We start from the raw sequence: 72089 nt of genomic DNA, 5'->3' as shown, positions 1-72089 counted from the left end.
AGTTGCGGTGGAAATGACATTATAAAAAAATATTTTACATTTTTCATGACAAATCTGCACATTTGCTGTTGGATGTTATCACAAATTGCATGAAATGTGTACAAATGTGCATCTTCTAAAACTCTACACACCCATAAAAAAAAATTCTTTCATTTCTTTCCCCACCATGCAACCCATACTAAAATGCAGGTCACATTTTCAAAGGATGCAATGGAAACTTTTAAAGAGTGGTCTGATCTTAAATAGGGTGGTTTTGTTTTGGGTGGCTTAAGCCAGGAACAATGACATATGTGAGGGGTAGAGGAAACAGAACACTTCTAGACAATGAGGTGTTTCTGTCTGGTGTGTGTGTGTGTGTGTGTGTGTGTGTGTGTGTGTGTGTGTGTGTGTGTGTGTGTGTGTGTGTATTAGAGCTCTGCTTGCACACCTGCCGCCCCTCAGTCTGGCAGTCACCTCCACCCGCACGGCACACACACTCACACACACTGACAAAGGTAGACAGATGGGCTGATGAGAGAGAGCGGGAGAGAGGAAGAGGGTAGAAAACAGACGCGTTTGTTGTTTCCTCTGGCCTTGGGCCTTGCACTGTGCACACACAGTCTATGGAACAAAACCAGACACAAATTTGTCCAGTTTATCACACAGACGGTTCACGTGAAAGCTTCATACCAGTTCCTGATGACAGAGCACTGAACAAAAGCCACAATGTGTTTACCATTAAGCCAACAGCACAGTACTCACACACATGACTACGAAGTCAATATGACTTTGGGACAAATGTATTTATATCTCATATACATATATAAACACACGTTGGGTTTTCAAGTTTTATGGGGACTTTCCATAGACATAATTTGAATACTGTACATTATATCCCCTTACACACTCTCTCTCTCTCTCTCTCTCTCTCTCTCTCTCTCTCTCTCTCTCTCTCTCTCTCTCTCTCTCTCTCTCTCTCTCTCTCTCTCTCTCTATGCAATACAATTGTCCCTGTCTTTCTATACACAATCATATGTAAAAGGTTGCAGTTTTTGATAATATACGTGTCAGATAATACAATAATACGTCTAAGAACTGGATATAAAGAATGATGTGGCTGAGCTACTCCCTTTCATTTTCTTCTTGCATGCTGCTGCCACACTAATTTAGTTAGAGGATAATTACTCTGCCATCACCTGCCTTTATCCTCTCTAATTGCATTCTGTAATCACCACACGACCATACAAGAGACTAAATTTGGCATTTGCACATTAAAATCCACAGCATAAACGCATTAGAAATTAATTTCAGGTTATCACCATAACCTTGCCCCTGCCTAGTGTCCCATGTTGCTTTTTAAAATTATTCATCAAAACTCGTTTGTTTATCAATTTTTTTTTTTTACCTCTTGATTTAATTTTTCTCGTAGCACGACTGACCCCTCCTCCCCCGGGGTGGTTCATCAACAGCGCTGAATTCACATGAAAGACAAGGAACAGGTTTGGCAAATTGAAAACACTTAACGACAGTTTAATTTTTTCCTCTATTTAATGAGTAACATTTTAATTGCAGAATCATCTCTGCGCTCAAGCGGAGAGGATAAACAGGGCTATTGTATGAGACTGTGATGTCTAAATGCCACAGCATTGCTGCTTTGCTTCCTTTGACACGCGCATAATTAGTTTTCTGAGCCACAGTTGGATTGGGGGCACTTCTCTTAACATGGCAGTGCCATCTGTTCAGATGCCAGGCGTACTATACCTCTCTTCCCCAGCTTAGGCTTTGTGAAGGAGAAAGGAAGAGGTATGGCATTTTCCACAACTACAGTATGCAGTGGTTAAGTGTTTTTTTCTTTATAGCATTAGAAGCACAAATCTTTAGCTGTTTGAACTATTAGACAACTTACGGTATGTTTACTTACGGTATGCCAAAACGCATAAAAAGTTTTCGGTTTTTAATTGAAAACCGTGTCGTGTAAATGCCCCCTTAAATTAGCTATTATCTAATAAGACTTTGCTTGACAAGTACCTAACTAGTTTAAAGTCAGCAGGAAACAGAAGTTGCGATAATCTTTTCTTCCCTATTGTGATGTGAAACGGCTTCTCAAACAAGAAGAAATGTAGGGTGAGACTTGATTTTGTCCATCTGGAATTGATTGGATGGTTACGGTTTGCCATTGCTATTGCATATTAATTAAAAAAATAATTAAAATAATCCTTCCGGAAACAATAGGGCCTTCGCCCCTTTCAGGGCTTGGGCCCTAATAATGATGTGCACGGACAAATCATTTATAATAAGTAGTGCAATATTCCATAAAATCATACAAATTTTGATTTCATGGTTCTTTAAATATATCATATATTGTATCCGTCTACCCTATGGTAAGAATTATTGACCTTACTTACTATATTCAACAATTAAAATACTATTTATGTTCACAAAAAAAAAAAAAAATTATATATATATATTAGGGCTGTCAAAAGATTAATCGCGATTAATCGCATCCAAAATAAAAGTTTGTGTTCACATAATATATGTGTGTGTACTGTGTATAATTATTTTGTATATATAAATACACACACATGCATGTATATATTTAAGAAATATTTGCATACATATACTGTATATATTTATATATAATTTATATTATATATAAAAAAAAATTTATATATATAAATTACACATTTTTCTTAAATATATACAAGCATGTGTGTGTATTTATATATACAAATTTCATTATACACAGTACACACACATATATTATTTAAACACAAACTTTTATTTTGGATGCGATTAATCGCGTTTAATCTTTTGACAGCCCTAATATATATATATAATTTTTTTTTTGTGAACATAAATAGTATTTTAATATATATATATATATATATATATATATATATATATATATATATATATATATATATATATATATATTATATTCAACAATAAAATAAATAAATAAATAAATTAAATAAATAAATAAACATACATAAAAATGTAGAAAATTAGAGCAGCAATCTCTAAAAACAGTAAATGGCAACTGGAAAATAAATCCAAGTCATTTTCTTCATTCAATTTCTTGCAATATAATTGCACATATAAATTTTGTGAATGCATAAGCTATCGAAGCTCTCAGACTCATCTAAGAGACACAAATGCCGCTGTCATTATTTATTTGTGTATAGCGTGACAAACATTTTAATCTTATGCCAGATTATGTGAAACATGAAACTGACTGTGATGTTTTAGGCTGTTATGTAATGCTTGCTGTGAGATATCAGAGTCATGGATAGCTGGTCTGCCTGTGTGTGGCTTGCAAAGATGATGAATTGTAATTGAACAGGAAAGGATCTCACTGCCACTGAAACGCCACATATCACATGGGTAGTTGGTGTGAAAAGCTTTTTACATGCTTAGTGAGTCATAAATAGATGGCATATATTGGTATTCAGTATATTAACTCCATAAAACGAGCTAAACTGTTATAACATATATAGTTTAACATACATATACTGTATATAGCAATAAAATATTGATATACTGAATAACAATATAATACAAAGTGTGTATAGACAAACTAGTCCAGTACACGCACCATATCCATGATCCACATGACTGAATGTGTATATAGACATGCAGCCACACCATAGAAAAATAAATGCATCATACAGAATATACATTATAAATCAGGATGTGACGACGGTCACATAGAAGATATAAACGGTGGGCCGTTAGTGGCAGACATGAGGACGGTGGTTGGCCTGCCATTGGCTCACCGGGGGGTTTACAATAATAAAACATGGAGCCCAATAATAATATATAGAGCAGCTCCCAGATGCACAGGCTGTTTGGAAAGTAGAACGAGAGATGAGCGGCTACAACATTAACTCAGTGAGGCTGACCGCTGTTGGCAACCATGTCCTTCCATTATAGACAAGCGCTGTATAATGAGTGAGATAGACTATTGAGCTTTATCTACAAGTGCGGTGCACTAAAAATGCAGGATTGGTTTTTGATGGCATTACTTTTCAGTACAGCCTACAAATAAAAAGCATTTGCGCAATGTGTGTTTGCTTTTATGGACACACAAGCCAGTTCATAAGACCTACTGCTCTCTAACAATTCAGCCCAATGGAAGCAACTCCTATTAATGCATTCATCTCATTTGAATATGGTAATACGCAGGGTGATTAGAGCATAAAAATGAAAGGTAAGCTCTTTCCTGCTAATAAGCAAAACCTTTAGAAGGAGCTTGCTCCGGCAGCAGTGAGCACATTTAAAATGTACAGGAAGTATGGGAGTGAGAGATTGTCAAACGTGCATTTCTGAATGCACTTAGAAGAGAGTGATTGTGGTGTTATTTCAGAGGTGCGCTCTCACTGTTTATACTTAATGACTGGCCACGACTCCGGTTCATTGACTCATTCATCGTGTACATGCAACAAAAGCAAGACTACGCAAGTCGTGAGTACTGGAAAATGGAAAAAATGAAACAGACATCTTTCAAAAAGTTTTTTTTGGACAAAAATATAGCCACAAAGTGTGCATAAAGTATTGCTTATTATTCCATTTTTAGTCATGTCCAACATTTTGCACACAACCTTTTCCTAATGATACTATTCAGCACTGAATAAAAGTATAAAATAACATGACACATGAGACTGCCATCATGTCAGAAAATAAAGATACATTCTATAAAAGCAGCTGCTTTAAGACAATGTGAGACCTAAAAAATCAGGCTGGATGACACACACAAGGGCATTCGTGGGGCATGATGTTCCCTCAACCATAAAGACGGGGAATCACATTTAATTTAAATCATTCAATACAAAATTCAGTCTCTTCACCGGCAACAAATGCCTGCATGCTTTTATCCCGGTGAATAGCGCTGCATGATTTGAAAGCAAAATGCAACATTACTTGACCTCAAGCTTGACCTACTTATAATACACTGCGAGCAAACCAGGTTAATGCTGTGTGTCTGACAAAGAGAATGAGGCTGAAAGGGGAGATATAGAGTTGTGCCTCAGCGAATGACAGGCAACGCCACTCAGATACAAGGCTTATTAAAACCTGCACAGCGACTATAATTAGATTAAGAAAATCCACTTCTTTGCAAAATTAATATAAGGAAGGTCAAAGGAGTGCAATAAGAAGGGTCTGCTAGTTCAGGCTGGTTAAAAAGTTTTACAGACCCAGTGACCCTTAATATAAGAAGCTAGAATTTATCTGTGACACTAGTGAAACATTATCATTATTACATTATATAATGCTTATCAGATCATTAATGTTCATGTTCATTCAAACACCTGATAATGGCCTTATTGGACTTTAGACAGTACTTCAAATCGAAACGATCACAAGTGGCATCGCTCATCCCTGTTTTGAATGTGTCTGAGGTCACGTAATGACCAACTCATATGTAATCCTCTGCAACCAATCAAGTGTGTCCTATGCAACCAATGGCGTGTTCAAAAGGCTCGGATAGAAGATAGTTCAGACTCAAGCCGTGTATATTTAAGCACTCAGGCAATATACCAAAAGGCATTTGAGGACACATGCTGTTGCAATTTGTGTATTTGTGGAAACACAGACACAAAACAGGATGTGTCTCAAGTAAAAACTTACTCAAGTTCACACGGTGGCCCCAAAATACATTTGGACACTTACACCACACTTTGTACAAGTAAATGTCACTGAATTATATAGCAAAATAATCAAGCAAAGTTTCATTTCATTTCATTTAAAGAAATGTAGCACAAGCTCACTTTTAGCAAAACATTTCACAAGAGTAAGTTTGTTAATAAAAAGTGTTTGGATGATGTCTGGAAGAAGAAAAAAACTAAAAATACTACAAAACAGAACCTGTTAATTAGTAACTAAGTATATAACTGTACATATACACTGTAAATGTATATGTATACACACATTATATACCCGGTATACAGTAACTTTATACTATCTATCTATCTATCTATCTATCTATCTATCTATCTATCTATCTATCTAGCCTGATCTCACGGCAATTCGTACGAATTCTACGAGGTGGCTATTTCGTACGAATTTATACGACCTCACTCGTACGAATTCGTACGATTTTTGCTAAATCGTACATATTTTACGAATTGCCCATGCCCAATGCGTATGAATTCATACGAATGACCTACCCCTGACCCCGCCCCTAAACCTACCCATCACGTGGGTTTAGACAAATCGTACAAATTCGTACGAGTGAGGTCGTACGAATTCGTACGAATTAGCCACTTTTTTATCACTCGTACGAATTCGTACGAATTGGTCGTGAGATAGCGTTGATCTATCTATCTATCTATCTATCTATCTATCTATCTATCTATCTATCTATCTATCTATCTATCTATCTATCTATCTATATATACAGTATATATAATTCCCTAAATACAAATTATAATTTACAGTGGAAAACAGTAAAAGGACATTCCCAAAAGTCCCTGCGTGACACATCACATATGATTATATTTTATATAAAAACTTTCAGTAATGTACATTAGGCTGTTTCATGTTATTTAGTTTATGTTTATTGCATTATTTGAGTGTCATCCGTGTTACCCTGATGGTGTTTTGTCTTTGTGTGTATTCCAGTACCAGAACCATTTTCATTGCATTTCTGGCAACCACAACTGACATTTTTGTGGTCTAAATGTAACAGAATTTTTTTTTTTACAGTGAATTAATGTGATGAACTACACTTGTGGTTATTATGTGAGGACACCTGTGTGAACTAGAGAGGAACTCACTCCATCTACTAAAAAAGCACCCATTTTTATTATTGAAAACAGACAAAAAAAAATGTAGCCTGTCGTTGTATTAATTATGAGGCTTGTTAACCACACTGTATGTAGGTCAGACAATGTGGTTGTTTCTCTCTTTCAAGAAAGGACAAAAAAACACCCCAAATTTGCCTTTTTTCATTCTCTTTCTCACCATTGGAGACACAACAGAATGTTGTTCCTGTAGTGTGACCATCTGTGGGCACAGCAGTGAGGATTGTGCCTTTGACTCCAAACACACACTTAGTGAGGCGGAGTCGACGTGGTGTTTCGCTCTCACAGGGACATCTCACACACCAGGGAGTCCAGGTGGACTCATCAGTCTCCTACTGCTACATAAGACAGATACGTAGACAAGGGTGGAGAGGAACAAGGTCGAAAGATTGATGGAGATAAATAAAAAGACAAAAGCTAAGAGAAAAGCCAAAAATCAGGTAGCAGAATCAAATATGCTAACGCCCTGTCCACAGGGGACAAATGGAACATCCATAGATACCATACACATTCACTCCACATGCAAATTTAAAGGGATATTTCACCAAAAAAAGGAAAATGTTGATCTAAATCACGTTGACTTTCTCTCTTCCACGGAACACAAAATATATATCTCTGATAAATATCCTGGCTGTTTGTTTTACTTCTGTGCCATAAGTCTTCTAAAACCCATATGATAGTCTAATGTGAGGAACAGACTGAAATCATTATTACAAAATCATTATTTGTTGAAAATCTATTGGCTGCATATGATTTGAGTGCTAAATTTTCACTGCAAAATGAGTCTGTTCCTCAAATAAATATGTAAGCCTAACATTGTTTCAGAAGACTTAAGTCTCAAGCATGACTCCTTTTTTGATACTTTTACAGGGCTTTTTTTGGAGCTTGACCGACCCAGTCCCCATTCACTTCCATCATATAACATTCTTCAGATGTTTTCTTTTTGTGTTCCAAAGAAGAAAGTCTTGTAATGAGGGTGAGTAAATGGCCATTTTACCATGGCCATGACTGCTCCAGTCCCCATGCATTCACTTAATTCCCTTATATGGAAAATGTTCTTCAGATTTGTATTCAGAACAAAGAAAGTCATACAGGTTTGTAATGACATAATGGTAAGTAATTTACAATTTAAGTTAGGTAAGCTATCCCTTTTTAAAAATATGCATATATGGTACTGCATTTATTGTCCTCACATTTTTTTGTCGGCAGGCCAACTCAAGCGCGTTTGCTAAAATGCTTCCCAGAATGCTGTGTCGGCACTGATGTTATCAGAGCTCAAGGCAATGCCAAGTCCAACTCCTTCTAATTTCTGACATTCCCCTAAAACTGCTGTTATTTCTCTGTTATTTAACAAAATCTTGCTCCCTTCCCTTCAAGAATTATTGCAGTAACTGATTCTTTTGAAGGCCACAACTCCAGTTTGCATTGGCTCAAACTATACAAACCACTGTAAAGTCATCAAGGCTTATCAGCTTTATAGATGGCAAGCCAGTGGATGTCTGCCTTTTATCCTTAAGCACAGAGTTGTACCTTGATGACTGGTTTACAACTTTTCAACACATTTGCAATGGGGGGAAGCTGGAGATAAATGCAGAAAGGAATCTGAGAGGCATATAGATATCTCTGCTTGCGCTTAGGTTGAGGGCAGTCGTGACGTTCGCTCTGGCATCTCTATAGTTGGACAAGCATTATGTCATCTTTCCACTATCAGATTATATTTCTGCCACCATTTCCATTGTTACTAAAGCCAGAGTTCAATGCAACAAACCTTTTAAAAACGAATGTAATTTATTTCAGGGATGTGTTAATCTCTTAAATTGTTTTGTTTCAAATGACTCAACTAAATAAATATTAATCGCATAACAATATTATAGACATTATGGGGTGGGGGGTGGTGGTGGGGGGGGGGGGGGGGGAATAACCATTCCTTGAGACTTTCAAAAACATTTTTTTATTATTAAATAAATTATGTGATATAATATTTCATAATAAAAACACGTATTTGGTGAAAAAAGCACATATATACATATAAACAGATATAATCATTAAACATACAGCACTACAAGTGGTTTTAGAATAAAATGATTTCCATATCATTGACCATTGAGTACCGTATACAATTGAACTGAATGAATGTGTTAAATTGACAACACTGAATATTTCATAAAAGAACTAGGTGTCTGATGAGCCACGTATGTGCACAAGCGCACACATTCATACCACGGCTCTCTTATTTCTGTGGCTCTCAGCTGCCAGACAGAGTAACCCTACACTGAAAGTTGCCCCCTCTGCCTGCTTCCCTCTCCTTCCAAATGTCATATGTGAGACATCCTGCTCTCGGGGACAAAGAGGGGCATTCAGTTTCCAAGTGGGACTTAGCAACATCCAAACTTAGCTCCGGACTCACGGAGAAAGGGGGCATGAGGGGGTTCTACCATGCAATGACAGGGCAGATAGGAGATCCCCCCCAATGCTGACAGTAAAAATAGATGTACAATAAGTGTTTGAAAATATTTTTCTTTTCACCTTTGTGCTCCGTGGAGGTTGGAACATTCCACAACAATCGTGCCACCCAGAAGGCTGGATGTTCAGGCATCACATTCAGATTACACCCAAACAGCTTCTGTATCATGATCATGAAGATGATGATGAAGGAATAATTCAGCCAAAAATTATAATTCTGTCATCATTTACTCGCCCCCATGCCACAAAAAAAAAAAAAAAAAAAAAAAAAAAAAATTACATTAAGATGTGATGGTGTCTTAAATGCTCTTTAAATAATCCCTTTAAAATGGATTAAGTTGTATTTAAATGGACCTAACATCTTTAAAGATTGTATCTAAAAGGGCTTAGTTCAGCTTTAAAAGGGCTAAATTAATAATTGTAAACATATATTAATATATTAAAACAATTATATTAAATACAAATATAAACATATAATATAAATTAGAAATACAAATTAATCCCTTTTAGGTACAAATTAAGTATTTAAACATTAAGGATTAAAATGATTATTTTTCTAATAAAATAATACTCATTTAAAAACATAAACAATAACAATAAATTAAGCCCTAAATTAAATTAAGCCTTTTTACATATAAATTAAGTCTTTAAAAACTTAAATTGAGTTTTTTTATTAAAAGTATAATAATTAAAAATTATAAATAATAATAATAATTAAAAAATATAAACACAAATTAAGCCATTTTAAAGCATTTGAGACACCACATACCACCTAAATAAAGTAAAATTAAATAAAATAAAATAAAATTAAAATAAAATAAAATAAAATAAAATAAAATAAATAAAAAATACTGACAGTTATGTATTTTCAGTGAAATCATTAAAGCGAAGAATTAAACAAAATACGTATCTGTGATAAACCCCTGCCATAGACACGTATAAAGTTGAATGAAATGTTTCACTATAGGTCTTTAAGTTAACACTAAATTAAAGAAATACAAAGAAGACTTGTAAAAACACTGTGAGCAACGCTCCACTATAAACAATAAATATTATATAGAAACAATAAATAAATTGTAAAACAAATATATAATGTATCCATAATTTTCATTGCAAATTGAAAGCTGCAAATTGGTGTCTGGTTACGAAGTGACAAGTGATTAGAGCAATTGTGCATTTAACCCAGAATATCTCTTTAATGAATGTGCTTTCACTTTAGAAAACCTTGTAAAATGGAGCTGAGAAATAGGGAAAGAAGGAAGGAAGAAGGAAAGAAGGATTTTGCTCAACATCTACTGTTCTTTGAAGACAACTCATTATTGTCCAGTGTTTATATTTATGTAGTACATGTACTAGTAGACTTCAGCTAAATGAATGTGTGTTTTGACCACAACATGGCAGCTCTGATGTTATCGCTCCAGCTCTCTAATGGCTGCGCCTAATGATGGCTGGCAGAGGGAAAACTTTATTCTTCTCTTTTTTGCCATCATCCGGATATCCATGTTTCATAAAGACATGAAATTTCATGAAGATATAAATACAATAAATGAGTGTTGATGGCACTGATATAAGGAAGCAGTTTCCAGCAGTTATTTTTATATATACTGTATGCATAAACAATTGCAAGAGGAAATATGAGATAAAAACTTGCAATTACATTTTAGACTGTTAATTCTGTGGCGGAAACAAGCATCCATAGGAAACTGATTATGGAACATGTGTTGGAAAAGTTAAGTAAACTCTGAAAAAAACACTCTTGGACACTTGTCCACGTGTTTACTTGCAGTGTGAGGACGCAGAACAGATCCAATGTGAGATTTGCCCTATAACCTGACCTGACATTTTCATCATGTTAAGTGTGTAATAACTTTGTGGAGCTGCGTGGTGAGTGAGAGAGGAATGATGAAATAGCCTCACTATTTAAACGCAGGGTACTCGATTGCACAGGAAATCATCTTCTGAAATTACATCCACAGACGTGAACACATCAATCAAAGAGGTTTCAGACTGTTTTGGGGCTCATGAGTACAGGACGACACAAGCCGAGTGTTTAAAGGGGGAACAACGGAGGTAAACATGGTAGATGCTGATTTTACCCTGCTGAGATTGAAGGCAATGATACTCTGGGTTAATCGCGTGTGTCTTAGTAGAGCAGAGCTGTGACTCTGTACAGAACAGAGGTGACACAGGAAGTAGGTCGTTGATGTCATTAACTAAAGAACACAGACCAGCAGAAGAAGATCATCCCAGGTAGATCAATCAGTGACTACATGACAGTATTATATTAGTATATATTAGTATATATTAGGGCTGTCAAAAGATTAATCGCGATTAATCGCATCCAAAATAAAAGTTTGTGTTTACATAATATATGTGTGTGTACTGTGTATAATTATTTTGCATGTATATATATATATATATATATATATATATATATATATATACATGCATGTATATATTTAAGAAATATTTGCATACATATACTGTATATATATTTATATAGTTTATATTATATATAAATATAATTTTTTTTATATATAAACAACACATTTTTCTTAAATATATACATGCATGTGTGTGTATTTATATATACAAATTTAATTATACACAGTACACACACATATATTATTAAAAACAAACTTTTATTTTGGATGCGATTAATCTTTTGACAGCCCTAGTGTATATATATATATATATATATATATATATATATATACTGTATATATATACACATACATATAGAATTTTAACATAATGATTATAATTTTATAATATAATAATAATTATGTATAATAATTATTTTGGTTTTAAATTAAAAAATTTTGAAAGGTCACAAAGGCTGCATTTATTTGATCAAAAACACAATAAAAACAGTAATGCTGTGAAATACTATTATAATGTGATGGCAAAGCTGAATTTGTAGCATCATTACTCTCTAGAATGTGTCACATGATCCTTCAGAAATCATTCTAATATGCTGATTTTGTGCTCAAGAAACATTTCTTATTATCAATGGTTTAAGGGATAGTTCACCCAAAAAATGAAAATTATGTCATCATATGATGTGATATGAGATATGTCATCTCACCCTCAAGTTGTTCCAAACCTGTATGAGTGTTTTTCTTCTGCTGAACACAAAAGAAGATATTTTAAAGAATGTCGGTAACCGGACAATTGACGGTATAGCCATTGACTTCCATATTTCTTTTTTTTTCAATGGCTATCAACTGTCTGGTTACCGACATTCTTCAATTTAGTTCAACAGAAGAAAGAAATTCAAACATGTTTAGAACAATTTTTATTTTATTAAAAAGAATTTTTATTTTAGGTTGAACTATCCCTTTAATATTTTGGTGGAAACCATGATATGTTTGTGTTTCAGGATTCTGTGATGAATAGAAAGTAGAAAAGAACAGCATTTATTAGAAACAGAAATCCTCTGCAACATTATAAATGCCTTTTCTTTCACCTTTAGTCAATTTAATCTTCACAACAAACAAACAAAAAGTATAATTTTTTCCTAAATAAATAAATGATTCTTACTGACCCAAACTTTTGACCTGCAGTGATTGTTTTAGCAAACTCACATTTGGTCTTGCTCCATTTTACAATTTGGAAGTAAAATGGATTGCAAACAGCTACTACCAACCTACTTTATATTCATAAAACAGCTGTACAGAGCCTCAAGTGAATGTGCATCTACGTGTGCTTGCAAGTGTCCTACCCAATAATATACATTCCTATTAAGTGAACCTTAAATATGACCATCAGCGTGGCCAGCGTGTGTCTCAGGTGTTGAAATCAAGGAGAGACATCATGTGTGCATTCACACATTAGCTAGATAGGAGACACCGTCCAGATCACCATTTCCCTACTAATAAGACACGAGCATAGCAGGATGCAAGATGTATCAAATGGCGTCAGCAAAAGATGATGGGAGATAAAGGGAGACTACCATCTATCTATCAATCTGTCAGTAGCTCTATTTATTCCAGTGACAAACACATGGGTATTCCTAACAAACAGCAACAACAACAATTACACCTGCTGCAAGAACGATGACAAAGTCCGGATTTTGTCATTTGTCCTTTTTAGAGGTGAGCTACATGAGGACAGAAAGGTAGACCAGTGACTTTAAGGAAAAGATGAGTCATACTTTGAGCTTGATTTGGTGTCACTAGGAAATAGAACGGATCCTTGGAGGTGTAAAATGTTAGGCGTAGGATCTTACATTCAGTAATGTAAAACACTCCTCCAGAAATGAACCATCATTTAAGAGCGTGTCCAACAGTATGAGCATTGGCGAGTGCGTTACAATGAGAGTGCCTTTGAGCTTACATGTATAAGTGTTCTTGAGAGTGTGACTCTGTAACTAGAGCCACGCTGGTGTATTAAAGAGATTGTTGGAGCCAACCTGCACTGAGCCACAGCAGACATGAAATATTCACAACACCACACGCACGCACACACACACAAAGCTAAAACATGCCAAGGCAGATGGTGTGACATTCGAAGAGCACAATCCAGCAGCCTATCAATAGGATACAGAGAACATTTTGTTGAGAGGAGCGTGATGGGTAATAAACACTTTGCTCCCAGAGAGGGGCTGGGTTACAGCGCCACCTTGTGGTGCTTTGCCACGCCATATGTTTGGGCATGTGGTTACTGATTGTTGACCTCTAATACACATGGACAGATGGACGCAGCGCCAGACCAAAACAGAGCCTGGGGAGACGAGATAGGTTTGTACCTTGGCTTCAAAAGCATCAAATGGATTTATATCATACAAGAGTGAGAATTTAAAACTCATCTAGTCAAGCCTTGCCTTTACCGTTTCTGTCTGCGTCCAGCCGGGATCAGAGAAAGAGAAGAGTATTGATTTTACCTTCAGTTAACAAAATGGTTTTCCCAAGCTGACTTAATACAAGGTCTAGCGTAAAAAAGTAGGGTCGGTCTTGGGCGGAAAGCAGAAAATCGAGGAGCCTGGCATGCCAAAACGCACTCAAAATTGCCCGCTGTCATACATGGTTTGCCTCAGAGTGCCTTTCATTCATTTGATACATTGTTCACTCACTCATCTTCACGTCTGAATTGGCCACGCTCTACAAACTCGGCAACAGAGCTCAGACAAGCGTTACTCTCATTTGCAGGTACTTCTGAACACATAAACCTTGAAAAAAGGGAAAAATAAATGTGCCTGTGAAGATTCTATAAATGTCTTAAAAATATGTTTTTATGGTAATAAATAAAAATAAATTAATTTTAGTAATCATTGTTTTATAATAATACACTACACTATAAAATGTATGCAAAATATTGTTCAAAAAAAATGCAAAAAGTATTATAGAATAAAAATTTTTTTTAGATAGAGTTCCACATTATTAAAACACAATTTTAAAGCAGCAAGAAAGCCACTAAATTATTTTCATTTGAATTTTTTATCGATTTAATCTATTAATTTTGCAGCCCTATTTAGTTCGATAAATGAGTGCATCTCACTGCATCAACAAGGGGATATATCTTATCTTGCTCAATGTTTTCCTCCTAAAAATGTGTATTAAATTTTGCAGACTTTGCAAAAAAATTATTTGCAGACAGCTTTCCAAATGATCAAAACACGATATTAAAGCATTAGGAAAGTCACAAAATGATCAATAAGGTCAAACTAAACCACACATTTATTGATAAAGATATTTGTTGTTGGGGATTTTCTTTATCGATTTCATTGATTGTTGCTGCCCTAGGAGTTTTCCTGTGTAAGTGTATTTGTGCCAGGCATCCTCCCGGATCTACCCCGCAGGACTGCCGCTGGCAGCAGAATTGCTGTACTTGTAGTTGGATCTAACCTGAAGAGACACTGAATTCTCTCTATATGAGAAATGCAATGGCAACCTTTGTCATCCAGAGAGCCTTTCAAGCCAAAGTGAATACTGCCTGCGGCCTTCAAATGTGCGTGTTTGTGTCCTTTGAGCAATGTAAGAGATGTGGGGAATGTGAAAGCACAACAAGTTGCATGTCACTACAGAGCACAAGATGGCCTAACCGGTCTGGACCAGCCCCATGACTGGATTACGTCATCATCCATGGGAGTTGTGTGTGTGTGTGTGTCTGTGTGTGTGCAGTATCAGTGAGAAAATCCCATTTTGATTTGAAATGCTCCATTGTATAATCCTTTGAGTCTGTGAGGAAAGGATGACAGAATGGAGGAATAGCGAATGACAGAGAGAGAACGTTGATGTGTCAACGAGAAAAAATCGTACCTTCGTCTTAGAATCCGTTCAGTGAGTGTATTTACATGCGCAATCTTACACCAATTATGCTTAATAATTATGCGGCAACATCTATCAGGATTCCCACACCTTTGGAATGTTGGATTTCCATGACTTTTTTAAAAGTGTTTTTTAATCATTTTAAAGAGATTTAAAATTTTAAACACATTTTTAGACCTTTAGACGTATCTAGAAAAAAAAAAGTATGAAAGTATCACAATTTCCATGATTTTCCAGCCTGATCTCACGGCAATTCGTACGAATTCTACGAGGTGGCTAATTCGTACGAATTCATACGACCTCACTCGTACGAATTAGTACGATTTTTGCTAAATCGTCCATATTTTACGAATTGCCCAATTCGTATGAATTCATACGAATGACCTGACCCCGCCCATAAACCAACCCATCACGTGGGTTTTTAGACAAATCGTACAAATTCGTACGAGTGAGGTCGTGTGAATTCGTATGAATTAGCCACCTTTTTATCACTCGTACAAATTGGTCGTGAGATAGCATTAGATTTTCCTGTTGAGATTTACATAGTGTGTGTTTAAATATCTATCTATCTATCTATCTATCTATCTATCTATCTATCTATCTATCTATCTATCTATCTATCTATCTATCTATCTATCTATCTATCTATCTATCTATCTATCTATCTATCTATCTATCTATCTATCCATCCATCCATCCATCCATCCATCCATCCATTTAAGCACAGAAAACTTTATACTCACTATCAAATCTTCCATGTTTTTTTTCCATAATTAAATAGTTAAAAAAATATATAAGATATTTAATATAAGACTGTAGGCTGTTTTAATTAATGGCAAAAGGTCATAAAAAGTCATTATTGCTGGATTTCACAATACTTCACCATCTTTACGGTCTGGGGTAAAAAAAAAAAATCTTTAAAAAAATCTCATGCAAAAACATTGATCATTGTTTTTTGATAGTTGTCGGTGTTTTTTTTTTAATGTACACGTAAACGCATTTAGTCAGTGATGAGATTCCTAATCATTAACTGCACTGATCAAAACATGGATTTAAACACGACCCCCTGGAAAGAACCTGAGCAGGTCTGCTGTGGTCTCACTCTGATGTGCAGTCGGCAGGGGGCCAGGTAGGATTCTCATTAGAATAGCATTAGGGGGGAGGGTTGCAGATATAGTTTAATGAGAGTGATATGACTACTCTATCCCACCATCCCCCTCCCTTTCCCGGATATCTATCGTCTGCTGTTCCATTTCCATCTCTCCAGAAGAACCTGCATTTTCAGTCAGGCATTCCCTGGATGACTTTAAATGAGGGTGCGAGGACTGTTAGCACTTCTCACCTTGGATGATCTTTCATGCTTTCATGCTACATACAGGATGAGACACGATCCACAATCAAGGGGCTCACAGCGTTACACATACTCACATTTAAGTCAAGGGTGTGAAAGCACTCTCATAGAGAAAAGGGCAACCTCTTGACGCAAAGGAAAACAGAAGGATCAGAGGGATCAGACTGGATAGAAACAGCAATACATAGCAAAAAAATGCATGATGTTTCAAAATTAGATGTCAGTGATGTGTTCGAGTACTGGGAATGAGACACTAGGTCAAATAGTAGAGTAAAGTTAATTAAGACAGCAAATATACAAACAAAATATTTTTTTGTTCATATTTAGGAAAATGTGTGTCATTGTAAAGAAAAAAAAATCACAAAAAAACCTGTTTGAGCACATATGCAAAGTCCTTATAAATGTCATGTTGGTTTCATGTGGTTTTTGATTTATAAATTGAAATGCTTCAATTTAAGGATTCTAAAATGCTGTACCATCAAGTAAAAAAGTAATAAATATTTTCCTCACACCTTCAGTACATGTGAGTATACACCATCTTAGGGGACGTTTACACAACACATATACGACACACGGCATAAAAAAATTCCACGACACCGGCGTGAACACAAACACAAAAGGGTTTCAAAGTGCAAGTTTTTGAAAACGATACCATTATCATCTCCGTGTAAACTACAATAGCGCGAATTTGTAGAAACGGTGGCGTCATGCGCATGCGTATTACGTGTTCAGTCTATAGCCGCATAGTGTTTCTTTAAAAAGGTGACATCGCCAACTACTGGCCTGACATGCAAAATACAGCGTTTTTAATCGTTTTTGCGGATCCGTGTGAACGGGGATCGTTTTGACAACGTTGTCGTTTGTACACGAAAAACACAAATGGAAAAAACGTTTCCGTTTTTAGTAGATTGTTGTCGTTGTAAATGTACCCTTATTCATTATTTCCTAAAACGTTTGTAAATTCTTTTAAAAATATTTTTTTACAAGTACATGAATAAAATCGTTTTTTAGTTTATAGTTTTTGTTTTGTAACTAATAATAAACATAAATAATTAATCATGAATATTTAAATTCATAAATATTGTTTTTGTAGGATCACAGCACATATTTTACCAGAACTAACCTCACTTTTTTTTCTTTTTTTGAAAGATACTAAATATGCAGACAACTCTAAAGTAGAAAACTACTTAAGAATAAAGCAATATGCCACACAAAGGCCAAGGGGTGTTCTTATGCATTTTCAATGGAGCCCATGGTTCAAAATTCTCCTCCAGGTTTTAAGACTATAGAAGACAAAAACAAAATTAAAACATCTCTCAGGGTCCACCATGCGACAAGGATTCACAATGCATTAGTGCAATGGAAAGCACTGGTGTGGAAATGTGAGACCCCAGTGGCTCTAGTCTAAGATTTTCCTGCACGCAACAGGCGTATTGTATTTTTAGGGCAGATGGGACACCTGTTAGTTGAGGACATTAAGGGTAAAAGATGCCCCCTGGAGGCTGGAACGTGATGAAAAGGAAAACACTCTTGATAGAGAGGAGCAGAACAAGAGCGAGAGAAATCTGCTTCAGAGTTTTTCAGTGCATGCAGTGTCCTTGATCCCGCTCAATCGCCGGGCTAGTCATGAGAGTAAATGCGTAAATGTCCTCAGAGACACGGTGCTCTGCCGTCAGAGAGAGGTGGCTATTTCCAAATGCCAAAAATAACACATCCCTCGAGGTATGAATTGGCACGATTGATGTAAGAAAACATATCAATCTATTTCATTAACATACTGAGCAGCCCAGCACAAAAACAGGGTTCTGAAAGGGCATCTGAAAATGGCATCTGATAACTCCACTGGAGCACACGGCACAGTTTTGCTAGTGAGGCATAATGCACTTTAAAATGCAAATATTCAGAGAAGGCCAACATTTTTTATTTAAAACTGGAAATAAAGTTTTAGTATTTACAAATATTTAAAACACAGAAATATTATAGTGTAAAATGAATTTCTGGGATAGGCTACTAATTGAAAGGAAATCAACACCTCAGCCTGGATTTCAATTGTCTTACAAACTAAAGAAACAAAAGCATAAAATGCTGCCAATCTAGTTATATAATTTTGCAAATAAAAAGAAGAATATAAACAAAATTGTCATGAAAAGCTATTGAAATTCTGGTTCCTCATCCAATAGTTAAATGCCCACTTGAATGCACTAACTACACACAGGGCCTGTTCAGATGAGAGCATGTGTTTGAATACACCTGCCACAAATTTACATATTTCTCTTTTTAATAATTATAAGAGGCACTCATAGCAGAGATAATACAAAACTGACCGGCAGAGACTCTCATGACAGTCATTCATTACAAATAAAACAGAGGTGGTCACATACCACAGAATATAAGAATTATAGGACCTTTGCGGTCAAGGGATGATGATGATAATAATAATAATAAAATAGCACATTAAATGAATAAAATGCAGCTCAAAGTGCTGCACACATAAGAATATAAAAAGATTTTAAACCAATAAATAGATATGAAAGAGTAAAACATCATAATTAAGGTTATGACGCAATTATGACTTTCATCTGTTTCTTGTAATTGCAATTACTGTATCTCAGTGTGGGCATACACTGTAAAAAAAAATATGATCAATAAGTTATGACAACATAGTTATTCTTTTGATAACTCATCAAAATAACTTACTTTTTTTATAAGTTATACAAGATTCAAAACATTTAAGTTGACGTGACTCAAACATCCAAGTTGATTGTACTTAAAAATTTGATGCAGCAACTTTTTAACAATGTACAGTATTTTGACAATGTATTTTTTTTCTATTAATTATTTAATTAATAATTTTATTCTAAATGCGGAAATTGGAACGTATTAATATAAGTAAAAGTGACTAGATCAAATTTAAAACGTGAACAAAATAATCGAAAAATAATTTATTTATTTTACATATTGTAGCTCAAAGTGCTTGAATATAAAAAATGAAGATGAAAGTATAAAAAATGAAAGCAATAATAGTAGTAGTAATAATTGAATACAGCAAAAATAAAGATCTTATTCAAAAGCTAAATTTGGGGGTGGGGGTGGGGGGGCTAAAAGCAGCACTTTGACAAACCATGTGCCGGAAAGTCTTTTCTCATATACCCAACAATTCTTCACATGCAATAGACCAATGTGAAAAGAAGGAAATATCTGTTGATGCCAGTGTGGTGAGGCGGAAAAGCGTCAAAGGAGGCCATTTACTGCGGGTTTGCAGATGTAAGAAATGGCAGCTTTAAGGTGGGTGGGAGTGAACCGCTCTGTCCTTGTCTCTCTCTTTCTCTCCGCATCGACCTCTTTTCCATCTTGTATAGCTGCTGCTAAAACTCACAAGCCAGTATTGACAGAAGCCAATTACTCCTCACTTCACCTGCTGCAAAGATGAAATAGCAGTCGTACAGCATCTGCGTACACAAAGACATCTCCACATTTCCCTTCTCCTACATATCAAAACAAATTGATTTACAATAAAGATTCACTGACCGCTCGACAATAGCTCAAGCTATATATTGACGAGTTATGAAGCCTTGCGATGTCACAACCTAAGGCCAAGGGTGATGGTGAATTAACTGAAGAGGCACAAACCAATTAATACCAAGGCAGGAATATGTATATGTGTATATGTGGGTGTGTAAAAGCCTTTCATTCCCGTAGCAAGAAATAAAATCAGATTTTTCTCCTTTCTAAAAAGCAATGAAACATTTCCTCAGATACAAATGGTGCCTGGACCTGCATTAACCTTTTTTAAAATATACATCTCCCCTGAGGGTGCTGCATAATCCGTCTTAAATCCCGATCCAGATTAAGGTTACTGGTGTGGAGTGACCGATTGCTCTCTGATCCCAACTTTACTTCATCTAAGGAAACGAATGAACAGATGTTGTCAAAGTGATCCCCTTTCACACAGATCCACGAAAATGACTAAAAAAGCTGTATTATTCTGCCAGGCCAGTAGTTGGCGATGTCATTTCGTAACAAAACACTATGAGACTACAGACTGAACATGTAATACACATGCGCATGACGTCACTGTTCTCACAAATTTACATTTTTGTTTACGCAGAGACGCATTTTCAGGCCCCCAAAACCCCATTGTAGTGCAAACGAACACCCAAAACGCATAAAAAGTTAACGTAACGTAAGTTTTGTAAACGTCCCCTTAGTCTAATGGAGATCATTTTTATTGATAGCTATTATGCAAACAGCAGTAGTGATATAGAATGATGGAGTAATATAATAAGGTAACATTTACATTTTATTCATGTATGGCCGCTTATTTCCGCCACGGAATAAAAAAAAAAAAAAAGGTATACAACACGTTTATTTCTCACAATTCATACTTTCAGAATTGCTATAACTGCAGAATTGCTAGAATTGTTATAAACTCAAAATTGCAATAAATAAAGTCGGAATTTTGAGATATAAAAAATAGGGCTGTCAAACGATTAATCGCGATTAATCGCATCCAAAATAAAAGTTTGTTTTTACATAATATATGTGTGTGTACGGTGTATAATTATTTTCTATATATAAATACACACACATGCATGTATATATTTAAGAAATATTTGCATGTATATACTGTGTAAATAAATATATTATAATATAATATATTATTAATATTATATTATTATATATTATTAATATTACTATTATAATATTTATAATATAAATATATTTATATTATATATAATTTATATTATATATAAATATTTTATATATAAATAACACATTTTTCTTAAATATATATGCATGTGTGTGTATTTATATATAGAAAATAATTATACTCCATACACACACATATATTATGTAAACACAAACTTTTATTTTGGATGCGATTAATCGCGATTAATCGTTTGACAGCCCTAATAAAAAACAAAGTCTCAGTTACATTTTTAATTGTTTATTCTGTAGTGTATACAAGCTTCCATAGATATTTATATTTAACTACACTGATTTGGATGGATGGATGGATGGATGGATGGATGGATGGATGTTCATTTTTAACAGATGTAACAAAATCTTTTATTTCACATGTTGGATGTGATAAAAATGTAATAAAAAAAAGTCTTTAAAAGTAGTATAATATGCTTTAATTGCAACCAGCAGTATAATAAGCTTGATGATGTGAACCAAGGAAAAAAAAAAAGCTCAACTTAAAAAACAAACAAATATAGCATCTCATTTTACAAATGAGATGGAAGGAAGGAGGCAAAGCAGTGCTCCACATGAGACGAGAGTGCAAGTGCGTTCACATCCCTGTCTCAGCACACTCTCCTTGTCTGCAGTTACGGTCGCCATGGAAACCGTTCCCAAGGCTCTGAAATGTCCCCGAATGGAAAGAGAACAGTAGGGAGGGACAAAAAAAAAAAAAAAAAAAAAAGTCTTATGCACATCACCAAGACAGATCCCAGAAACCAGAGGAAAAAAAACGTAGAAGGTCACAGAAACACACACATTCAGTGATTCATATTGCATTATTTGACAAATGACTGCAGCTTTTAAGTAACCCAGTGGACAAGGACAGGCGTCAGATCATTTCAGGGTTGCTGTATACGTCAGTTACGAAGACCACTAAACTTGAGATGTAGAATTAATAATATTGAGTAGGAGTAATCAGCTGAGAGATCTGAAGTCTGACTGGTGTCTGACTGACGCACACTGGCTTCAGTTTGCCAACGCTGTGTGCTGTGGGCCGGAGCTGCGCATTGGGTAATTACAGAGAGGTTAACGAGACTGACTTCTCTAACGAGATATGAATCACACCGCATATAGAGACTGTGAGGTCTGTGATGGGGCTATTTATTCTTTATTTTCCTTTCAAAATGAACATTATACAAACACTGCCAGTTTGTCCATTCTAAGGTCGTGATCTCGAGAACTTTGCCATTTCTCCTAATTCTCAGTCAAAATGAAAAGGCTATTTATTTTTGACATTTACACTTATATTTATTTATTTAGCGGGCTCTTTAATTCAAAGCAACGTTTAAATGAGGAACGCTGCAACACGAGTGAAATCATCCTAATGAAATTGAATCACACAAGTGCTGAAAAACAAATCTCACATTTGAATAGAATAAAAAAGGAATTATACTATAAAGTATAATTAAAAGGAAATAAAAGGAAAGCAAAACAAAACAGGCCCAAAATCAAAACTATGACCACTTGGAAAAGAAATAGGTCTATTCAACTCACATACAAATCTTACATTTAAATAAAATAATAACCCTCAAATACACTGAACAAAATTATAAACGCAACACTTTTGTTTTTGCCCCCATTTTTCATGAGCAGAACTCAAACATCTAAGACTTTTTCTATGTACACAAAAGGCCTACTTCTCTCAAATATCGTTCACAAATCTGTCTAAATCTGTGTTAGTGAGCACTTCTCCTTTGCCGAGATAATCCATCCAATAATTTTGTTCAGTGTAGAATTAAAATTAAAGGTGCAATGCGCAACATTTCATGTTAAAAATACCCGTTTTTCTAACCCATACATGCTTAAACAATTGCCTGATGGGCTGAATGAGCCCTTCTCTGATCACTGCGATTGCCTCTATAATCCTGTACAGTAAAATAAATAAGAGGGATTCGGGACGGAATTTGAGACTGGGCGTGACGTCATGAGCGTGCACACCTCCGGTTGCAGTTTCGCTTGTCGCCAGAGGGGGCATAGTTCTGCAAAAACTCAGAGACTTGCGCAATGCACCTTTAAATAAAATGAAAGCAAAACAAAACAGGCCCAAAATAAAAAACAGGATCACGAAAGAAATGGGTCTATTCAACTCAAATACAAATCTCACATTTAAATAAAATAAAATTGAATAAAACTAAAATGGAATAAATTAATAAATAAACTAAACTACTAATTAAATTATAAAATAAAATAAAAATGAAAGATTGCAATAGTGATTGTGTTTACATCATTATCCACTAAAGACCAAAACAAAAGCAGGTCTTGTCCTCACCCATGACATCTCTCGACTTGCACTGAAAATCAACTAAATCCTGAAGTTGCCCATACTAAATTCCATGACTGCAGCAAGTGCCAAAATACAGGGAGGTATCAGAGCCACGTCATGAACACACATTACAGAGAGTCACCTGGTTTGACCTGATCGAGCTACTGTCTGTCTCTCAACAAAGTGCTGTTTTTAGACCCTCCATGCCAGCATCCCTCTCATTCTGCCTGACGGAAACTCCTACGAGTGTGCGATGGGATGATTCTGGGAAGACTAAGGTTGATTCCCCCCCCCCACCCCCCGTCCCCCACCCCCCGTCCCCCGTCCCCCGTTTATTTCTAAGAAGGGAACATTAATGGTTGCGTACTGTGCAAGTATGTGTGTTGGTGACAGGTGAGCAGTAGTGTTTGGATCACATTAGTGTGTTTATAAGGTGTTGGAGTCAAGTGCGACTTCTCACTCTGATTAGCATTGATGATGAATGTTATGACGAGAGTGTCTTGGTTTTCACACAGTATTGCATAATAACACTAAGAGGAGGTACATTCATAGACTTGAAATAGCACATGAACACCAACCCAAGGTGGAAGAACATCAGATTGGAGATTGGATTTATTTCAAATGTAATTTATTTTAGGAATAAAGAATTAAACCCAAATTGTGGACACCTCCTTACAAATACAGCTCCTACATGAATGGGGAAGGATTGAAATATCTAAAACTCTGAATCTTTTTCAATGGCTTCATTCAAATCAGCTGCTTCTGCTTCATTCAAACTGCTGCTTCTTTAGTTCAGATTTCAGGCTGGTCTGTAGAGACACTAGCACAAGAAGGTCTGTTTATTTCATTTCACCTACACAAAGTATTCTGAAGAAAGCAGTTCAACCAGCAGCAGCGGGCTGGTGTATATGTGTCTGATTTTATCAACAGAGCAGTGTCTTCTGCTGAACAGTAGGACCCTTGTCTGAGCTCTTTCAACTCTTTCAAAGGGCTTTAAGCGATTGGATGACAGGCACATTCCAGGTTTGGGCCAGGCTACACGACACAAGGATACATCAATGAGAGTGATGTGATGGGTGCATGCAATGACATGAGTGTGCAAAAACCTAGATCGAATTTTGGACATTTGCTAGATTTTTCGGCTATGAAACAGACACACAAGGAATGATTCACCCAAAAATGAAAATTCTGACTCATGTCATCACAAACACGTATATGCGTGTCTTTTTTTCCGAGCTGTCAAGCTCCTTAAAGAACAAAAAAGCACTGTAAAAGTATAGTCCTTACAACTTTTGCACTATTTTTAAACTCTTGCAATAGTTTTGTTTAAGAAAACGGACTGAAATTGAATAATTTAGGATGCACTACTGTTTAAAAGTTGGTATGATTTTTTTATGTTTTTGAAAGAGATTTCATATGCTCACATTCATATGCTTCATATGTTAATTTGATAGAAAAATGCTGTAATTGTTTTGCTGTAAAACAAATTGTGTGTGTGTGTGTGTGTGTATTAGGGCTGTCAAAAGATTAATCGCGATTAATCGCATCCAAAATAAAAGTTTGTTTTTAATAATATATGTGTGTGTACTGTGTATAATTAAATTTGTATATATAAATGCACACACATGCATGTATATATTTAAGAAAAATGTGTTATTTATATATAAAAAAAAAATATTTATATATAATATAAACTATATAAATATATATACAGTATATGTATGCAAATATTTCTTAAATATATACATGCATGTGTGTGTATTTATATATACAAAATAATTATACACAGTACACACACATATATTATGTAAACACAAACTTTTATTTTGGATGCGATTAATCGCGATTAATCTTTTGACAGCCCTAGTTTGTATATATATATATATATATAAATAAATGTATTCCTGGGATTGCAAAGCTAAATTTTCAGCATCATTACTCCAGTCTTCAGAGTCACATGATTCTTCAGAAATCATATGCTGATTTGCTTCTCAATATTTTTTTTCTTTCTTAATGATGAAAACGAAAGTCTTTCTTAACTGATGAATAGAAAGTTCAAAAGAACAGCATTCATTTGAATAAAATAAAATATTTCGCAATGTTATGGATTTACTGTCACTTTTAATCAACGTAATGCATACTTTCTGAATAATTATCATTAAAAACCTAGTGTTCTATACATTTTCTGAAAATATTCTTTTCCTCACAGAAATCCATATGACTTCAGAAGACTTGAAATATAGAAAACAAGTCAAACAGTTTATAGTGCTTTTTGGAGCTTGACAGCCCCCAGTCACTATGAAATGTCATTGTATGCAAACAAGCTACATTAAATTAATTAGGGTTGTTCTAATGAAACAAAAATAACAGTGAGTAAATAATGGCAAAGTTTTGATTTTGGAGTGAACTACACCTTTAATTTAAGGGAGAGTGCAGTGAGTTGTAGGTTGGTTTAGTGGGTCAGTTCCTCTCTGCATTTGTGCTCTCAGATGTTTTACAGGTGAACTGTTGCAGGTTTTCGCTTCTGCGTCCTTGACACAGTTAGCGACCGCATCTGTGTCCGATTCCTCCTTGCCAAACTGTCTCCTTGATGATGACGGAGCAGGGGCCAATCACATTTCTACCACCTCGTCTCTTGGGTGGCGAGAGATGAAATGGAGACTACAGGAAGATAGGTTGAGGGAGCACTTTGGAGTTTAGGGGGACCGAAATAGATGTGACACACAACAGCTCTGCAACTGCCCAGTTAGACTAATGAGGCGAGGTTGAAGGAGAGGGATGCTCCCGGAGGTGCACGCGCTCACGTCAAAGCCCCTGCCCCCATCACCCGCAGCCTATTTCCGGAACAGAAATTCATTAAAATGGCCCCAGCGAGCAGGCTTTAGGGCCTCAACTGGGTCAAGGCAAAATAGTAAGCTCAAAGCATTCAACTCAATATCAATTTGTCATTTGACAGATTAGATTAGCCATTTTTCACACCTGCATCTCAGAGAAGAAACCACAGACCCTCAACACACATGGTTGACCATTGAGTTTTGGTTCCCACACACCTCACCCCACTCCACACCTATTCTCTGGTATATCAGTGATACTTAAATACATCTACAATAACAGTCAAACATTTGGAATATTAACAAAAATATTCATGTTTTTGAAAGAAGTCTCTCTAATGCTCACCAAGGCTGCATTTATTTGATGAAGAATAGAGTAGCAAAAAAGTACAATTTAGAAAGACTATTTTCTATTTATATATATATTTTTTTTTTAAATGTCATTTATTCCTGTAATGGTAAAGCTGAATTTTCAGCATCATTACTCCAGTCTTCAGTGACACGTGATCCAACAGAAATTAGCTACTCTGATGGTCAAGAAACATTTCTTATCGTCATCAATGATAAAACCAGTTGTGCTGCTTAACAAATCCATATTTTGGGGGGAAATCGTGATACACTACCATTCAAAGGTTTGGGGAAAGTAAGATAAAAAAAGAGACTTTTATTCAACAAGGATTCATTAAATTGATCAAAAGTGACAGTAAAGAAAAAATGTATAATGTTAAAAATAAAATCTAATTCTAATAAATTCTGTTCTTTAGAAGAAAATATTGATAAAATTTCCAATCTGATGCAGTGTTTTCAACAATGACACTAATAAGAACCATTATTAATAATTGAGCACCAAATCAGCATACTAGAATGATTTCTTAATCAGAACCATTGTTAATTGTGCAGCAAATCAGTATATTAGAATGATTTCTGAAGGATCATGTGACACTGAAGACTGGAGTAATGATCCTGAAAATTCAGCTTTGCCATCACAGGAATAAATTACATTTTAAAATATATTTAGATAGAAAACAGCTATAGACAGAAGAAGAAATAGTAAGAGTTGCTACTAGAATGCTATTCTAATTCAGTCAATGGCCAAATTCTGCCAAATTCAGCCAAAATCTTGCAAGACACCAGATAATAAATGTAAAATAGATACTTCAGATTACTGTGCATATTGTGGAAATGTAATAATGAAATAATGTTTTATGAACAATGCAAATTTAACACAACGGTTGTAAGCGGAGTCATCACAACACAGTTTAAATGAGTAATGTGAAGTTATTAGGATGTTGAAAAGGACAGCAGGAAGAAACCAAGCAGCAGTCTTGCTTTTATCAAATCTGATCAAACTTACAAGGACATGACTGCACGACATTTCTGTGACCTTTTCTTTCGGCTGAACAGAGTCCACTCTGTGGGTGTGTCCAACCACAACGCCACAGGCACCTGTCTCTGTGAAGGTCAAAGTGCTGTTTTTATACGTCTACAGACATGCATGTTTTATAAATAACGGCCATTATTTAAGCAATATTTTAAATAATTTCATTTATAGAAATTCAATATAGAAATTCAACACCCAGTTTCAACAAAGGGAATTCAGTTTGAGTGTTAATTATTTATCAATTCAACCTTAATTTAGCAAATTAATTAAATTAATCTACTCTGCCATTTAAAGAAACTGTATGAAATGGAGTGCAAACTGCTTAAGAATAGTATTGCATTTTAAATACAACAAGCAAGCAGCCTTTTTTTTTTTTATTGCACAAAAATGAAGAAAAGCAAACAAATTGCTTTCAAGGGCTTTACCTTTATCTTCTTGAACTGAACTGGTGCTTTGCCTATAAGGCCAGAAGGCTGGTCTATTCATCCATCACCAGACAGCTGATTCACACAAGTTTTTCCATGCTTTCTCCATAACATTTGCCAGAACAGTACGATAAACACATAACCTGAGGCGAGAAATACAAGGTTGGAAAACAGACAGTAAAATGGTGTGATTATGAACATCTGATTTAGTTAAGCAATATACAGCAGGTGATCACAGCCTTGCTGATTCGGGAGCCGGTCCAACTAGGATATTGCTTCTATACACAACAGTTCAACAAAGTAAGTTGATATTGAGTAACTTACACACACATATATATATGAGATTTTAAGCTATTGAAAGTAAATGCCCCTTTTCTTACAAAATAAATAAATAAACAAGTAATTGAAAAGTAAAAATCTTTATAAACCCACAAGTTTTATGTGAAGGAAATGGACTAGAATCAAAGATAACAGATAATGGCCTATTTAGTTTAGATTTAGCTTAAAATCTCATGAAACCCAAACCAGCATGAATTACATCCTTATCACACCTAAAGTAAGTGTACCATTTACTAAAATCTTTAGATTAGAGATATAGGTCTAAATGGGCGAACCTGCTCCTTCAAGTAGAAGCTTATCCTGGTAACTTTTCTTGCCTGTCTAAAAGGGGAGAAAATGTGTATGATGAATGAGCGAGGGACAGGTCCTCCCATGAGGCCAGGCTGGTGACTAATCAATAGACTGGCAGTGCGGCCTGGCTGGAGGGCTCTATATCAATCATAATGCACAAGCCTCGTATTCTCATCGACAGCACACAGTAGGCCAGAGACGAGTTGTTTCATCTATTACTCTTGGCAGATAGACCACGGGGCAACTGAGCTTGACACATTGCATTGTCAGAGTGGGAGAAACACTCACAATAAAAAGAAAAAGAAAAAGTCGAAACCTAAAGTTTGGCTTATTAAAGTAGGAGTTGAGATACATACCCCCGTTTTCACAGACAAGGCCCGGACTAAAATGCATGTTTGAGCTGTTTTAACTGAAAGCAACTTATCTTATTTTAAGATATGTAAGTGCCATTGTTTTGTCTCAAGATGCACACCAGCAATGTTTTTTTTTTTTTTTCAAAAAGCTACTGAAAGGTCCTGATTGAACTATACATAATCCTGGCTTTATCTAAGCCCTTTCTGTGAAACCAGGCCATGGAGAAATAAAGACAGACTTTACCTTGTTTGAGTTCCTTCTTTTGTGGTTTGTGTCCTCCTTGACTAGTGTAATTTGAGAGGTTTGTCCTGTCCTGCTTTCCTCCATTGCTTCATGGCCCTCACAAACAGATGCCATGCACTATTCTAAATGTGGCACTAGGATTATCATCAACACATTGCTCTTGTCAGCCTTCCTAGAGTTCTGGCGGTGTGACTTACTCTACTGTGGCAATTTAGGGCCACCTTGTGGTGTAAACCAGTTAGGCAAGTGCACCTGTTTACCACATGGTTTATAAAATAATAAAAAAAACGCCCTGTGCGGTGAGAAAAAGGAACAAAGTGTTCCTGCTGTGCTCAACAATCATATAGAGTCAGTTAACAGAAGAGCTGATCCACAGCTTGTTTACATTCGATGAACTGCTTTGTGCACACATTTAAAACCCAGATATTGCTGTATAATTGTGTATTTATAAAGAACTTTGTTCAAGAATAGGCTAACCTGATTTTCTCCCCATATGGATCCGAAAATGATCTTGAAACTCTAATGAAATTGAAAATGTGCTCTTTGGATTTAGACTTGTGCAGTAATTTGTGTAAACGGAAGGCAGTCAAAATTATGACCACAGGAATATCCTGAGTTCAGTAGGCTACATTCATTCTTATGTTAGTATTATTTGATCTGATATTTTTGCAGTTGATTTAAGGTGTTTCTGAATATGGCAGATCATTGTCATAAGTTTATCTATCTTTATACAGAAAATATTAGCAAATATTATTTTGGCTGTACTACAGCAATAAGCTATTTTTATTGTGTATATGACTGGTGTTTTAATATGAACAAACCATGTGCAGATTCATAATACCATTGCTATACCATTGAGTATTTTATCCTAAAAACTGCTGCAGTGTGTGATCGTCAACGAGTGGATTTATGAGCTGGTGTGAGTGGGGGCGGGGCCAATTTGCATATTCATTGAACCTGTATACTGAGGCAAGGGTGTAGTTTACATTCAAGCTATTTTAAGGCATTAAGTAATTACGGGGAAAAAACGTTTTAAAAATGTAATTTTGGTGATCAAATACGAGTTTAAGGGGGTAAAATGACTACAGAGCACTTTAAAAACACACACACAAAAAAAAAAAACCCACACGATTAGCCCCATTTATTTCAACCGTGCCAGTGCAGTGTACGGGGTTTAACACCAAATTTGAGGAATAAAAAGGTTCATTTTAAGCTAAATTCCACCCTATTCCACAAGAAACAACTCACATTACACAAACATGCATCTTGTATTCTCACCTTAAGAATATCCATTCTCTCCAGCAGCAGTCCTCAAGCGCATGGGCCCCAAATGTGCAAGACAACATTCAAAAGACCCCACACGTCAAATATTAACATTGGCACAATTTTTTTTACTTTAAAACAAATTCATTTTTTGATTCCAGATGTAAAATATGCTTAAAAAGTGTGATTGAGGCAGAGGGAACAATATGTTCTACACATTTTTGGCAGTTTAATATTCAGTCTCAAGTACTCTTGCAGAACTGAAAACCAGTTCTAAATGTATTTTGGGTCCATGAAAACCTGGTCACATACCACCATTAGGCCTTTATGTGCTAACATTAATACAACTAAAACCTTTATGAAAACGAAAGATTGATATATAGGCAATACCGATGTTGTCAAGCATGTGTGCATGCAGTCTTAGCATATATGCTAATTTTCCTGTCCCATATATTTGAATGAAACTCATACAACGTATAATAAACAAGAAACAAAACCAACATGAAAGTCAGATGTGTGTTTTAATAGTTAATACAATTATTTTTTAATTAATACAGTCAAGATTTACAAAAGTAAAGTTCTCACAAAATATGATCATATCACATGAGATGAAGATTTGAGTGCACTTGTGTGATCTCACATTCAAACATTTACCACAGTTACCCAGCAGTGATGACCAGGCAGCCATGTGGCTTTGTCCCAAGGCTCTGGGTGGGTTGCACAGACAGCTGAGATCCGTCGAGGAGGATCAGCAACCTGTAAAAGTCTCTCAAAACACATGCATCCGTTGGCAGAACAATGCATGCATGCACATTTGCTCAGAAATGACATTGCGACATCAGGTTACTGCAACGCTCTAACACCGCGTACATTAAGGGTGGAGCGGGTTTACCTGCAGACCACGTGGTGGTGACCGTACTGGAGGCGGGGCGTGGCGTACACGTCATCGCGTAGCTGTGACGCAGAGCTTTCCGCCTCCCTGAGTTGGAGTCTGCGCAATGCTGTGAGACAAGGAGAGCCGACAAATGAAACCAAATTCAACTCGTAACATGCAACTCAAAGAATTCTGTTGAACGCCTTGGCTTCAATAAAACATTGTTCGATACTACCACACATTTAAATAGTGCTAGGTTAACAATAAAACCATTGGCATTTCACGCACATATTACTGTCTATGGTTTCACAGCTTGCCAGGTCGTCGTCTCGTTCCGACGAAATCAAGTCAGGTTTCGGAAACACGTCAGATTTCATTCCTGAAGAACACGTCCTCGAAGTCTCGCTGTTGAAAGTCCAAAGATCTGTCGTAATCAGAGTCCGACAATGAGAAAATGCTCTCATCAAATTGGACATGTTGACTCTGCATTGACAAATCACGGCTTACATCACATGATGTCTCAAATGAAACATCTAATCGTTCAGCGTACACCAGGTCCATTAAATACTGGGTTGTGTTACTTGGTGCCATGGCAACCGGTGGAATGTAACTTTTATTCCTCGTAGCTGTGCCGTCGACACGGTCCAGACACAACTGTGGCCTCTTGACTGACCAGGCGCGGACCCGTCGCCTCCTTTCGCTGATTTTTGCACGCAAAAATGTCTTCCTCTTTGATTTTGACCATTTCTTCTTATGAACAGGCGCGGTCTCGGTGTCCTTCTGGTAGTTTCCGTTCATTGTCATAACTTCAAGACACATTACCAAAAAAAAAAAGAAACACACACAGTCTTTCGTTGCCTAACGTAGATGTGAGAAATTCAAAAATCACCGATTGATTGAAATATAACAGTCAAATTGAACAAAAAATTTGACGAGATTCAACTGCTGCTCACTCTTCGAAGTTCAAAAACGAATGACAAACGTGGCCAAGGAACGTGCGACTTACGTGCTTAACGAACTTGCGGAAGTGACGTTTTTCGTTTTCAACGAATCAGCTTTGAGAACGAGGTGACGTCACGGCTGACGTATTATACACTGCCGCCATCTTAGGTGGTAACTAGAATTGCATCCAAAATAAAAGTTTTTGTTTAAATAATTATACACAGTACACACACGTATATTATGTGTATAAATAAATACACATATACATGCAGATATTTAAGAAATATTTACATAATGTACTGTGTATATTTGAAAGCCCAACCTGAGATTGTTACATTTTTTATTAAACAATTTCACTTAACTGTGTTTATTTTGACAAATGTTATGTATAAATACAATTATATAGTTAGGGATGCAGAAAAAAAAAAGTACATTTGTTTATAAATATATTACAAATATACACTTGACAAGGTTACAATGTGCAATAACGTTTCAATTTCACAGTGCTATAATGAATGCATCTATAAGTAAACAATATGTGGATTGAATATGGATATTGTGCGTTAAAACCTATTTTTTTACAGTCTATGATTAAAACACTACTCGGCACAAGAGGGACAAAACCAGGGAGACTCTTCAGGAGGGGTTTCTACAAGCCATGATCACGAGACCATTGATTTGAACACAGTGCACCCATTGGGACTTATCAGCAAAACATTGCAGCATATTCAAATACGAAGAAAAGCCACTGGGAACTTTATAAACACACAAAAAAACAAAATAGGTAAACAAGCCATCCAACACATGCACGTACTTTTAAAACATCAGACCATTGTTTCCTGTTCCACTAACGTTACCCCGTTTATCGCGTTTTTAAACGCGTAGAGTGAGATAAGCTGAGATAAACGTTTGATCATTTGTTCTGTTAATCATTTACATTAGGTTAGTCAGTCTGATTATTTCTGCAGTGCTAAAGTTCAAGCAATTCCAAGTTCTGCGACAGTCTGTAGCTGTAAAAACAAAAAGTTATCTACAAAATAGTGATGGCCGCTTTCGAATCGTTGCTTTATGGAGCTTCGAAACCTTCTCGAATATTTTGTTCCGAATCAGCGCGTATTGAACTGGTCAAGTTGTTAAAACAAAAACAAAAAACATATGTTATGGAAAACATCTCGAAAAACATCCAAAACACACAAACATTTATTTTTTCCTAAACAAAAGCAGCGAGGTACCTTGTCGACCTCACCAAAATGTCGGCGCAGCCAGGACCCATGAGGCCACGTGACGCAAATGCGCCGTCTCGCTGCTCGAATCGATGATCTCGCCTCTTTGAAGCTCTCTGCTGCCATCTTTGAGAAACGTACGAAAAATAAGATGAATCTATTTGTGAAATACATTTTTACTTGCATCAATCTCTTCTTCACAAAATGTCCGATGTGTTTGTTCTTTTGACCATAAATACAAAAAACATTCCCCTTTCAAGTAATTCTCGTGATTGCCCGTATCGAAGGGCGTATTTGCATTAATGCACCGCCATTTACAATACAGTAACAGCACCGCCAGCAGTTTTAGTCCAACAGTTTCGGGACGTGAGTTTGTAAATATGACAAGTGAGTGAGTTACAATGTAAAAATGAAAGACAGCACATCGGGTCCTATCTTAGTGAGTATCGATCTTATTGCGCTTTTTTATGTCGATTCTAATTTTGAATTATGAGACATTAATGAGAAAAGGTGCAACATCAGATCTCGACACTAAGCTGCTCATTGAGTAGTCATAGGCGGGTTTGAGACCACGACACGACAGCCGAAACCAAACGGGATGCTTTTTACGTTCATAGTGACTGAATAATTGTGCTCATTAATGTATCAATAAACACACACACTGCTTAAGTTAACAAGGGCCAATAATAACCATAATATGTATCGCACAAGAACATAGGCAGCGGAACTGGCAAGGTTATAACAGAACCAGATGCATTATCGTTTTTCTCAACTCAAAAAAGTCGATGTATATTTCAGATATGACATTGAAAGTATCGCATACAGTGCATATTTGTCAAAAGCTAACACTTTCTGGTCACTATTACTGAAACAACTCTAAATAAAGATTTCCCCCCTATAATGAACTCGAGATGTCGACTGGGAATCGAAGTTCCTCGAGGATTATTTTGTTGTCTTGTTTTTTTTCTTCTTCTTTTAGACACATAACGATTCAGAAAGGCCATTCACAAGGCCTCCCTTACACAAATGCACGTGATAGTGCATCAAAATCTACCAGAAATGACAAATTAAAACTGAATATGATAAGACATTTTAGCAGGGCAGTTTTCCACGAGGGTGCGTACATCTAGTGTGTTGATTTTAAATAGCCTATATATAAATATACAGACTTATATGCGGTATTTTCATAATATACCATGTTTATGCTGTAGTAGGTTTCTCCATTCACAGGTGGGGATGTGACTGTCGACCAATACTAAATTATAAAGAAACTACAGTTTTACGAAGAAACGATTTTGAAAGTAATTTAATTGTTTTTTAAGAAGTAGCCTACATCCTAAAAGGTAGAAAATGCTTTAGTTGCGAAGCTATAACGTATTTTATTTATGTAATAAATGTTTGTACTTTATAGTAGCCTATACTGTGTAGTGTGCGATGCATCTGCAAAAAATATGTATGTTTCATAATCAATTCCACATTTTTAAAGGTTTATACTAATTTGTAAATTTTTCCTGTTCAAGACGATCTCACTTTTCCTGACATTTTATATTGGTGGTATCACAGTTAGTCCAGTAGGTGGCGGTATGTATTGACTCTGACCGCCGTGGATTAACAGCAGAAGGAATAAACGTAACCCTCCATTTTCTCTTCTAGTGCCCTTCGCTTGTGCACTAGCGCCATGAGTAGCGCACTTGATGACTCAAAGACAACAGACGCAAGTATGGACCACGAACTTTACACTGTACAGAGTCCCTCCGAGGACATTAAGGATGGCCCAGATCATGCAGAATTCATTTATAAGAGTGAGTAGCGATTAATGGTATGCATTTAAAGTCCCGTTGCATTTAATTAACTGTCCAATTTTAGCAGTTTAGCATTGAGCTGGCCACGTAAATTGGATGCATGTATTATACAAATCACGTGTCTCACCGATATTAATATCTGCATGTGTCTTAATGTGTATGTGCATCAAGTGTCAAATGAAGAATTTGTTAGATTCGTGAAGTTGCGTGTGACCAACGACTCACTTTTCACTGGAAAGAGAAATTCTTCAACTCTGGCTTATAGGTAAAACAATAAACACCAACACACGTGCATAACCATTCAAGTCTTTGCACCAAGAAATAAGTATACTGTAGATGTTTATGCCAGCAGCCTGCAGCAATCAGTGTTTAAAATCTGCATTTGTAATCTGTGCTATAGGGCCATCTTGAAAGAACTGGGTCTGCAAAGGGAAATTTCTGCCAGCCAGGCGAGGAGGAAATGGGAAAACCTAAAGATGAAGTATAAGGTATATGCTAATGCCATGTCATGAGTGTTCAGCGGTTCTCAATCCTTTTATACAGGCCCCCAGCACTGTGCATTTTAAATATTGCCCATATGTAGCACACCTGATGCAACTTAGAAACTCCTCATGAAGACCTTTCAATCTTCAGACAGTGCTCTGCTGCATATATATATATATATATATATATATATACGCACACACACACTCATAGAATTACCTAGAATGTCATTAAATGTAAAGATCACAAACAATATGTAATAAATATCTAAATAACTATTTGAAAAGTATGGTAATAGGATGAATGTATTATATACCTAAACATAAAATTTAGTTAATTTTGTGTGTAATTTTAATTAATGACATTTTAATATTATACATCAGAATTTCATTACATTTAAGAATGACAAATGATATATTTATATAATAAAAACCTCAATAACTATTTAAAATGTATGGTAGTAGCATGAATGTATTATATACATACACATAACATGAAAGTTACATACAAAATTACATTTTAATAAATATAAACATCAGAACGTAATTTTGATTAAATGTATATATTCATATTCTGTTTAATAATTATTTACATATATAAGTAAACATCATACTGTGTAATCACACTCTACACCCCTAATCTGCATGATCTTGCACTCTCCTGCTCACAAACTGTGTCTGTGTGTCTTGTGTGTATCAGGAAATGAAGAATCCCCCACCTGGCGTCTCAGTGAACCCCACTAACTGGCCGTGGTTCTCCCTCATGGATGACGCCATGGAGGGAAGGCTCGCGGGAAGCGAAGTCACCGTAGACACTTCTTCTGTGGGCGATGACAGCGAGTATCGGCCGAACAACACCACGCGCAGGAGGAGCAAGAGGGCGCGTGAGCCGAACAGAAGCGAGATCGAGTTGTTCGTCGAAGAGGATGACATGATGTCTGAGGAAATGGGGCGAGACAGGGCAGATCTAGACAGAGACAGGGATGAGATGGAGCACGAGAGAGCCATACTGGAGAGCGACAAAGCCGCTATTGAATACGAGAGGATGGTCCTGGAGCGGGAGAAGATGGTTTTAGACCGAGAAAGAGCAGGAGTGGAGCGAGAACTTGCAGCACTGGACCGAGACAGGGCCTCACTAGAGAGAGAGAAAGCCGCTGTGGAGAGAGATAGGGCCTCTGTGGAGTACATCCGAGCTCAGCTGGAAAAGGAAAGAGCGATTCTTGACAGAGAGAGGGCAAAGCTTGAGCGAGAGCGTGCCGTCCTTGAGCAGCAGCGTGGGATGGAAAAGGGGGAGCAGCCGGCTAATCTGAACGACAATTCAGAAGGAACTGACACCTCTATTCCCTTAGTGATGGAACCGGCCTCCTTAGAGAGGAGGCAAAAATTCCTCAACCTCTTTGAAAAGCTCATTGAGAACTTCTAAAATAGAACTAATTGTTCTGAACGGGACCCATTATGTAAATGTCATTATTTTTGTACACCTTCTGTTTGAAGTAAAACCGTTTACTGTTGCCGGAAGTGGATTGTTCTGTTACAGTGATTGATTTTGTAATGTTAGTAACTATTGTTTAAAAGAGTCAGTTTCATGCCTTTGAAGACTTTACAAGCTAACAATGAAAACGTTGAGCCACCTCTGTTTTGGAGAGGTCATCAGAAATCTTTATTCAGGTGTGATTATTTCTATTCACAACACACAATGCTGAGCTAATATTTACCCCCATTCCCCCCAATCATTCTCAAACCCCTCAGCCAATACAACAGATTTCATTTTGAAGGCCACTGGTCATAACAACAGTTTGAGATGTGATATACCAAAATATTGTTGTTCTTGTAAAAAAAAAAAAAAAATTCAGCTTACATATATTTATATTACAGTACAGACTTTACAACAAATTCATTGATATAATGCTTTTATTGCATTAGTCAAATTTACCTTTCAAGAAGTTCAGTGAGCACCAGCTTCAATTAGTTTATGCTAATTAAGATAAACATTTGTTAAATTCTATATGAATATTAACAATATTTCATTTACAAAACAAACCTATTTAAACAATTTGGGCTGGCTATTGCAGCTAGCCCCAGTACAGCACACAAAATGAAGGTTTTTGTCGTGTTCAGATTTGCATTTGTAAATTAATGACATCTTGTTTTCCAGTATTTGATAAATAAAAAACTTTCAGAGTTATGCATGGATGTTTCTCTAAAACAGATGTGTGGGTGTTTGAGACGTCATTAATCCAGATACGACTACAAACCTACATTATGAAAAGTATGTACTGTGTAAAAAGGTAGAAACACAAGCAGCGTAGAGTTGGAAGTGTCCACCAGAACTCCTGTGAGAGTGTAGGTTTATGTATTTATGCCAACCTCCTTTAAAGACAGCCATTCATATCCAAGTGTTTGCTTGGGCCCAAAAAAAAAAAAAAAAAAAAAAAAGAGAGGTACGCACAGAGGAGTTTTGATGCATGTGGATACGTGTGAGTTTTGTATGTGTGCATTTTAGTGTGCGTTTTTCCGGCTTAAAAAAGGGTACCAATGGGGATACGTGGCAAACATATGTAGGCCTGTGGGGTTCTGCTGAGGTTGATGGGATTACCGTCCAGGCGAACGTCCTCTAGAGCGTTGCGGATGTAATTTAAGTCATGTGGATTGCAGAAGGTGTCCTCGTGCATCATCTGGATATTGTTATTCTGAATGATAAAAGAAGTACATACATTTTAATGTATTTTTTATTTATTTAATGTTTACATTTTGGGTGATAATTCATAATTTTACTATAATAAAGATGTCAATATTAATTAAAGAGCACTATGCGGATCACCAAAAAGATTGACTATAAATGTAATGCTTGGTTTAGGTTATTATTTTCTCTGCCATTCATAATAACCTTAGCAAATTTACTAATGTTCTCAAATAGCATAATTTCTAAATGTAAACTGCCTCCTTTAAATGAGAATATATACATAAATGTTAATATTTCAGTTAGGTGGCAAGTGCCATAGATGTCCACAGTGTGGCACTAGTGAGGTGGGAGTACAGGTACCTGTAGGTGCAGGGAGCGCAGACTCTCAGGCAAAGGAACTGGGATGTGGTCTATGTTGTTGTCAGTCAAGTAAAGGTAAAGTAGCCCTGGCATGTCCTGAAAACAGAAAACACGAGTTGATGACAATCCTGTCAAACAAAATTAGCTAAGGTACATTCAACACCTCTTGGAATGAGCAATAGCAGCCCTTCCCGTAGGGACCAGACCATCATCAGCTTTTCTGCTGTCTGCTTTTTGTCTAATTTAAACTAAATGTAAGCTGTTCCCTCAGGTCTACTTGTACAACAGTAGGCTATCACAAGTTCACACCATATGCAAGAAAGCACAGCAAAGAATGTGCTAAAGGCTATGCTTTATTAAACCTTTTTCACATGCTGACTCTTATTGCTTCTCTCACCTTGAAAGCTTCTCTCTGGATGCCAGTGTTGCCCAACTGGTTGTGACAGGCATCAATAAGAGTCATAGAGGGTGGCAGAGCAGGAAGTTGTCTAATACTGTTCTCTCGTAATATCAACTCTTCCAGAGCAGGGAGGCCAAAGAAAGCATCATCATCAATCCTGGAAATGCCATTGCTAGTCAGGTCGATCCTCTTTAATTTATCTTCATGACAACAAAAGACAAAAAGCCATTCAGTAAAATGTATGAAAATATCAAATTCATATTTTAGCATTAAGCTAAATAAATAAAATGCTGCTAATGTTATCAGTTCAGGCTATGAGATATTAAGATTTTTAGATAAACTGCTGTCTATGAACTCTAGACCTAAAAAAAAACAGGAATAGTTATTTCCAACCCATTTACTTCTGTAATGTTAAGCGTTTTCGAATTAAACTATATATTCAACTAGAAAACTGTAGGACGGTGCTTAAATTTATCAATTTTTGTCCATTTTGATTTCATTATGACATTAAAACAGATTGGTTTTCCCATTAATGAAACACATACTCAAGTTGGCGAAGTCAGACTTGCTGATCCTGGCAATTTTATTGTAGCGGGCATAGAAATGAGTGGTTTCTTTGGCGAGGGGAGGAACACGGTCCAGCTTCAGGTCATCACAGTACACAGATCTGACCAGACAGGTGCACAGCATACAGGTGGCCATACCTTACCACCAAACCAGCAGGTGGTATTCAGAAGACAAACACAAAAACATATTAAAACACAGAAGCTGTACTGGTGCATATCCAGCAGCAGCCTGATTGGATACACAAGTACACAGTTTTGTCTCAGTCATTAAGAGACTGCAAAGCCACAATGTCTGACAAAGTCACATGAGCATGTGCTGTATACAGTACAGTACGTAGCGATCCTACTCCTGAAGGGCCACCTTAGTGCTGGATATTAGCTCCATCCTCGATTAAGCACACCTGAACTAATCAAGGTCTTCAGGATCAAAAGAAACTTCCAGGCAAGTATTTTGGAGCTAAACTCTGCAGGAAGGTGGCCTTCTAGGAGGAGGATTGGACACTCCTACAGTATAATATAATACACAAATTAATAGTGATATGTAGGTATCCCTGGTAAACAACAGAACTTCATCAGTTAACGCTATATACAAGTGAAATACTGACCTTTTGTATCTGTGTCAATATCTGTGTCAATATCAGGTAACCCTGACCCTATATCACCCCCAGTCCCCTCCTGGGGAGTGGTCAGGGTAGTTAGGAGTATCTCCTCCTCTTGTTAAACACAATAACATTAAGGTGTTAGAAGACAGATTAGCACATGAACAGATGAACAATGGAACATGACAGACAGTGAGTAATAATGACATTGAGAAGTTATAATGCATTATTATTGTTATAATGAACACACTTAACCAATATCAGCCAGTTACATGGGTTCCCCAGTGGGAATAACATTTGTAAAAAATGCTAGCCTTGATGAGTGCAACAATAAGTTCAATAGTGATCATAATTCTTCTTAATCTAGTCTAAACTATTCTTGATAAAAAAAGAGCCCTAACAACTGTTGTATTTCTGACATAAATCTAAGTCATATAGAAGTGCAAGGTATTGATATCATTGTACTGACCTTCATACAGGTCAGGACTGAATATGTCAGTGGTGACGTCTGGGGCCTCAGTCCCCTCAGACTCTCCTGACTCCAAAGAGACCGAAGGCTCCTCAGTCTCTTCAGGGATGCCAGACACTTCAAACCATTCAATGGGCTCAGGCTGTCCAGAGACCTCAGGCACCCCAGAGATCCCAGGGTCTCCAGACACTTCAGCCACCCCAGAGATCCCAGGCTCTCCAGACACCTCAGGCACCCCAGAGGCCCCAGGCTCTCCTGATCCCTCTGGTACCCCAGAGGCCCCAGGCTCTCCTGACACCTCAGGTAGCCCAGACTCTCCTGACTCCTCAGGTACCCCAGACACCCCAGATTCTCCTGAGACCTCAGATGCCCCAGATTCTCCTGACACCTCAAGTACTCCAGAGGCCAAAGGCTCTCCTGACTCCTCAGGTACCCCAGAGGCCTCAGATTCTCCTGACTCCTCAGCCACCCCAGAGATCCCAGGCTCTCCAGACACCTCAGGCACCCCAGAGGCCCCAGGCTCTCCTGATACCTCTGGTACCCCAGAGGCCCCAGGCTCTCCTGATACCTCTGGTACCCCAGAGGCCCCAGGCTCTCCTGATACCTCTGGTAACCCAGAGGCTCCAGACACCCAAGATATTCCAGACTCCCCAAAATCCCCAGAGGCCTCGTGTGGACGGGTTTCAGGCATCAGGTGGAGCTCCTCCTCTTGTAAGAGACAAGGTGGGGTGGCAAAAAGGAAATTAGCGTCCTCAACAGCAGATGATAGATAACAGCATGACAACAATGCTGGCAATGATGATGAGGTAGCCATTTTGGATCAAGATTTTAACCAATGCAAAAAGATAAATGGTTGTGAATTACAGATCATGGTTACTTGCTTTAAAACATTTAGGACATCCCTCCCCACTGCGGTCTAACAGGTATAGACCATACATTGGACACCACCTCACCCACAGAAAGAAATACTATGCTGAAGTAATCAAGAACCCCCTTAAGCTACACTAACAAAAAAGTGTGCAATAATTGTACCTTTAGGGGAACAACAGCTTCTCGCAGGTGGAGTACCATTGAAAGGACATATTTGTAACTAATTTACCCCTAAAAGATTCACAGTAATACATATTACATATTACTATTCCTGAAGTACTAATATGCACCTTTTATGTGCAGATAAGGTACAAGGTTGCCAAAGGTACAGAGGTACAGAGGTTATACGTTAAAGGATACTGCCCCAATGACAACCTGTTGTACCCTTAAAGATTCTATTTTTGCACTTTTCTTTCTCACAGCGTAAATATATCAAGTAAACCAAAGTCCTGAGTACTGACCTCTACCTGAGATCAATATTATGCCTGAACCAGAAAGCCCAGAGACTCCAGAAACAATGTCCTCTGAGTCCACAGAACCCGAAATGTCACCAGAGGCCCCAGAACCACCAGAGCCCAAAGGCTCTCCAGAACCAGAAGCTTTGATATCGAGCAAGTCTCCAGAGGCTCCAGAGCCCAAGTCACCAGAACCCGAAATGTCCCCAGAAATCTGAAGGATGTCAATGGGCGTCAGACGAAGCTCCTCCTCTTGTTCAAGACAAGGTTAGGTGTTAGAACAGTTATTAGAATTAGAATTACACTTAGAACCATATGGACTCGTTCAGTAAAGACTATGAGTGATTTACTGGTTATGATGCACATAAAAAGCATAAGAATGATGCACATAAAAAGTTCAAGAATTATTAAAACTCATTTAACCAATCGGATTGCCAGTTAAATGGAACAACAGCATGAAATTGTTGGAAGGCTAGTCATGACTATTAGTAGTGTGTGCATTTATACATGCATTGTACAAACCTCCCTGAGCACTAGGGCCCATCAGAGTCCCTGACTCCCCAGAGCCTGATGGAATAAGCTGAGGCTTAATGGGTAATTCCTTGTGGTCACTCTCCGCAACTGTCCTCCGTTCTTCATGCTCCACATTCTCCTCCTCCCTCTCTTCTTCCTCTTCAAATGAGGCACCATTTGAAGGATCAATGTCCTCATCAGGACCCAAGGTGTCAATCTCTATCTGCAAGAAGAATTCAGGTCAGTACACAATACTCATTTTTGTCATATTACAAACCAAAACATGGCTTTCTCAGACGGCCGATGATTTAAAGCACTGACAGAAAGTGCTGTGTCAAAAAGACTGCTGTAGAAGATAATTATCTCAATCTGTTAAGGTACCCAATACTGCTCCTGTAGGGACACCTTTCTGCAGAGTCTAGCTCCAACTCACAACTGAATGTGCTAATCAAGGTCTTAAGGAGCTGAATCCATGAGCTGGATTGGACACCCTTTAGCTATACCGAATTGATTCACACCTCATATTGTTTTAAAACTGTGTACTGATGTCCCAATACAAACCATTTATGCATTAGATTTCTGTGTCCTACTAAAGCATAAAGTCTTGCAGACTCATTTGATTGTAAGAGAAACAATTCCAAGGTTCAGTAAGAGGTGTGACTCAGCAGAAGGCTGTCCCTTTGAAAGAGTAATGGGCTTTTCACTGGATATCGAACCTATTCAATCAAAGCTTTCAAATCCACCCTCTTCCATACAATTGCTAATTGTTGTAAGGTGTGAGACAAATTACAGGTCATATTGATGTGCTGATTTTTTAAAACCTATTCTATTCATTTAAAAAAAAAATTCTCTGCATATGTTGTGATGTTGACCAATTCTCTCTCTTTTTGTATTTGATTCCGCTACAATCCAGAGTGGGGAGCTGTGAAACCATTCACAGTCTCATCTGCAAACAGCTGCTATTCTCTAGAAATGGTCCTTGTGGAACCAAGACATACATGGTAGCAGAAAAATCCATATTTCTGCACATTTTCTTTCCAAAGTGTTGTATTAACTCCAGAGACGGCATTAAAAAAATTAAAAAAATAACATAATTAATCTATAGAGCAGTAACTTGCAAATGCATAAAATGCAATACACTATTAATTCAGCATGTGTGAAGACAAATGGCCAAAACCTACTCATGATGAGAGCCCGTAAAACAATAAGTCTTAGGGAGGCCTTGCTTAGAATATGCTTGCTTTTCATACATCAAACTAGTCAAACATGCAAAGCCAAAGGCTAAAAGGATGGCTAAAATAAATCAACTATGTGTATAGCAATAAACAGTGACATTGACTCATTTCAAAAACCAGGATGCATGAGAGCTTTCTGGAACCACAACCAAAATCTTTTCTACAACAGTCAGGCTGACTCAGGCATGTGACTCACAAGCTTGTGCTGACATTGATTTTGTTCTTTACTGAAGCAATAAAGAGAAAGGGTAGACAAAAGATGATTTTATGAGGGAATTTACATTGTGTAAGTGTTGTGTAAGTTTGAAAGAATTTGAAAGAAAAAAATTCTGTTTTGTTGAAATTTAGCAGTGCAACGATTTGTTTTATCCTGTTACAGCTTAGTAAGGGGTCATTAGGTTCAACTGAAAGCTAATTTTATATTTTCATCAGCTGGGAATGAAGATGATGGTGCAATATAGGAAAAGGTAAGCATTTATTAGGCATAGATGTAACTACTAGCAACATTTTGACAGCAACTCTTGTGAGAGTGTGAAATACACATTATTTGTTCTTGTTCATACATGAATTTACACAGACAAAGGCAGAAAGGCAAGCACCATAGAAACCTACAAGCACTCTTACATGTATAAGTAACCTCAACTTAATACTGCATAAAAAAGAAGAAACGTACCCCAAGAGCCAGACTGAAAGAGTCTTAAGATTCACTCAAGTTATGTAAGATAATTCTTTTTATCAGTTTATGTACATTAAAAAGTTTTACCAGCAACCTAAATCAACTACTGTTCTGAAACTGTATTTCTTAGTAATAATAAAAAAAAACTTTCCACATGGTGAGAAACAACAAATATTCCCCAAAAAGTATGAAACATTCATAATATCCTGAAGAGCTGAAAACTAAAGCACATTACACAATGAAAATGTGTTGTAACTCACACGTGTGCTTTTGGTTGTGGGTTTAGTTTAACTTCATAACATTCACATCAGGATCAAGTTAAGTTTTTTGGCTTTGATGTGATTCTTCTAAAAACCCATATTGGCTTGTGCCAGTCAAGCATAGTTTTATCTTTCTTCCATGCCGAAGATGATTAACTGGTCGTTGTTTTCATCGTTATATCATATTTATTACTGAATAAATGTCTTCATATCTGTAGCTTAACTTCTGGCCAACTGCATTGACCAGTTTCAAGATGGGTCAAATTAAGCATTATAATACCAGATATTCACAAATTCATGTTCTTAACTAAAATATCCCTTTAAAATTAAAATATTTTCTCTATGGATGCTGATACAATAGTAATTTTGGGAATGACAATCAAATAGTCAGTAAGCATTAGCAAATTTAGATGCTCTGAGCAACTATTGATGATGTGAATGTGCATCCAGCTAAAAAAGGCCACTTATGTGAAATAATGACATGCCAGTATGACTGTGTTGTACAACTATTGATTATAAGTGAACTTCAGTTCTGTAAAAATGCCAGTGTCTGCCTCTCATTCAAAAAGGTTGTGCCAGTGGAAAATTCAGTTAAGAACATTTCACGTTCAACAACATCTGGTCTGGCCATTATACAGATGATATGTTGTGTAAGAGAAGTATTTGTTATATTATAGAAAGAAATATAAATCAGTCTGACACACTGAACTTTGCTGCACCAATATGCCTCTGTCCATGAGTAGAGAACAAAACAAAAGAACAAAAAACAATATTTGAATGCAAATTAAGTATATCACAAATTGAGTTTGTAGCGTTAAAAGGCAATTTACTGAAAATGATGGTTCTTATGAAGAAGACGGGACTAAAATTAGTATGCACAGCCGAAAAGTCATCTGTAATCAGAGAGGATGAGTAAATACAGGCCAACATGCCCTCGATGACCGACCCTGAAGCACAGCAGCTGGGTTAAAACCAGTTTCTAAATGAAAATCATAAACCAAAGACTGACATAGCTGGATACGATTATCCCCAGGAACATTTGGACCAGCAGAGCAAATGAAAAGTTGTCAAACACCCTGAAGCAAAACTTCTGCAATACATTCCTGCATGACAATTAGAACTGAGTCCAATGCTTGAGCATTAGCCAAATCAACAGGCTGGAGGAAACTAATGAATATGCAAAGAGAGGAATCGTAATCAGGGTCCATATATCAATAAGACTTGATACAAAACTCTTATATGCAACATGTAATTGAAAATGAGACTTGCTTCATGTTAAGGTGCTAATGCAAAGCCCATTTATGCTGCAAAATAGGGTCAACCCAAATTCTCAGTTATTGAGGTCACAACCATGAGCATATTAACATATCAGGATAATTTATGAAACCTTGAATGACTCTCTTACCTGTGTTTCATCAATTTCATCGTAATAGTCATATAAATCGCCACCATCCACATTTTGGTCCACGTTGTTGTCATAGTTGTCTAGTTCTGCTTGTCGGGCGTATCTGGGGGGAGAGGCTGCCACCACACACAGGACCAGGAGTCCCCACATCAACCTCAGCGTTACCATCTTCCTGCTACACAGAGTCAGATTGATTAATGTCTAGTGAGATCTTAAAATGCTCATGTAGAGGAGCAACAATAGAGAAGTAAACAGGGTACATGTCCATAGATAGGTAGATATGACAGCAAAGATCCAATCCACTTTAGATTTCCAATCAGTAGTTTTATTGTTACCGCCATTGCATTTACAGTCTCTGCATAGTTTTGTGGCCAAAGGAATAAAGACAACTGAGCTTTGTAAGGTTGGAGAAGTGTTCATTAACAGGGTGCAGACAGCCTGTAATACTGAAATATAAGCCTCTAAAGTCTTTAGCTCACTTACAAGGGCCAAGAAGCCAGCGCCTAACCCGGCGGCCATCTTGAATCCACTCAGTGACTGCTTTGTGTGTTGAAAGGTCAGAGGTGAGATGGCTGACATCATACAGGTTTCTTTTTAAACATAATTATGACACATATACTGTAGCATTTTTTTGTGGGCGAAAAAAATAACACACATTGTGAAAAAAAGTTTACTCATAAAAGGTTTTTTTAGTTCTTTATATCTTTGAGTAAAGGTTCTATATGGTTCCATGAAGAACCCCCTAAATTATCTATCGCAAATTCATGCTAATGGAAAGACAATAAAACATGGTTATTTTCACATTGTTCAATTTCCAGTCATCAGCTGGCCCAGAGAGAATCTGCAGACCTTTTTTTCCATCTTCTGTGCTGATTTTGTGCGGAGTTCTGTGAGAGCAGATTCTACATGGCCCTATGGTTCTTAACAAACAATGACCAAAACTCTAAAATTTTAATGGTGTCTATGATAAATATTTAACTGAAGTATTATCAGTTCTCATATACTTTCTCATACTCATCTACTTAATCTCAATCCCACATGTATTGCTTTGTATTCTTTCTCATGTTTAATATATAACCCATAATGTTATTTTTTCTCTAACAGTAGAGAATACATTTCTTTTGAATGATAAGAGGCTCAGAGGAAAGCAATGACCAACTGGAGTGGAAGAAGAGAAGAGTGCACTTGATGGGCAGACCAAGTTCTGGTCCTCAGGGTGAGACGGAGAGAACGAACCAAGAGAAAGAAAGAGAGGGCGAACTCTTACAGAGCCCCTTTATGAGTGTCTGACTCTACACTCAAGTTCGAAATTCCACCGAGGTTTGTGGACAGCATGGCAGTGAGTTACTATCTCTCTCTCTCTCTCTCTCTTTCATGCACACACATCCATGTAACTCAGTGAAAGGCTATTTTAGGGCATAGCTGCTCTCTAGAAACCGCTGCATTTTTAAACATAAATCAGTTCCCTGTGGGCTTCTGACAGCCAATCAAGACATGCCATCACATCACATCATGAATAGATATTAAATAGTGGTAATATCGAAAAAAAAGACAAAAAAACTAGTTCAGTTTGTATCTATGAAAGAAAAATCGTCTCTCATTAAAGCTGTAGTGTACCAATGCCTGACAGCTTCAACAGGAAAATGCTCAAAGAGGGACTATACTGAACACAGAGCTCGGCTTTTACACACTCCCGGCAGTGTTTGCAGTGTGTACACCCCGTGTGAGTATGTGTGTTAGAACTAACTATCCCTATGTTGTTTTTGGCTCTACCCAACAGCATTCCTCATGCTCATTGATTCTACTATTTCTTCTTCTAGTGGTGCAGCCAATATCGGCAAATTTATGACTTTTTATCTCCCAATAAGTCAAAATGCAAAAATATACAAGCTCTGTAGCTTAAGTAAACACATATTAGTGACATATCTTATCTGTTTAGTAACCCTGACAATTTCCATTATAACTTATCAGATTTGAAGGTTTAAAACAGGAAGTTTCTGTAATACGGCCTTTGACCTTAAACACATTAACAATGTATAAGACATCAACAGTCTGTAACAGTATTTACAGCTCTTCATCACATTTTCTGCAAATACTCTTAGATTTGTAAAGCTTAACAAAATCAACTATCCTCTTAAAATCAAGCAGAAACATCATCACACCCAAAATGAACCCCCCAAAAAACAAGGAATGGAAAACTGACGAATATAAAGAACACACATGAATTGCCATCATTGCCACACAGGTCACCTGTTCGCCCACTTTAAACTGTTCTAAATCACTGTCAAAATTATAAGAATATTCATGTAGATCATGGAGAATAGAAGTATTATATCATCAAGCCAGCAATCCAAGTCTCAGTAAAGTAGGTTGTGTGTATTTTAATTTTTGTGGCTTTGCAAATGTGCATTATTGTTACAAGAATTACAAATAGATTTATAATAAATACCATGGAGTGCACCCGTATATTATATCATAAAGCCAGTCATATACGAGACAAAAAAATCAATAAAAACCAATGAAAGCCTCAGTAGAGTCACTGAGGTACCAAGTGCCAAGTATCACTGAGGCTCCGAAGCAGAAGGGGAAGCCCTTGTGTCCGATCCCTGCTCTAAAGCACAGCACCAGCATTTAGACGAACATACAGAAGAACCCTTACCTCTTTCTCCTCTTTTCCCAAATGGTCCTGTTCTTCAGATCGGACAGGCAGAGGGTTGGTGGGCCTGGCCAATGGCAACAGGTCACTCACAGTGAGAATGCGAGTGTGTATCTGTATGTGGATGCTTCTGGGTGTGTGACGTGTTAGTGTGCACACACTCCCAGACCTGTGTGCCCTACCTACCTGTGTGTGTGAAGGTAAGAAATGAGACCGAGAAAAGGGAGAAATTGAGTTTTGGTCACATCTACAGCAGCGCCCACCCCATACCACACTGCAACACACACACACACACACACACACACACATTGAACAGACACAAAATTTGCACGCTGACAGACCCCCAACTGCGAAAATCCTTTAATCCCTTACACCATCTTTCTTTTTTGTTTCCCAAAGAGACACATAAGTTATTCAGTCCTAACTATGAGATATTTGTCTTCCTTTTCCTGAGGTGAGCGTGAGGCATACTCTGCTTTCATGTAGGGATCTGCAGGGCCCCAGCTCACAATGGGCCCTCTGTAAGGCTCCTCTGTTAGTGCAATGCTGAGAAGAGTAAAGACCTCCATTCTGCTCTGCGCCAGGACTCTGTGATACAACTCAGACCTCTGCTTACTACCTAGATGCATCACACTGTAGAAAACCTGCTAACCTATTAGGAAGTGGTATACGGTGGGATGTTATTACAGGCCTCAATCTCTTTTTCCATACTAATTCTCTTTTTTGGTGGCTCTGTAATCATATTTCTTGTGTCACATGAAATAAACATCCAATATTAGTCCGTTAAGGACTGGGACTGTCAAGCAATTTAAATTAATAGCAAATGGCACATACTGCATTTTGTTTCAGTCTCACTGACACGTTTAACCACTAATCTTGCTTTGTTTGATTAATTGTGACGTTTAACGGGTGGGTAAACATATCTACTATTTGCAGCCTGTTTTATAGTTGAGCTTTAAGAGGCACCAGAAGAAGTGCTTAGCTGAACCATATGGCATGCACCAGTAGCCATGCAAACCCACTGAGCAGCGCCAAGCAAATCCATTTACTTGCACGATCAATTTGAGCAGCACAGGCCTGCACTGTGTAGTGGGGGATTTAATGCAACACAGTAAGTTATGTCTAAAGTCAGCGTAACTGATGCGACCATATATATGCATTAGGCTTGCAGTATAAATGCAGCCATTGCTTCAACTGATACACTGTGCACTCACTGTTGTTCTTCCTCTCTGTCAGATATGTATAAATAATTCAAAGAAAGTGTTCAAATTTTTTGTTGTACATTCAAAGGGGTCTGTAACCGCAAAGCTCTTGAATCATAAATATGTGCTGGTATAGAAGATCTCATACGCCATATTCTCATGAGAAGTTTCGCAATTCATCTGAAAATCTTATTAAACAAACCGTTTTTAAAGACTGGAATTGCTTTTTGCTGACACTAAATGTTTAGCAAAAGCTAAAACTGGGTGCTTGTTGAAATAAAGTCTAAACACATGTTACATTTTTGTAGATGAATACACTGTTTGTGGATTATAGCTTCCTTTATGAGGTTGCCTGACTGGCTGCTCTACTTGATTTGGACCCTTCAGGTCCTTGTTCTCAAAGCTCTATGAGTTTTCAGTAACCAAAATCTTTTTATGTATACATGTATATAAAATGAGTGCAGAGACAATGCTGGACCATTGAAACCAGTTTAATCAGGAACATCAAACAAAAGTTATCTCATCTTAGATTTTCCCTTTTGTCAATCCTAATTCCTGTCATTTTTCTGCAAAGAATGATAAATGAAAACATGAAAAATAATTGTCACATTTGTGCGTTGAAAAAGAATATTCACATTATTTTATATACCCTAGAAGAAAATAAATCTTAAAATCAATCTAGAAGGTTCACTGGTAGTACCATTGTCAACTGCTAAATTTAAACTGTATTTATATATTAATAATCAGAATGTAACACTACAATTAATGACAGTGAATAAATCTGAAGTGCTCAATCTATAAAATGAATGTCACTAAATATTGATTGAATATTGAAATATTGATTGTACAAAGATGTAATGAAATATTTAAAAAAGTAGAAGTAAACTTATGTCAGAACATGTCAATCGCTACAACAGAGGCAATAAACAATTGTGATTTCTAAAGTTTCTCAAATTTCAAACTTCTGTTGGTGCTGTTACTGAGAGTTACCATGCATTCAATAAAATACAATAAACCACCGCTATGTACTAAGTTCACTACCAGAAAATTTGGCTCCATAATCAGACCACAACTCATCTGTCCAAAAACACCCCAGAATTGTGTGGTGAGGTAAAAGTTTTGGGGTAATGGTACACCTGCTAAGATCGATTTGTTTGAAATAAAAATAACACAGGATGGGGAAATGACATTATATGCAAATGAGCACAATTATATTTAGGAGCTTAGCCTGCTAGTTCCCCATATGCATGGAATTAAGGAAGGCACAGTGGTTTTCTAATACAGCCATGAGAAACCATTCGCAAATGCACATATGAACCAGTCTTATGGATCTCAACCCTGCTGAAAAGACCAGAACAGGAGACCCCCAGAATATCTCATATTTTGGATACTGATATCCCCACCCAGCTTTTTAACTAGCTTAACTAGATGTGCTTTCTTGGACAAAAGCTCCACCAGAAAGATCATGCTAGTTAAAAAGTTTTATCAGCTTAGTTTCACTGGCCCACTAGCTAGACCAGCACTAGTACAGTACAAACAAGCATGAGTCATTCTGGACTAGCATGGAAATTCATTCCAGTCTTGGCTGGTCTTTTCAGCAGTGTATAGTTTTCAATATTTTAAAATACTTTCCAAAAATATAGTCCTTTATTGGACTCTTTTCTAGTGTTTTAGTTTACATGCATATTCAGTTCTGGTAGATGAAATGGACAGGAGTATCTAGATGGTCTGGCACCTTCATATGACAATAGCCCTGAGGAGACGGAAACACATCATCAGCTCTCGTGGAATGGGGGGTTTGATCTCATTACCATCAAGGCGAAGGTAACGGAGACGTGGGCCGTTCTCATCAAGGTAATCATCAAGTGCACCAGGTGGACAGATGTCAGAGCTATTCACACCTATGAAAATGACAGAATACAGTATCTCATGGTCAAAATGAAGTTACAAGTTTCAGATACTTGTAGTTTTTTGTCCACACCAAAGCAAAAGTATGAACTGTGGTACTTTTGAGACATGTCTGTATAAATTAATTCCTAAATGTTTTAGGAAAAAAAAAAAGAGTTATGGACTTACTCTTGATCTTATTGTGATCTAGATGCAGGTGCTCCAGGCCAGAAGAGATAACGGGCACTTCTGTGAGCTGGTTGTGAGAAAGCTGTAGATCCAGGATGCTGGAAAGGTTAAACACGTTTTTTGGGATACCTCCATTAGCCAGCTTATTGCGGTTGAGCCTGAGAGACGCCACTTTCGGAAGACCCTTGAAGTACTCACCCGGAATCTTCTCAATGTTGTTGCCATCCAAAAAGATCTGTGTAGTTGTGGGTGGTAGGCCGAGGGGCATGCTGTTTAGCTGATTCTTTGCTAAATTTATCTGGATCAAGTTATTGAGGCCTTTCAGACTGACCTCAGTCACTGCATCATCCTGAAGCTTGTTGCTTTGCAGATCCAGCAAGGTGAGACGGTCCATCCCAGAGAAGACACCGGCTGGGATCTTTGAGATTCTGTTTCGAGACAGCCGTAACTGCTCTAATTTGACAGGCAGAGGAGATGGAATGGAAGTCAGCAAGTTGTCTTCCATGTAAAGGTGTACAAGGTTAGACAAATCCTTAAGAGCATCAACCCCCAAGCCTTCACTTGTGATTTTGTTGCGGTTAAGGTTGATCCACCTAAGTTGTGTGGCATTGCGCAGAGCATCGTTTGAGAGGACATCAATGAGATTGTTCTGGAGGTACAGGTACCAGGTATAGGGAGGGATGACAGGAATGCGTTTCAGACCCTTGTTGTCACAGTAGACAGCGTTAGGGAAGTTTGGAGGGCAGTGGCACTCTTTAGGACATGCCTGGAGCTGAGAGATCATGTGCTCGTAGGGAACTTCATCAGAGCAGACTTGGCTGGCCAAAACTAGGGCCACAAATGCAACCATGAGCCACTTCATGGTTAGGTTTAACCTAAAGAAGTAGAAATTAGCTGTTAACAATATTAAAACTATAAAACTCTTAGAGATAAAATTAGAGACTTCATTTTAGTTCTAAACAGGACTGTCACTAAAGTTCACAGGACTTGGCACAAAAATTGAAGGGCTTCTCCCTTCAATGAGTTGCCCCCCGTGTCACAAGGTCTGAAATAATGTTCCTAGCTGTCCACCGCCACACAAACCACCCTACAATTACCTCAGGTTCTTTCCAAGTGGATAAACTCATTGACAAAAAAAATTAGGAACATCCTCTAGTTAAGATAATCATTTCCTATGTCTTCATCTTTTAAGTGGTAATCCTCTTAAACTCAGAATATGCTGCCAGGTCAGCCTTAATTGACTTAAGCCTGGCGTAGTGCTACTCATCTCCATTCAGAAGACAGTTACCTCTTGGACTCTGGGAAACAATAGGCTTCAGGTATGTGCATGTCTGACTACTTCTAGAGAGAACAAGGTATAACAATCATGGCAATTTAACAACACCTGGCCCTCATGTTGCAATGAGGACACCTACACATTAGGCATCCGTTGGCCAGGTTCAATTTGTTGTATTCCCATTTGACCTTTAAACATTTATATCTGTCAAATGCATGTTTGAACTTTGTCTAATGTGTATTATGGTTTCCCCTCAGAAGTTTCTTTGCTGACATCCACATATTTCTCTTGGCTTAAATTTATCATGTAAGGATAAAAGAAACAGCAAACAGAGAGAGAAAGCTCAAGAAACAATATGTTAACACGTATTCATAGCTGAGCTTTCTCTCTCATCTGGTATTGGTTTAAATTTTTGGTTCTGAGCTCTATAATCGACTGTCTGGAGATCATTTTCTGTGGGCAGCGTTCTCACACTAAACCAGAGGGGATCAAAGGGAAGCTCTGGATATCTAGTGAACAGGTCAGGTGAAACCAGCTTCACCTGTAAAGATCTCTAAAAAGTAAGAAAAATATTTTTAAATCATGACCTCCAAACTGGCTTTGCAGAAAAAACAGCTGATATCTTTAGTACCCTAAATTAAGCAGCATACTTCTATGTTAAACCAAGACAAAATAAACACAAAGCCATTAAGATTAAAGCAGATGTAAAAATGACTCATAGCCCACAGTATGCATTTCTGGAGGACAGAGGCTTTCTCCTATAGTGTAGAAGAAACTGACAATATCCTTCCCAAAATATTTCTAATGCACAGAATCATTGCACAAATGCTATGCTAGAGACCTACCTTTGTCTTCTTGGGGCTCTTCTACTGTATCTTTTGCTGTGGGTACAGATGTCTCAACTGAGCTATTTTGCCATCTCCTGCCCCTATTTGTAGTGTCAATGATATCTCATGATCCCTTCACAGACAGCACACTGGACACAACCTTAGCCAATCATAGGCTCTCGAGATCAAGAGTCATAATCCTTTGTGGACGGACACTGGCGTGTTGGTCAAAAGAAGACATGAGCCTTGGCCCAGTTATAATTAGGCTAATACAGGCCTATATATTACGTTGGATTCTTCATCCTTTTCTTCATCGCCCCTCACAACACCACCTGTCTCCTGTCTTTTGAGTAAACAAATGTCTTGATCAGATCTATCTATCTATCTATCTATCTATCTATCTATCTATCTATCTATCTATCTATCTATCTATCTATCTATCTATCTATCTATCTATCTATCTATCTATCTATCTATCTTCATGAGGACTCCCAGTTTGACTGGTAAATGACATTTGGCCCACCTTATTTTTGTAGATGCCAACAGTTGCAAAATCAGTAATGAAAAAATTCTGCTAATGTGCACGATCACCAAAACAACTGAGCTGAGATTTTTGTCCCCACGGGAGCACTAGTCTGGATTTAGAGGCGGATTTGTAGTTGGCACAGGTAGCCACATATGGTGTCGTTGTTTGACTGCCAAGTGCTGATTACTTCTCAATTCCAATGACGACAACAACACCTTGTCATTGTAATCCGCTGCAATGGGCTCCTCCAGTTGAGACCATTAGTAATCCAGTCTATTAGCATCTCGTGTCAAGGATGGTGCAGCTCTACGTTAGAACCAGTGGTCTAAGGGCAAAGAGTACAAACACCAAACTAATCCAATTACAGAATTTAAAACCTATTATTCACAGGAATGTAAAAGAGCTCTAAACAGAGAGTGTCAGGACACGACAAGAGGTCATTCTTGGGGCAGCAATTTGTATCTAGCTGCAAGATGTTTAAGTCTATTAAATTACTCTGTACCTTGGATATCTGTTTAACTTTATTTCAAAGATGACTTCAATACAAGCATACAAACTGTGCAATAACAATATACATTGGGAAATTTGCTATACTCTATGAGTCTCTGAAACCAAGATCACACTACAAGACTAAACCTTGTCACCCTTTCAAGTTTGTGACTAGTCTGCGACAAAAGCCCCAGATCATAGCAAGTGCCAACTCTTTACATGTCTGCACCTGTGAGACTAGACACGGCTTACAAATTTCAGACTGGATTTTCTAATCACCCAGTCTTCAGGTAAGTGCATTGTCTTGACTCGTGCGAGAGAAGCAATGAGCAACAGCCAATGAAATCATGTTTGTGATTTTTGAGCCTTTTTCAAAACTGACCCCTTAAATGTGCACAGGGAAACTTTCTGACCTGTAATGTCTTGCTTTGTCTTGAGTAGCAGGGATTAATTAATCACATCCGTTGCCTATGATCAAATCAGTCACAACTGCATTGTGCTAAGTGCTTATGCTACCTGTGCTAATGCTAATTGTTAAATATTTGAGAATATCCTCATGACAACTCACTTCACTCACCAACACTTTTTGTGTTCAAACAACATTTGAACACCTTTGTGTAATTACCTTTAGTAAAATCATTTACAAGCATATTTGACTAGAACAAGGATAAAATTCATCAAAGATGTTAAAAAGAAATGATGCTTGAGATATGACAACATGGTCAAGACAACTGTGGCACATTATGCTTCTCCTAAAAAGAAACACATGCTCTCATTTAATTTCCTGTTTGGGGCATTTTGTCTCAGGCAGTTATGTTACAACAAAATGCTGCATTTTCTTTGATATAAATATTATTCAGAAAGAGCATCACTTAACTACAAAAAGATAATTAAAGTTGAAATAATTAATTGCACATTTTAACAATGTTGCTTACACAAGCAACATCTGAGACTTTCCTGTGCTGTGCTAGATTCTGGTACAGTGATGACATGTACAATAGTATTTTGATTTATACCATTTAAAAAAATACCAAGGTGCTATCATGGTTACTTTTTTTTTTTTTTGCCATTTTTATCAGTATTACACAAGCCATTTCAATGTTAGCTCAGTGAATAGCACTACATAAGAAATACATATACATTTCAAGTTTGTGAGCCTGTAGATGATGGTTATTAAAAAAATTCAATTATAGTTAAAGGTTACTCTTTATTTTTTACTTTATTTTATTTTGACATTCTGTTGACTATTAGTAACATTGCACCTATGTGTCAACTAACTCTCAGAGTATATTAGTAGACTGTTAGGTGTTAAGGTAATGGTTAGTAGAATAAATTGGCACATACTTGCAAAGTTACTTATAATTAGTAGAATGTCTGTTGGTGTACCATCACATTAAGTGTTGGCAGATACTAAGCAGACAGTCTACTAATACTCTAATGAGAGTTAATTGACATGTAGGTAAAACGTTACTATTAGTCAACAGAATGTTTAAAGGGGACCATCAAAATAAAGTGTTACCCAATTAAATGAAATTATATGAAATTCATTATTTTATATGAAGATCTGCAGCAGAGGTGCAGAGAAACATAAAAATAAGGAAAATATTTTGTTTAAAATAACTCAATACTCCACAACAGATAAACCATGAACCCCCTATACCCACCACCCACTTCCTTATTGCATCACCACCACAAAAAAAAATAAAAAAAATATGAAAACATTACCTGCTCATCTCAGTCATAGAGCTGATTTTGGTTTGCGCAGGTGGAGGCAAAAGTGTCTGTTTCTGTTTTTGGGGATGCAGTCAATCTCTTGGTCCGCCTGCTTTCTTCTCCAGTTTGAGTCCAGTCTGCAGTTTCTCCCTCTTTCTTTCTGGTCCGGACATGCATCAGAAGACACAGCCTTATTAGATTACTATTGTTTGCAGTGTAACATCCCCAAGGCCAAACCTTTGACATCAGCTGGTGAGGTTGAAAAGGGGGTGTGTAAATGTTTGACAGATACGTGTGGAGTTGTCTTTCCGCAAGCGTGCATTGGGAACTTATTTCTAGCACAGCACTTTCTTCTCTTTTCTTACTCTCTTCTCTTTGTACAGTAAGGGTCTGTGGAGTCTCGGGAACTGGGGGCTCGTAGCCCTTGCAGTCAAACACACAGGCTTCGAGACATTTAAGTCTTTCTTTTCAATAGACATATCTCATCTCCATCACTCACAACTTTGAGGGATCATATACCCCATTAAACTAGGCCCCCCTGGGCAATGCACATCATCAAGCTGTCATTTTGCACTGATGGAGACTCGTCCCAACCTGTGAAGGTGGAATTAAGCTGGAATGCAAAAACTGGTGAAATTACAATGATGTTAGAGGGTTAATCCAGCACTCTTGATATATCCCAGTAGGTCTCTCTCTCTCTCTCCTTGAGCTGTGCATAGCTTCACAATGAATGAAAGGGCAGTGTGTAGTAACCAGGCGACATCTGTTTCAACATCTGGATCCTATTGTAGACATTTCAAGATGGAGAAGAGAAAAGTGGGATATAGGAGGTCTTTTATTTGGGTAGGACACTAATTAAAGTCCCATTGCATAATTTAAAACTTTGTCCTATTGAAAGGATGCTATTGTCTTAAATAAAAGAGGATTCATGATTTCTGTTCTTAAGTATTTGGGACCATCAAATCTCACACATTCCCACACAATCAAAGTACACATGCACTTTCAGATCTCCAGATGTCTGGTCATGCCCAAAAAGCTCCACAAAAGTTTTTTTTTTTTTTTTTTCTTTACACCAGCAATGTTTAATTCAAGAATAAATTATTTTGAGTTCGATCTTTTCAATTAATTGGCTCAACTGTTTCACAAAATCAGTCTGAATGATTCATTAATCACCCTTGCCTGTTTAGGGCTGCATTTCCCAAAAGCATTGTAAGCCGAAGTAGATTGTAGTAACCATTGGCACCAATGGTCTTTAGGATCTCCTTTTAAGAAATGTAGCCCAGAGCAATTCTTAAGCCAATGTCTCATTAAAATAACTTGATTTGGGTTTGGTGACTCAAAACATTTCTTTAAACAAACTGTTTGAAAGAACCAATTCACGGAAATAAGCCAGACTTACCATCACACTTTACAGATATTATGCAGCTTCTCAATATTTAAAGTAGCGATTAATGTAGAAGAAAAAGACAAGAGTCCTGGTTCTATCCATTTGATTTTATGTAGGCAAATCTGAATGCAAGCTTGCAGTTGAATGTAAGAAAAGGGTAGGGTTTAAGTGGACAAAATGACTGGTGATCATTTATATTAAAAATATATGAATAAATTATTTTTTTTACAATAATAACACTCTCCAGAGCATTTATCCAACATAAGAGCGGATACAGAAATTTATAAATTGAATGTATCCAGTTATTTTTAGCTGTACAAAACAACTCGTTATGCTTGATATTGCAAACTGGTATTTCTTACAATATTATTTGAATGTATTGTCATAATTATAAACACACTGGTTTGCAGCACAAATAGTTTTACCATTTACTGTACTTTGTTTTTTGGAAGTCTCGCACATTCAGAGAAAATAGCTTACTTCCGTTTTGCAAAAAATTTGGATAAAGATAGGGTGAATTTCACTTTTATGCCAACTGTAAAGATACATTTCTCTGACAATTATATCACATGTAGCAAATAAACCGATTTCATCCCTTCAGAGAACCTGTGTTTACTTTGTAAGTTTTTTTGTGTGTGTGTTCTCACATAGCATGAAAGTCATTCAGTCAACAGTCATACTCTAAACAACAAGAAACTCTTGTGTCCTCTCTCTCAAGAAATCAGCTGTAGGAGGACAAGCTAAAAAACATCACAATGGTCTCTTCCCCCACAAAGTCTCTCCAGTGTTTAGTAGAATCTGAATAACAGGCGGTGGTTTTAGCAAGACCTCAATTGCTCAGCTGACAAGAACACTCGCACAAAACATATGACACAGCAACATATGCTAGCAATGCACTGTTAGGTTATGGAATTTAACATAAAACAAGACATTTCAATCAATCAGCATGTAAAATCACCATAATTTTCTAAATGCATGTCATTTATCCTATTGTGAACGATTCATTCGTGCAAATGAACTCTTTTTATGTTCCACGGGAAAAAAATCATTTGGGTTTTTGCAAGACTGAGGGTGAGGATACTCGAAAACTGCATTTCATCATCAAAATCTGGAAAAACCAAAGCAATCAAAAGGTTTTTTGTGGTTGGTCCTGCAAAATCAGCTTGTGGTGAACTTAAATGCTCAGGCTACTATAAAGTGGCAAAGATATTTCAAATGAAAAGCCAGAACTGCCTATCCATCATCTGTTTCTAACACATGGACAAAGGAACTCCCACAATGCCTCTCTGTATAACAATCAGATGGTCACCCCAGACCCTCCATTCCTCTGGAATGCTGGGTTGTCTGCCTGCAATTCTACTGTTTTTAAAGCAAAACACTCATTTTTAGTGCTAGCTCAGACTTGTGCAGAAATATATGTTGTAACTTTTGAAGTGCCTGTCATGAACGTGTGTTTCAGGATTGAGAGACAGATGGGAGCAGATGTTTGGAAGAGGTAAAGGGAAAGAATGGACCAAATGTTGGGTTATTTTATGATTCATCTAAGGTATGTCCTGAGCTGAGGAAGGGAATGAATGTTTACAACTAACTCAAATACTGGCCCTCTGTCTGAATATGCGAACATCCCAACTGCACGTGGCCAAACGTCGAACTGGTGTAGAACAGCAAACTGAGCAGCTCTTTTCAAGTAAAAGTGTTATAAGTACCAAGTACTAAGAAATTTGTTCCGCAGGGCTAAATTGTACTTGTTTTACGCCCAAGTAAATTGTTTTTGTGGTTTATGCTAGTAGGCCTTTATCACAGGTCAGTGAATCAAAGGATAATGTCAACATGGCATTAGCAGATGTAGTTGGCCATGTAGTATTTATGTTACACACCAGCATACTTCATCAAGTTTGCCATCAAATTCAGTATACATACTCTGACATTTTTGGTAATTTGATCATAGTCTGGGATTTATGGACACAAATATTACATATATCTTAAAACTACTTCAATAATCCTTACTAAAGCCCTTAATAGAATGATTTCGAAAGAAGTATTAACTTAAATGTTTACTTTCAGCGGATATGCCACAAAAATAACACCCTATTCAAGCTATTCTACCAGAGCCTTTTAATCTTACAATCACTATATTTATATTCACAGCCTATACTTCAGCTAGAGACATCTAGAGAACGTGTTTCCTACAGGAAATAGTTCTGTTATCATGACTATATTCGAACTTTGTAGTAGAACTTTGTCCATTCATGAGTCTGGCTGAGTTGCCAGAAAGGATGAGGATGGAGGACAGATTCATACCAGAAGTTTCTTTCCATACCAGAAGAGTCAAGCTAGAAGATCAGCAATAAAATATCGAGTAGCTTGCCTGTGCGTAAAGGAAGCTATTTTGTGTAGAGGCTAGAATCAAATCTAATTTTAGTTAGACAAATCAAGATTGATGCCCTTATGCTTATGAATCATAAGATTAATGACTTTACGAAGATTTATAATATCTACTGAAGATTTCCTGTGATGATGCTTTAGAGAATTCGCCATGATAAAATGAAGTGGCAATTATTAGTATTTTTTGGCTAAATGTATCATATTATTTGAATATTGTGTATAATATTAATATATTTATTACATGTGACTTCATTATAATGATTGATACCATCAGTATCCCCCCACATATGTAAGAAATCTGGTTTATTCAACAAACTGCTTTAGTATTTTTTTAAACAGAATAGAACAACAAATGAGGGACAAATAAAACTTTTACAATAGTCTGCCAAAGTTACTGTAATCTTGTGGTTCAATGATTTGACTAACATTGTGGTGATGTGAAATGTTGTATTGAATACATCAACAACAAAAAGAATCAATGCTGTTTACCATAAAAGTAAAAGCAATTACAGTTACAAAATTAAGATGAACTGCATGCAGATACAGTAGAATATGGTATACATGTTGGCAGTGTTCAGAAATTCAAGCTGCTATTAGTTTGCTATTAACATTTTGGCACTGTAATTCCTCAGTTAAATAAAAAAACAAACATACGATTTAGTTAACAGTTAGCTAAACCTCAGCAAATTCACACAATGTCCAGCAATATTTCATTTCATTTTAGTGTTTCAGTTGAATTCTAGATAGCCTTCAACATCGCTGCACATTTAGCCATTTTATATACAAGTAGATATTTTTCATAACTTTTACTCTAAACAATCTAATTTCCTTACCGGCAGGCTTATTAATAATATGATTACAATTTTGAGCGATTAAGGTGTTTAACATGCGGAAATATTAAGATGCAGTTAGATGACATATAGTGCAACTTCTTATAGAGTGCACACTGGGATATTCACAATTTGCACAAATATGTCTCTCTTTAGATGTGAATATCTTGTCAAATTCAACTACTACTCTTCGTACAATATCATACAAGACTGATTTTTTATGTGCAAGATTTTCAAGATTCCAGACTATTGCTGCCCATTTTTCATAAAAACGTGTTCATCAACATTTTAAAGAGTAAATATTGTCGTCAGCGTGCAAGTTACCAGATGTGGTTGCCAGGATCATGAATAAAGACGTGCAAATGTCAATCAGCGTGTCTAATAAGAGCAATAGCCTTAATTTGTTTGATGAACTACTGGCGGGATGTGACCCTATTCAAAGATGATCTCTGAGGCCTGGCGTAGGCAGTTAGCCGTGTCATCTGGCATACTGCTGTGTGTGATGTTGTTTCCATCCAAGCGCAGGGTCTTCAGTCTTGAGTAGTTGACCGGGGAGCTGAACTTGCAGATATTCGTCAGGTCAAACTCTGAAAAACAAAAAGGTAGTAGAAATGGAGTAAAAACCATGCAAAATCTGTTGCTTGATCAGACGGACACAGAGAAAGACTTACTGCTTATCTCGTTGGCTTGCAGGTACAGGTGCTCGAGCGATTCGTTGATCTCTGGAATGGTCTTCAGCTTGTTGAAAGCCAGGTCGAGCTCAAGGAGAGAGGACACGTTGAACACACCTGCAGGGATTCCAGAGTCCGCCAGCTTGTTGTGGGAGACACGCAGATACTGCAGGAGCGGCAGCTTGGCCAGGTAGCCACCGGGGATGCTGTCGATGTCGTTGTTGTCGGCGTAGAGCATCAAAAGCGAAGCTGGAACTCCCGAGGGAAGTTTCTTGAGCTTGTTCTCGCTCACGTCCAGCAGAACGAGGGACTTGAGGCTTTTGAAGGCACCTGTGATGCTCTCAGTAGTCAGCTTGTTCTTGGACAGGTGAAGGGTGGTCAGGTTTTCCATCCCAGACAAGGTGCTAGCAGGGAACGAGCTTAGCTGGTTGGCAACCAGCTTCAACTCATCCAGAGACTTCGTAAGAAGGCTAGGGGGTTTGGTCAGCTTGTTATGACTGAAGAGGAGCTTCTCCAAGCTGCCCAGTTTATCAATGGTACCGGCCTGGATCTTTTCGCTGGTGATGTTGTTGTTGTCGAGGACGAGCCAGCGAAGGTCGGTGACGTTATCGAACACGCCAGCCTTGATCTCCTCAATAAAGTTGTTCTGTAGGTAGAGGTATTTGATTCCAGTTGGCACAATGGGAATGAACTTCAAGTTGCGCTCGTTGCAGTACATAGCTGTGGGGAAGTTGGGGGGACATTCGCACTCCTGGGCACAATTGGCAGTTGATGCTCCCTCCAGTGGTGCGTAGGGCATGTAGTATTCGTCTTCGTACTCATACTGACCCAAACTCTGACATACCAGTCCTGCCAATAAGAAGAAGCCCAGAGCAAACATGGCTGCACAACTTAGATGAATCGAACCTGGAGAAGAGAAGAGAAGAGAAGAGAAGAGAAGAGAAGAGAAGAGAAGAGAAGAGAAGAGAAGAGAAGAGAAGAGAAGAGAAGAGAAGAGAAGAGAAGAGAAGAGAAGAGAAGGTTTCTTTGGTTATATAATATTACGTTAAAAAAAAATTGTAAGAGCAACAGACCTTTCTACTGTGAACCTCAGACATAAACTAAAACCAGAGACATTCTTCTAATGGAAATTGATGACTTCATCCTCGAGAGTGCAAAAAGGCCCAGACAGCCGTTCCTCCCCACACAAACTAGACGCACATTTCTTATGTGCAGATCCAAGTTCATCTCAAGTTACATTAACGTCACCTCATGTCTCCTCGGTCTTTGCGTGCAATGCTGAATTATAATTGAATTGTAAATGAACAATGCAAGAGTACTTTTATATTATTGGCTAATAAAATAATATTTCATGAAGGTTAAAAGAAGAATAAATTGCAGCAGGTGTCACACACGGAATTTTGCAACACAGTATTTGTGTCAAAACTATTCATAGCAGGAAAATGGCAAATTAAATCCAGCTCTGCAAAACCTCTCTCTGTTTAAGCACAACATAACAATTCATGCATGCTTAATAATTCTCTTCTACTAGCTCATGCATTCATAAATAATCAAACTGAATTATTTAGAACAACTTAATATAATGATTTAACTAAAATGTACTTGATAGAACTGGAAGCATCTCAAACATTACCAAGCCGAGTATCCGCAATATGTTCATACTGTTTCGGTCCACCCCAGAAAATCTGCCAAGCAGATTTCTGATAATCTCATCCAGACAGATCAAAAGCGAGCATGAGCATTCAGATGCTAGATATCCTTACCTTCCTGCTTCTCTCTCTTTGTACGACTTCAGGTAGAGTTGTGTGCGGCCCGAGGACTCTGGAGAGAAAGAGTAAGGGAGGGAGAGAGCAGACAGCAAGAGAGAGAGAGAGAGAGAAAGAGAGAGAGACACTCAAGCCAGATTTTAGTCGCCCAAGATTGATAGAAAACAGAAGTCAGGCGGTTCTAGTGTGTAGATGTCAGCAGTTGTTCATCGTGGCACATATGGATTCTAACAATGTCCAGGTGTAGCAAAGCAGCTTGGGACATGTAGTCCTTCATGGGACAAAGAAGGGAGCAACGACTCACTGGGGAGGGTTTGCAAAATATATATACCTGTATAGCTGCCACACACACACACACACACACACACACTTTTCCAACCCATCGTGTCCAAACAATCCCCAAAAACAATTCGACTATTGTGTGAGTCGCAAACAAGCCAACAAACACCTCGACCACCGGTTTCGTCATAGCCAATGCTAAGAATTTCTCATTAAATAAAAATATTCTTAAATAAAACAAAGGTTAACGAAACTATTTGGAAAATCGCCTAGAAAAAAATTGGCTACTTGAAATGACAGCTGTCTGCTATTAGACTACTGGGCTGTAAATAAGACTTGGAAAAATTGACCAAATAAGAAGGTAGTGGGCCAAACCAGTCTTACATAACTGTGTTGTCTATCTTCAGCATCTGAACGGAGAGTGTATCCAATTCTTAACAGCTGGTAGACTATATATCATCAAACAGTGTGCCATCTTTTAATCTTAAGCCTCATAAAAGCCAGACGGCTTCTGTCTGGCTGTAGTCATAGACCTCTGTGATGGGCAGCTCGCACACAGCGGTGGACTGGAACCCATGAGGGATCCAGGAGAGACGGAGCTGATTGCAGGTCAGTTTGGCTTTAATAGCACACGTTGGCTTTTAGGAATGCAGTAAATCCAGAAAACCAGATGAGAGGTCGGTTCTGTAAACCTTGTGTTTATCAGAGGAGATGAGATTATGTACTGTCTTAGATTACTGCAAAGTCAAAAAAGATTATCAAGATAAAATCAGCACTCCACATGTCAAATAAAATAATAAAATAAAATGTAATAAAATGAAAGAATTGTAATTCTATATATTATAATTATAAAAAATTCAATTAATAAATCATACAGGACAAAAAGCTCAACATGGTCACCATTTTATTACCAAAAAAAAAAAAAAGTCAGTTTGTCAGATGTCAGGTTCCCCGAGTGTGTTGATTCAAAACAAAACAAAACAAAATAAATAAATAAATAAATAAATAAAATGTGTTTGTGTGTGTGTGTGTGTGTGTGTGTGTGTGTGGGGGGGGTAATCATTTTACTTAAAAAAAAAAAAGACAATTCAAAAAAGCCATGAGTAACAATGAATTTGTACTCCAAAAATAAAATATAAATTAATAAAGTCAAATAAATGTTAATGTTAAAAGAATGTTAAAAGAATAAATCACAATTGCAATAATTCTGTAAGCGTCTATGGTCATCATTACTAAAAGAAAACGAAAAGAAAAAGAAATGAGGGGTTCAGTGTGTTGATTCAAAACAAAGTTAAATAATAAATAAATAAATAAATAATAAAATAAAATAAAATAAAATGAAATAAAATTAAAATAAAATAAAATAAAATAAAATAAAATAAAATAAAATAAAATAAATCATGTATGGCCCATGGCCATCATTTAAAATAATTAAATAAATACAAATTAACAGATTATTATTAAAAAAAATTATAATGGTCATAATTTTACTAAAAAAAAAAATTATGGGAGAATAGAAACAAGAGATTGAGAGTCAAATAGAAACACTAGTTACATGCTTTAACACAATGGCATGTTATAGCATGTGCACTAACTGTTAGGCCACAGATCAGATGCAGTTGAATGGTCTTAAATTGCTCTGCAGTGCCCATGCCTGTCAACAGCGCTGTGACCTTATCACCCGTTCCTCATCTGTCATGTCCCCTAGAGGTCATCGCTCCACTCATCTGTCAGGCCTCCAGGGCAAGAGCTCATGTTTGGACATCGTGTATGAAGTTATGTACCAGGGGCAGGTCAAGGCAAACCTGTGCAGCTGTACCTGATGCAGGTATGCAAGACTTGCAATTGCTCTCAAACCATGTAAAAATGCTATATCTGCAGGGTTACTAATAAAATTTTAAAAAGCTGCAGAAGCACAGAAGCACTTTTTTAACGATCTTAGCATATTGCTTACCGCATTCTGGAATGCCATTTCAAACACACCCCTATAATCACAGTTATTTCCCAGGTAATTTATTAAATGCTCAGTTAATTGATGGTAATTATCTTTTTTTTTTTTCAAATACACAAGTGTCACATTTTAATATCACTGAGATACAATTTATATATATATACATATATACAGTGGTGGTCAAAATTGATGGCACCCCTGATAAATATGATAAAAAATGGCTGTAAAATATAAATCTGCATTGTTTATCCTTTTGATCTTTCATTCAAAAAATTCACAAAAATCTAACCTTTCATTGAAGTAAAAGAATTGAAAGTGGGGGGTAAATCACATTATAAAATAAATGTTTTTCTCCAAAACACGCTGGCCATAATTGTTGGCACCCTGTTATTAAATACTTTTTGCAACCTCCTTTTGCCAAGATAACAGCTCTGAGTTTTCTCCTATAATGCCTGATGAGTTTGGAGAATAACTGACAAGAGATCAGAGACCATTCCTCCATGCAGAATCTCTCCAGATCCTTCAGATTCACAAGTTCATGTTGGTGCTTCTTCTCTTCAGTTCACCCCACTCATCAGGTCAGGGAACTGTGACAGTCATGGCAGAAGGTTCATTTTGTGCTCAGTTGCCCATTTTTGTGTTGATTTTGATGTTTGTTTTGGACCGTTGTCCTGAAGGAAGATCCAACCACGGCCCATTATAAGATTTCTAGCAGAGGCCGTCAGGTTTTGATTTTTTATCTGTTTGTATTAGCTAGAATCCATAATACCATGTATCTGAACATGATGTCCAGGACCTCCAGCAAATAAATAGGCCCACAACATATAAGATCCAGCAGTGTATTTAACCGTAGGCATGGGGTACTCTTCATCCCCGTTTGCACCAAACACATCAGCTGGGTTTGCTGCCAAAAATCCCTTTTTTAGTTTCATCTGACCACAGAATCCGGTCCCTTTTGAAGATCCAGTCGTGTCTGACAATTGAATATGCTGGAGTTTACTTTTGGAGGAGTGAGGATGATTTTTCTTGAAACCCTCCCAAACAACATGTGGTGATGTAGGGGTTGTTAGATAATTTTTTTTAGGCTTTCTGACCCCCAAGACTCAACTAATCTCTGCAATTCTCCATCTGTGATCCTTGAAGAGTCTTTGGCCACTCAAACTTTCCTCCTCACTGTCCATTAAGACAATATAGACACACGTCCTCTTCCTGGCAGATTCGTAACATCTTTAGTTGATTATGACTTCTTAATTATTGCCCTGATGGTCAAAATGGGGATTTTCAATTCTTTAGATATTTTCTTACAGCCACTTTCTATTTTGTGATGTTCAACAATCTTTTGCTGCACATCAGAACTGTATTCTGTGGTTTTACTCATTGTGATGGATGAGCAAGGGAATTTGGCCTTTGTGTTTCCTCATATATAAACTCCTGTGAAACAAGAAGTCATAGCTGGACAATTTCATGTTCCTAGTCACCCTGGTGTGCTAAATACAGGTAAATATTAATGGGAATATACTTCAGAGATATTTTTCTCATAAAAAATTCTAGGGGTGCCAACAATTATGGCCAGCGTGTTTTGGAGAAAAACTTTTTTTCATAATGTGATTAACCCCCTAATTTCAATTCTTTTACTTCAATGAAAGGTTAAATTTTTGCGAATTTTTTGAAGGAAAGATCAAAAGGATAAACAATGCAGAATTATTTTTTACAGCCATTTTTTTATCATATTTACCAGGGGTGCCATCAATTTTGACCATGACTGTATATATACATATATATACATATATATATATACACATATATACATATATACAGTATATAGCCTACATATATACATATATATATACATAAACATATATACTGTATATATATATATATATATATATATATATATATATATATATATATATATATATTTGGGGTTGTAACGATTCGTTTTAACAACGATTCGATTCGATTCGATTCGCGATTCATGGTTGTTGATACGATTCAAGGACGATATTGGTTCATTTAGAACGATACGATCCGAAACGATTCAGTGACCTGAAATCGATTCAGTGACTTTTTAGCCAAAAATTCTTGTAAGGGAATCAGGTATCAATTAATTATGGATATAAACAAACAAGTAAACAACAATTAATGTCAAATGCATGCACATTTTATTTTAATAAGTAGGACAGAACGATTATGACAAAATTGATAATTGTCGATTATTCCCTTGAAATTGTAATTGTGATTATTAATTACGATTATCACAACATCGAATGATGTTTTGAATAGTTTGGCCATGGGACCCACATTTCCCCATGGTCATCAAGCCGCGACCCACCTTTTTAGGAATTATATAAGCCTATTATAATACATTTGTTTACACAAAAATTGTTGACACACAAGTTCCGTCCCCCTTTACTTAACATACAAAAAAAAAAAAATTGTAAGATTATGACAAATACTGATAAACAGTACACTGTAAAAAATTTACCGTAAAATTTACAGTAACTTACTGGCAACAATTAGCCAGTAAGTTACTGTGAATACTTTTTACAGTAAGGGTACTGTACTTCCATTTACAGTATTTTATGTATACACTGTGAAATCAAAAACAATTAAATACTGTGATTTTAGTTGTATTTACAGTAAGTTACTGGCTAATTGTTGCCAGTAAGTTACTGTGAATATGTTTTACAGTAAGGGTACTGTACTTCCATTTACAGTATTTTGTGTATTCACTGTAAAATAAAAAACAATTAAACACTGTGATTTTAGTTGTATTTACAGTAACTTTACTGGCTAATTGTTGCCAGAAAAAAATAAATACTGTGATTTCAATTGCATTTACATACAAAAAACAATTAAGCACTGTTTTGTATTGTATGCAATACAGTACTATAAACAGTAGATAACAGTTAATCACTGTAAATTCAGTTTCTCACTGTACAATTTAAATACTGTATCACTGATTTAATATTAGCCATCATTAAAAGAATCACCCATATTCTAAAACATTGCAATCAGCTGCAGACAATAAGAAAATTGTTAATAGTTATTTATTTAAAAACATTTGGTGAACAGGAATGACAAAACAGGTACAACATAAAGGGATAATGGACATTGGACAACATGCCATTATACCATCCAAGTTAACGCACATTCTATGTTTGTAATGCGGCCACAACGCCCAGCGGAGTGTGTTAACTTTGGATAGTCTAATGGCGTGAAGTCTATTATCCCGCTTATTACATTGTTGCTAAATTTAATTTACGACTGAAGAAGATTTTACAAAACGAGGCTGTTTCATTACAAGTTTTGTAAAGTTACAGAGCAAACTGTTACTAGTTCATTCACTAGTTCCGCATGACTGGTTGCTATGACGGAACAATAATGCAAATTGATACAATACGGTCAAAAAATTTAACTACTTTAAATCCGTGCAAATAACTGATTATTACCACATTCTAAAGAGCAATAAATAACACTATGGCAGTATTGAAATAAAATAAAACATTGAACATTAAAAAATAAAATATTTAACATTTGCATGAACATTTAAAACAGAAAGGAAAATAAACTTCCCCTGCCACTTGACAAAGGTCTATGACCTCTTGCATGCCCTGACCTTGGAGACCTAGAATCCTAGTTGGAGCCCTGAAATTAAAGAAGAAAACACATTAGATCAGCTGAATGGTTTTGAAAACGGTAAAACTCAACTGTTTAACTCTTGAGGAGTTGTAAAATGAGCCTATTTCCAAAAAAAGTGGAGTGTTCTTTTAACAAATACAACTTTTTATTTAAATAATGTAGGCTACTAGTAAATGGTGAAATTAACATTTAGAAAGATTAATAAATGCTGTAGAAGTGCAGTTTATTAATAGTTAATGTTAACTAATGTAGTTAACTAGAGTTTAATAAATGGAACCATATTGTAAAGTGTTACCAATTTGTTATACACCGATTCAGACGTCTCGTGAGTTCAGTGTTGGACAGGTCAGTTGTTTTAACCATTCATTAAATGTAATCGGTTCAAAGGAGTCATTAGTTCGAGAATCGGATGTGTCATTAGCGGACTATGGCACACGTTTTATTATCCCGGGAGTTTAGGACATTGCACAAGATTTTTGTCAACACAGGAAACATTTCATCACTGGATAGTTTTGTTTGTTTATTGAAAGTGTTTTTATTTCAGCTGATGCGTAACAATTTTCAGAGTACATAAGGCAACGTTTTTTTTACAAGGTTTCTGCAGGTTTCAGTAAGTCAAATTTAAGACCTTTTTAAGACATTTTAAGACCATAAAGATTGAAATTTAACACCTACACACGACGCATTATCCAAGTTAGATAGTTACCTCGGGATCATTAGAGTATCTATCTTTCTATCTATCTAGGACTATCTGATTGTGTGTGTGAGAGAGAGGGAGAGGTAGATATTTTTTTAATAGAAAATTGTACTTTTGCATATTATACTGTAAAAACACAATTATTGTTGATTTTAGTTGATCATAGTTGATCATAACTAGAGAGTAGAGATGTGACGGTGATAATATTCTCCCACCGGTTAATCGACTTGTGACAACACCGGTATTACCGGTTTCATCGTGGGGGTGGGGGGTGTTAGAGTGATGTATATTTTTTTTTTTACATGGCGTCAATTCATCATTCGTATTGAGTTTGATTGACATGCGATCTGACCAATCAAATTCCACCATTTTTGTGCGATAAAGCAGTCAGAAGAGTTATTGATAAACTTCGGTGGATTTGAACTTGGCTTTAACTGAGGCAATCTGTCACGACACATTAAAGAGCCAAAAAACGGTAGGCCTATTTTATTTTTGTTTGACTGACCAAATTTGAAAGTTGAGACTTTGTTTCATATTAAATATTACCTGCTCGGTCCTGTCTTTCAGCGCGTTGTCCGTGTCCTCTATTTTTCACTGCTTGAGATTATGTTGAGAACAATAACGCCCTATTTGAGTGTATAGGGCGCGATTTCGGATTCAACCACAGTGTTTGAATGGTGGGTTCGTTATTTTTCATGAAAAACGCATGTTATTATTTCAGCACTTCGCGAATGGACAGCGACTCTTAAGTATCACGAATGCGTTCTCGCGCATTCATGTTAAGTGCATTTTTGGGAAACGCGCGTGGAATTGCGGCGTGTGACAAGCGTAACCTTGCACATAGAGAACGCTCTTAAGATCCAAGATACATCGTTATCGGGAAACCCGGCCCTGGTCTCCG

At 37.0% G+C, this 72089-nt stretch overlaps 4 protein-coding genes and 2 long non-coding RNA genes across 11 annotated transcripts; 1 reads left to right on the top strand and 5 right to left on the bottom strand.

The window, feature by feature from the left end:
- Nucleotides 1–26075: 26075 nt before the first annotated feature.
- On the bottom strand, nt 26076–29964 carry LOC307156732. The gene is made up of 4 exons (XR_013820794.1): nt 29739–29964; nt 28512–28654; nt 28060–28157; nt 26076–26708 (listed from the first exon to the last, which is right to left on the bottom strand). It is a non-coding gene; the product is annotated as an uncharacterized lncRNA (long non-coding RNA).
- A 1541-nt stretch (nt 29965–31505) lies between these two features.
- On the bottom strand, nt 31506–34064 carry LOC307156730. The gene is made up of 3 exons (XR_013820791.1): nt 34050–34064; nt 32164–32992; nt 31506–32002 (listed from the first exon to the last, which is right to left on the bottom strand). It is a non-coding gene; the product is annotated as an uncharacterized lncRNA (long non-coding RNA).
- A 96-nt stretch (nt 34065–34160) lies between these two features.
- Nucleotides 34161–37835, top strand: LOC307156728 (uncharacterized protein). 5 transcript variants are annotated; one of them, XM_079868222.1, is made up of 5 exons: nt 34161–34177; nt 35694–35842; nt 36014–36107; nt 36243–36330; nt 37025–37835. In XM_079868222.1, exons 2-5 carry the CDS (start codon nt 35719–35721, stop codon nt 37745–37747), a joined length of 1029 nt encoding a protein of 342 aa, XP_079724348.1. In that variant the 5' UTR covers nt 34161–34177; nt 35694–35718; the 3' UTR covers nt 37748–37835. The 5 variants fall into 5 exon arrangements, with proteins under 5 accessions (XP_079724348.1, XP_079724347.1, XP_079724346.1 ...); XM_079868221.1 differs by lacking the exon at nt 34161–34177 and adding an exon at nt 34276–34427; XM_079868220.1 differs by lacking the exon at nt 34161–34177 and adding an exon at nt 34276–34479.
- Nucleotides 37836–37949: 114 nt separating this feature from the next.
- On the bottom strand, nt 37950–47373 carry epyc (epiphycan). The gene is made up of 10 exons (XM_079868216.1): nt 47299–47373; nt 46816–46990; nt 43249–43462; nt 42733–42978; nt 41402–42109; nt 40939–41046; nt 40313–40471; nt 39765–39967; nt 39368–39463; nt 37950–39014 (listed from the first exon to the last, which is right to left on the bottom strand). The coding sequence occupies exons 2-10, from the start codon at nt 46981–46983 to the stop codon at nt 38844–38846; spliced, it is 2073 nt and encodes a 690-aa protein (XP_079724342.1). The 5' UTR covers nt 46984–46990; nt 47299–47373; the 3' UTR covers nt 37950–38843.
- A 3772-nt stretch (nt 47374–51145) lies between these two features.
- kera (keratocan) lies at nt 51146–57740 on the bottom strand. 2 transcript variants are annotated; one of them, XM_079868317.1, is made up of 3 exons: nt 57593–57740; nt 52750–53624; nt 51146–52574 (listed from the first exon to the last, which is right to left on the bottom strand). In XM_079868317.1, the coding sequence occupies exons 1-3, from the start codon at nt 57607–57609 to the stop codon at nt 52411–52413; spliced, it is 1056 nt and encodes a 351-aa protein (XP_079724443.1). In that variant the 5' UTR covers nt 57610–57740; the 3' UTR covers nt 51146–52410. The 2 variants fall into 2 exon arrangements, with proteins under 2 accessions (XP_079724443.1, XP_079724444.1); XM_079868318.1 differs by lacking the exon at nt 57593–57740 and adding an exon at nt 54871–54995.
- Nucleotides 57741–61785: 4045 nt separating this feature from the next.
- Nucleotides 61786–64998, bottom strand: lum (lumican). Its single transcript, XM_079868269.1, has 3 exons — nt 64617–64998; nt 62854–63759; nt 61786–62769 (listed from the first exon to the last, which is right to left on the bottom strand). The coding sequence occupies exons 2-3, from the start codon at nt 63731–63733 to the stop codon at nt 62615–62617; spliced, it is 1035 nt and encodes a 344-aa protein (XP_079724395.1). The 5' UTR covers nt 63734–63759; nt 64617–64998; the 3' UTR covers nt 61786–62614.
- Between the last annotated feature and the right edge of the window lie 7091 nt (nt 64999–72089).

Source organism: Squalius cephalus (genome assembly GCF_949319135.1).
Source record: "Squalius cephalus genome assembly, chromosome: 4".
NCBI classification, from domain to species: Eukaryota; Metazoa; Chordata; class Actinopteri; order Cypriniformes; family Leuciscidae; genus Squalius; species Squalius cephalus.
The sequence above is the reverse complement of the archived record's forward strand: the minus strand, read 5'-3'. Positions and strand labels throughout refer to the sequence as shown.

Bases quoted from the DNA above. Each gene is read 5' to 3' on its own strand.
- lum (XM_079868269.1), bottom strand. From the start codon at position 63,733: ATGTTTGCTCTGGGCTTCTTCTTATTGGCAGGACTGGTATGTCAGAGT. The intron at 62,770-62,853 runs GTAAGTCTTTCT...TTTGTTTTTCAG, and splicing joins GCAAGCCAACGAGATAAGCA to AGTTTGACCTGACGAATATC.
- LOC307156728 (XM_079868222.1), top strand. From the start codon at position 35,719: ATGAGTAGCGCACTTGATGACTCAAAGACAACAGACGCAAGTATGGAC. The intron at 35,843-36,013 runs GTGAGTAGCGAT...ATGTGCATCAAG, and splicing joins TGCAGAATTCATTTATAAGA to TGTCAAATGAAGAATTTGTT. The intron at 36,331-37,024 runs GTATATGCTAAT...TGTGTGTATCAG, and splicing joins ACCTAAAGATGAAGTATAAG to GAAATGAAGAATCCCCCACC.
- kera (XM_079868317.1), bottom strand. The intron at 52,575-52,749 runs GTAAGTCCATAA...TCATTTTCATAG, and splicing joins AGATCACAATAAGATCAAGA to GTGTGAATAGCTCTGACATC.
- epyc (XM_079868216.1), bottom strand. From the start codon at position 46,983: ATGGTAACGCTGAGGTTGATGTGGGGACTCCTGGTCCTGTGTGTGGTG. The intron at 42,110-42,732 runs GTCAGTACTCAG...GTCTCTTACAAG, and splicing joins AATATTGATCTCAGGTAGAG to AGGAGGAGCTCCACCTGATG. The intron at 39,015-39,367 runs GTACCTGTACTC...TTTATCATTCAG, and splicing joins TGCGCTCCCTGCACCTACAG to AATAACAATATCCAGATGAT.